The sequence below is a fragment of the Poecilia reticulata genome, linkage group LG11 (genome assembly GCF_000633615.1).
Source record: "Poecilia reticulata strain Guanapo linkage group LG11, Guppy_female_1.0+MT, whole genome shotgun sequence".
NCBI lineage: Eukaryota > Metazoa > Chordata > Actinopteri > Cyprinodontiformes > Poeciliidae > Poecilia > Poecilia reticulata.
Window position 1 is genome coordinate 18785178 of NC_024341.1, and position 62982 is coordinate 18848159.

The 62982-nt window shown below is 37.1% G+C and overlaps 4 protein-coding genes and 2 long non-coding RNA genes across 11 annotated transcripts in view; 3 read left to right on the forward strand and 3 right to left on the reverse strand.

The window, feature by feature from the left end:
* The window catches only part of cdc42se1 (CDC42 small effector 1), a 25234-nt gene extending 2877 nt beyond the window's left edge, over positions 1–22357 (forward strand). Inside the window, exons 2-5 of the mRNA XM_008422254.1 lie at positions 10808–11182; positions 19209–19313; positions 20709–20780; positions 22035–22357. Coding sequence (XP_008420476.1) covers positions 11033–11182; positions 19209–19313; positions 20709–20777 — 324 coding nt within the window. The 5' untranslated portion in view covers positions 10808–11032 and the 3' untranslated portion in view covers positions 20778–20780; positions 22035–22357. The remainder of the gene's footprint in view (positions 1–10807; positions 11183–19208; positions 19314–20708; positions 20781–22034) is intronic.
* On the reverse strand, positions 2569–4234 carry LOC103472546 (uncharacterized). The gene is made up of 4 exons (XR_534888.2): positions 4128–4234; positions 3374–3425; positions 3060–3171; positions 2569–2615 (listed from the first exon to the last, which is right to left on the reverse strand). It is a non-coding gene; the product is annotated as an uncharacterized LOC103472546 (long non-coding RNA).
* LOC103472549 (uncharacterized) lies at positions 8588–26475 on the reverse strand. Its single transcript, XR_001777117.1, has 2 exons — positions 25369–26475; positions 8588–8916 (listed from the first exon to the last, which is right to left on the reverse strand). It is a non-coding gene; the product is annotated as an uncharacterized LOC103472549 (long non-coding RNA).
* Positions 26476–31315: 4840 nt separating this feature from the next.
* On the reverse strand, positions 31316–41034 carry LOC103472545 (protein prune homolog 2-like). Of its 5 annotated transcripts, none has more exons than XM_008422252.2 (15): positions 40845–41034; positions 39109–39156; positions 38912–38997; positions 37991–38050; positions 37847–37891; positions 37721–37753; positions 37599–37646; positions 35762–35845; positions 35514–35675; positions 35203–35448; positions 34419–34521; positions 34216–34347; positions 32593–32679; positions 32413–32511; positions 31316–31935 (listed from the first exon to the last, which is right to left on the reverse strand). In XM_008422252.2, exons 2-15 carry the CDS (start codon positions 39147–39149, stop codon positions 31911–31913), a joined length of 1251 nt encoding a protein of 416 aa, XP_008420474.1. In that variant the 5' UTR covers positions 39150–39156; positions 40845–41034; the 3' UTR covers positions 31316–31910. The 5 variants fall into 5 exon arrangements, with proteins under 5 accessions (XP_008420474.1, XP_008420472.1, XP_008420473.1 ...); XM_008422250.2 differs by having other exon boundaries at positions 38797–38997; XM_008422251.2 differs by having other exon boundaries at positions 39109–39287.
* A 1311-nt stretch (positions 41035–42345) lies between these two features.
* On the forward strand, positions 42346–47194 carry psmb4 (proteasome 20S subunit beta 4). The gene is made up of 8 exons (XM_008422248.2): positions 42346–42492; positions 43688–43814; positions 43908–43987; positions 44489–44635; positions 45394–45475; positions 45835–45951; positions 46829–46917; positions 47042–47194. The coding sequence occupies exons 1-8, from the start codon at positions 42368–42370 to the stop codon at positions 47052–47054; spliced, it is 780 nt and encodes a 259-aa protein (XP_008420470.1). The 5' UTR covers positions 42346–42367; the 3' UTR covers positions 47055–47194.
* A 987-nt stretch (positions 47195–48181) lies between these two features.
* rfx5 (regulatory factor X, 5) lies at positions 48182–59439 on the forward strand. 2 transcript variants are annotated; one of them, XM_008422246.2, is made up of 11 exons: positions 48182–48250; positions 50032–50186; positions 50588–50621; positions 50700–50782; positions 51469–51591; positions 52417–52533; positions 54160–54238; positions 55236–55434; positions 56579–56661; positions 56737–56901; positions 57542–59439. In XM_008422246.2, the coding sequence occupies exons 2-11, from the start codon at positions 50065–50067 to the stop codon at positions 58604–58606; spliced, it is 2070 nt and encodes a 689-aa protein (XP_008420468.1). In that variant the 5' UTR covers positions 48182–48250; positions 50032–50064; the 3' UTR covers positions 58607–59439. The 2 variants fall into 2 exon arrangements, with proteins under 2 accessions (XP_008420468.1, XP_008420469.1); XM_008422247.2 differs by lacking the exon at positions 48182–48250 and adding an exon at positions 48503–48585.
* Positions 59440–62982: the final 3543 nt, after the last annotated feature.

Genomic DNA, 62982 nt, shown 5'->3' on the forward strand with positions numbered 1-62982 from the left:
AGATGAATGCAGGAAGTGTTTTCAAATGAAGACTGAGCTAGATCCGGTTTCTATCGCTCAAAATAGACAAAAATATAGTTTTACTTTTCTTCAGTTGAGCCCATAAATGAAAAGCAAATTTTCTTTCTTTCATTTAACCAGCAAATCCTATTTTCAGTTTTGGTTCTATGATCCAGTTCCTACAAAAAAATTGGYTTACTTTATTTGATTAAATAAAATAGTTCCTAGATTAAAAGAAATCACAATAACATTTTGGTGATTTTACGTTTTTAAAAATTATATATGTTTTTGTTCTGAGATTATTTCTGAACTGATAATTTTGGCCAACTTTGCAAAAAGTTTGTACACCAATCGAACACTTTGAACAAAAGAGGTTCTTTACCTTTTCTGCAAAAATTGTTCTTAGATAACGAGATTTCACTCTGAACTCTGTACTCGTTCCTGAATTAGCTGTTTTGGCGTCCTGTCGCTTTAAATCCAGATTAACTGCTGCTGGCCACGCCCCCAACTCAGTGTTTACACTCGCACATGAAAACGGCTGCAAACTGATGCTCATTTATACATCTTTGAAAAGCAGAAGTAGAGCCATCTGCACAACCAACAAAAATGCAGCAAATGGTTTCTAGAAGACGACAACAAAAGTTGACTTTTCCAGMAGCCATTGTGCAGCGCATACATCAACAGAAGCTGAGCAAACATGCTGTTCTGCTTTGGTTGCTAGGTAACGGGGCTGGCCTCGGTTGGGGTTGCTAGGTAACGGCACGGCACCCATCRAATGTGAYTTAACATTCAGGTGGTTTTTGAAATGGCTCATTTTCCAGATACCAAAAAACTTTAATTTATTGCCAATAAATATCTTAGTGATTGTTTTTAAAGCACTTGGGTTGTTTCTAGAAGAAGTTGAGACCCAAACTGAAAAATAAAAATCTGCAAAATGTGAATTTTTCATAATAGATCCCCTTCAAGGCTGAAACTGATGGTGGAGGCCAAGAAATCTCCTCTGTCTAAAGTGGAAAACTTTTGCCAATCTCATAAATGTTTTTCTGCAGATGAAATGCAGTCAGGATAAACGTTGTTGTCTCCATGACACATGTGTTGCGTCAACACAGCTTCTAAAATATGGAGGCTTGAGGTCTGACGTCTTCGCTGAATTGCCTCCCAAATCGTTGGCTGGTTCCCGACTTTAAGGACCCAAAAAGTGGGTTTTGCATGAAACCCTGGAGTAATTATGTGATTACTAAGACATTCCTGGAAGGGTTCTGTCTCAGATGTTTATTTCTGGTTTTCTTTTGTTATCTGGTTCCCACAGTCGGCCCGGTTCACTGACATTAAACGTCAGCTTGGCTGGATTTCAGGTTCTGACAAATATCTCAGAACCAGCAGCGGATGTGTGTGTCATGGAGTCAAACGCTTCACTGAGATCATCCCTTCAACAACCTGCATCCAGTTAAATCACTGCAGGAGGCTTTACTGAACCTTCTCACCAACCCAGAACCAAAACCCAGAACCAAAACCGAGTGTTTTGGTTCTGGGTTCAGAGAGTCTGTTTTGGACTCTCTGAACCAAAACAAAGAGTCTCTGTTTTGGTTCAGAGTCTTTAATGCTTTTATGTGTTTTGCAGGAAATTTGATCCCTGATTTGTAAGAAACTGAGACATTCAAAAGTGGAGTTGGTTTAGACTTGGTGTTTAGATTATCGCTCTGTTGTCGTACTTGGATCAATGAAACCGATTTAAATTTGGAAATTAGGAGAAAATCTCTGCATAGATTTTCTCTGTATAGATTTAAGATTTTCTCTTAAATCTATATAAGATCTATATATAGATCTATATATCTACTGTTTTATATCTGATGGATGCACAATAAAAACTTACATCTAATTTGATCTTATGTTTAATTTCAGACTAGAGCTGAAACAATTAGTCGTATCAATCGTGATTAATCAGTTATTTAAATAATCATCAACTTATTTAGTAATTAGTTACTCCTTAACAAACCGAAAAATGGCCATTTGGTGAAAAAAACAACATATTCAGAGCAATAATTGAGCCAAAACTGCACGAAAAAGATATAAAATTAGCATTTATATAAATAAAAACCTTTTGTTTGGGAATATATTCTGCAGAAAACCCATCAAGTAGCACAGTTTTAGTTTTGTTTTAAATTCTGTAAAACACAAAAGTAAAAAAATACTTCTATAAAGCACCTTTTTCTGTCCAATTTATTGATTAATGCAAAAATGTATCAATTAATCTACAAATGCTCACTAAAGGAGCTCTGTGTTATCCTATTAYAGGCAATGTAATGTTAATTTAAAAGAGGCTGATGATGTAAATTTATACATTTTTGCTAGTTWTTTTCTGTAAAAATAAATAAAAAAAGAGTTTTCTGGTCTATAAAAACCGAACAAAGTTAGGGCTGAAACAATTAATCAGATCRATTGTGATTAATCGATTACTCAAAGAATTGTCAGCTAATATTTGGCTAATGGTTGACTGGAGTGTACAGACTGAAAACCACACTCAGAGCTAAAACTGTAAAAAATAATTTGTGTGGAAATGTATTTTACCCAGAATTCCTCCAGTGCCGTAGTTTTAGATTCACTCTGTTCAAAATCTGTAAGAAAGAAACAAAACAACAACATTTTATATTAACAACCTTTTGCTATCCAATTATTAATCGATTAATTCAAAAACGTACCAATTAAATGATCAAACGTACACTAAAGGAATGCTATGCTGTTTCGTAAGCCATAAAATGTTTTCTTAATTTTAAAAAGTAACTGAATTATTTGCTTATTTGCATCTTTTAATCCTTCTTCTAATACTGCATGAAAGAAGATTTAAGTGGTTAAATAAAAAACGTGCAAACGGTTCTTATGTCTGATGGTTGGAATAATCRRTGGAGCGTTTTGAATCGSCGTTATTGTTCAGTGTGAACCTGAAGGCTTGCGTCACTTTGAGGTGTGTTAACTTTCTGCTTCCCGGGGGAGAGAAGTGAAAGCTGCTCGTTGTGTCAGAACAGGAGGGTCGCCCGTTAACCGGCTGGAAAGTTTTCTACCTTTAAACGTCTGGATGAAAAGGCGCCATTGTGAAGCTGGACTCCAGCTGTAGCCGCTCCGCTTTCTGCCACCTTAAACGCCCTGTCTTCATATTCGGGGGTCGACGCTTTCCTGTCGTAAAGAAGCATTTTTTAAAAAGGGAAAGCTGAGAGGGACGTCCTGTTGGCTGGTGTTTACTCTGCGCTAACATGAAAAGGTTTTATTTTACAGCTCTCACTTACCTGCGCAAACAGAAAGTCCAAGAAGTTCACTGACAACCTGATAAGGAGTTCAGGACTTTGGCTCATTAAAAATCATTTTTGTAAACACTTACAACAACCAATAGTTTCATAAATGTAGCACAACACGTCGTCGTTCAGAATTAGCTGGAACAAYAAGTACATAGCGTTAAAAGGAACATTAATAAAGGCTGTCACTTTGACAAAGTCCCAAATATGTTCCAGCATCCAGCATTATCATCACACCCATTTAATTGTTTTACAGCTTGGAAAAAATGGTTTTGTTTTGCAATAAACAGAAACACCGAGCCAAATGTTTCACTGTGTGATTGTTTATATGATGCTTCCAGGAAGGAAAACTTTCTTTCCACAACGCTGTAAATTTACCAGTAATCTTTATAAGTCAAAGAGCCGTTTTTGCTCTCAGTCCAGTTAAATTAAACTCATTCAGAGCTAAAATTGGGGGGAAACAAGGTCACAATTTTGTTGTCATTTTTAAACAAACACAGTTCTATTTCTGTTTGCATATTAAATAAAAAAGTAAAGATTTGTAAGGGAAAAAGGACAAGTTTTCTTCTGTCAGATGTTGACATTTTTGGAAGATTACGTAAAAAAGATCCAATGAAAAGCAAAAATAAAGAGTGAAAATTGACAATAACTGCAGATAATGCAGAGTAGTAGGAGAAAGTAATACAGAGAGGAAAAGTACCAGGACTTCATAACCTGAAAGTGAAAGAMGCTTTAGGCTCTGTGTGGTTTTGTTTCAGTGAAAGCTTTGTGGGAGTGACGGATGAAAACAGAAGAACAAGCTAAAGGTAAACTAAGAAACATTTGAGTAGTTTAGCTAACCGCGCTGCTCCTCAGGAGGTTAAAGTGACCAGTTCCCTGAACAGGTTAGGACTGGTACAAAACATGATCATTAAATGTTTTTGTTCAAAATCTTTCTTGAATAATAAGATTTCAGTCTGGTCAACTGACTAGTTTGAGTTCCTTTCAGAATTGGCTGTTCTGGAGCCTTCTGTGGTTGCTAGGTAAMGAGCTGGGCTTGCCTGGGGTTGCTAGGTAACGGGCGCAGTGCCTCCTGGTTGCATTCTGTGGATTTTAGAAACGAGTCATTTTCCAGACACCAAAACATTAAATGCCCGGGTGGGTTTGGGTTGTGTTTGGAAGCAGCTGAAACCCAAATGGAAGTAAAAGACGCGTGAAATGTGAATTTAGCACAATGTGTCGCCTCTGTTGGATTTCTCTTCCACTGTGTTGCACATTAACAGCCTCATCTTGGCTCACAGCAATAAGGAATAACTTTTGAAGGTATTTCTTAATGATTCTCATGGCCACTTCCTGGAAAACTGCAGAAATCCTGATGAGTAATCCGTTACTTTGTGTATGAACTTTGTAGTCCGTTAGGTCCCTCTGATTTCATCAGATCAGGGCGCTGATTAATCAAAGACGAAAAGTGGTTTTGGTGACGCAGTCTGTCCTTTCCAGCTTTAAATTAACACATAAAAACAAATGATGCATTTTTTTATGGGGACTTTAGGTTTCTTGAGGTCAGTATTAATGAAAATCTGAGAATAAGACGTAATTTCTGCCTGGTAGTSTGGTCAAAAAGGAATCGTTCGCTGCTTTCAGATGACTGATCAGGGAGTAATTAACAGTTTAGCCTCATGTTTAATGTGATGATGGGGTAAAACTGAATGGTGAGGATTCAAAAAACCCTCAATGAATTAAAATACATTCCCTAAATAGTGTCTCTACTTAGAAAAAATGTTAAAAACTGATGTAAAAGTATGAAAATGACAGAGAACGAGTTGYTGCCTTTCAAGTGGTGCCAGTAAAAGAGTCTAACACAACCAGAGCTCTGAGTAAAAGTACCAGGATTTCACAGTTTTTACTCAAAAAWGTAAAACAAAAAGGCATAACATCAAAAATGATTGTACTTCTAAATAAAAAGTAATGGAAAATATGYAAATAATAACTATAGTCAAGGTGCAGAGTTGCTTTCTATGTCATTTGTTTGTTGTTATTTAGAACTTGTACTGGAGTAAAAGTCTAAATAATTATCACAAAATCTGTAATATTTTCCAAGTAAAGGTCTGAATCAGTGAAAACTCTTCAGGTTGACATGAATTAATAAAATTCTTATCATAATTAACACTTTATCTTGAGATATTGTCTATGTAAAACAAAATTTTCCCCTGGCAACCAGCTTCTCTGTACGGGATGCCAAAAATGCCAAAAAAAAGAGAGAAATGTAATAAAGAACAAAAAACAATGGGAGTTAATGAAAAGACTGGATTCTTCTGGTTAATTCTTTAAGTTTATTTAGTTTGTACATTATAAAACTAAAATAGTAAATCATCCTKAGAGGATTTTATAGTTTCTTGAAAAGCAACGATACGGAGATTTTGTGAAACCCTAAACCTGGTTTTCCTGGTTCCATCCTTTTTTTCTTCTTCTTGAATCTGAACCCATTTCTTTTTATTCAGCTTGGTTGTCTTTTTGTTTTTGCCTTATCACAGCCTGCTTATGGTCTCAGACAAACGGCAGCAGGAAGTGTGACCAGGTCTGTAAAGGAGGAAGTGGAGCAGAATAACAGCTCAGTCYCTGTTTTATTTAAATGATTCATGTTTTACACGGGGCTTTTTCATAGCTTACAAAAYGTCAACTGGCATTTATTTTKKCAGCAATTCCTCARATTTTTTTCAGTCTTGTTCATAATTTGACATTAAAGRTTTGTTAAAATCRATAATGAAACTCAAAGTTGCTTTTAAACWGGAAATGTATTTGCTTTGTTTTAGCATTAAAATTAATTTCTTGGACTTTAACTTATTCATTAGAGTTTTTCAGTGCAGAAGTGACTAATTCCCACAGAGAAGACAACCAGGTCTCAGTTTTCAGGTTTTTGTCTGGAGGCTTTTCTGACGCTAGTCATCAAGTTCGCCGGGGTCGTTGTGAAACCAGAGGTCAGACGTCTCGGCCGTCTTGTGTAAATAAGCGTTTCTCTCCCGTCTGCTTGAAGTGTGATCGTGTGACCTGCAGCCGCTCGCCTCCAACAGGCGGCCTGTTGTTGTCGTTTTGTGGCGTTTCAGCTGATTCTGCCCTCCAGCTGATTGTCGCTCAGCTGCTCTCACATCAGCAGGCCGGTGGCGACCGTGGCTTTTTGTTTTTATTGTTGTTTTGGTTGTTTGAATGTTTTTGGACTGTCCAGCAGATAAATATGTCACCAAAACTGGAATATAGACCCAATAAAGTAAATAATCATGTATTTTAAGCATGAATCTTTCTGTAYTTGTTGAATAGATATTTCAAACAACCAGTCTTTTTTRTAATTTGTTAAATTCTCCCTGATCAGTAGGAGCAGGCTTTCTGAAGGCAGCATAATGTTTTATGTTTGACTTTTTGAGAGGATACGTTTGGTTTATTTATTTATTTTTTTCCCATTTGGCTTTCTACCACTTCTAAAATCAACTTTCAAAAACCACCATGCTGTTTTTTTTGGCATTAATTTAATGTTTTTTGGTGTTTGAAAAATCAGCCATTTTAAATATCTCCTGATTAAGTCACATTCATCTGCTCTCCGGCGTTACCTAGCAACACCAGCTAAGCCCAGCCTGTTACCTAGCAACCCATCCGAAGCTCCAGCACGTTTGTTCAGCTGGTTCTACTGCTGTATGTGCCGTACAATGGCTGCTGGAAAGAAACAAGTGTTTTGTCTTTTCCTGCCTTCTTGTTGGTTGTGCAGGAGGCTGCACTTCTGCTTTTCAAAGATGTTCGGTTGTGTAATTGTGCATGTSTTTGCAGCCATTTTCAGGTGTAAACGCTGAKTTTTGGGGCGTGACCAACAGCAGCTTATTGGGAKTTWAAGTGACAAGATGATTATGATTAAATGCACTTACTTTATGCAGTTTAAGTATATAAATCATACTTCTTTGTGTCCCAARAAAGCGCATTACAAATGGGAATGTTCTTCAGCAGCACTGTTTGTGCTTGTGGGACAATAATTACTGCGACACAGTTACCTTAAAAAAGAATTTTAAAATGCTTCTTATGGTCACTTTTACTAAAACGTGGCTGAAATCATTTGGTTTAGGAGTCAAAGACCTTCAGAAAGGCTGGAGAGCTGTAGATCGGTAGCAAAGCTAAATAAATAAACGGGAATTAATCAAGTTTTCTGCGCAGACTGTGGATCCTGCCACCTGCAAACAACACAATGGGAGGCGAGGAGGCAGTTTTACCTCCTCCCAGTGATGTAATGGGACAAAATTTATTACAGCGGACGAACAAACAGACTGCAGGACAGGAAGTTTAGACTGAGTTTGCACCATTGTGCTGCTTATACTCATGAACGGCCATTCGTCTGTCCGTCTATCCACTGCAGACGGCGAAATGTAAATTCCTGAAAACTTGCATCACTTCAAATTCTGACACACAACTGAGCCTCTTTGCTTCCCTTTTCTCCAGTCCTGTCAAAGTCTTCTTTTGTTTATAATAATATTTAACATGAAGCAGAATTTTTCTGCTGTCTCACTGGAAAAATACCAAATCTTGCTTGTAGGGAAAATACTTTAATGCACTTCAAATGAGACAAAACTACCTTATTGGCAACATTTCAGTGAAATTTAGGAGTTTGTTTTTAGTGAATAATTTGTTAATATCCATGAAAAAATATTTAAACTCAAAATAAGACATTTTCCCATGTCAAAAGCAAAATAAAACTGGTTGCTAGGTGACGGCCCGGGCTTGGCTGGGGGTTGCTAGGTAACGGCTTTGTCCCCTTGGCACTGGAACTAGAACGTTTTCGTCAACATTAAGGAATTAGTTACTTAAAACAAGCTACTACATGTTGCTGAAAAGTTACTCATAAGTTAGTTTTGTCTTATTTCAAGTACACTGAGATATTTTAACTAGAAACTAGAAAAAAAGAACTTGGTTAGACTTTGTGTTTTTGCAGTGCAGGTCACATAAAAACTGCAGAAATTAAAGTTTTGTAAATTTAAATTTTATAAAACAAAATGCAGTTTTTAGTCCACCAAACCTCGTCTGTTTCCATTTACACTCTGGTTGTAATCCAGAGGTGAACACGTTTGTTACCAACCCTGAGAGCGAAAGTGTTTACAAACGGAGGTAGAACCATCACACACAGGCGTTTTCTGTCCTGATGAGTCGAAATGATGGTTTGGGTAATTTATGTAAGATTAAGCTCAGACGTGTGGAATGTTTTTCGAGTGATGGCTCGCTCAGACAACACAGGATCTGAGTGCTTGTCTGAGTCCAGATGAAACCAGCTGATGAAGGGAACCAAGTCGTCAAAATGGAAAATAATTTTAAAAAATCCCCAGGATTTGGTGGAGACCTTCAGACTTTTCAGTCTGATGAACTGTTTGATTCCCAAACAGGAAGTCCTCTCCTTGGCGAAGCCGACCCCTCGGGCTGAATTCCTCTCTGCTGATCTTTGTGGATGTCAAGCATGAAGCTACATGTTTCTGGCCTCCACATTCCTCCCTTATCATCTGCTGAAATGTGTTGGAGGGACTCCAGATAGTTTTCTACCAGGCAGAGCCGACTCAGAATAGACGCAGTTGGAGCTTTTGATCGGGACGCAGCAAACTCCTCCCGCCATCCAGCCGAGGTTCGCCTGGTTGAAATACAGAAACAAACGGGGAAAAATCAGATTTATTATCCTTAATTGAACCACGGATAAAAACATCAGGTGGAGATGATTGTGATCCAGATCTGCCACCAGCAACATGTCCAACCATCAGGAAACACTTGATCCCATAAACAAGCTCTGCCCYGAAGGCACAGGTTTCCTGCTCTGGTTGATGAATAATTTTTACATTCGATGCCTGCAGTTGAACATTTTGTGCCTGCTGAAAGCTGATCTTTGATCTTCAAATGTTTTTTTTTTTGTTTTTTTTTTTACATTTCACAGGATTTATTTATTTTCTAAGCAATAAAAGCAGCAATTTATTTTGTTTTGACATTCAGTTGCTTATCTGAACTTCTTTCTYAGATRAGCAAGAAGTTATCTGCTTATCTGCAAGCAACTTTACAATTTACTGCGCAAATTGTAAAAAATTGTTTGTAAAATTTGCAATATTTAGCCTCAAACCGGCTCAGTGCTGCCCYCTGGGTTGAACAGTGGGTACTGCAACCAAAATTTCCCATTGGTTACAGTCCAATTTTTTWGTTTATTTCATTTACAGAGTAACTAAACCCCTAGTCAACCTTTTTTGTTGCAAAAAAGCTGTATAAATTGATTGTTAATGGTACTATCTTCATTTTAATGTGGAAATTGAGACATTTTTTGTAAATTTGTTTATTTTTTGCAATATTTAGACTCAAACCGGCTCAGTGCTGCCCTCTTTGGGTTGAACAGCGGGTACTGCAAACAGTAGAATATTTTTGCTTATTTTGTTTAAAGAATAACTAAACCCCAGTATAATTTTTTGTTGCAGATAAGCTGCATAAACTGGTCCTTAGAGGTGCTGTCTTTCACAGCTATTATTACTTTTATTAAATKTAAAAAGATWAAAATTAAATGGATAAGTMTGTAGAAATGAGTGGATTATATTTATATTTAATGGCTGCCAAAGCAGCTCCARTCTATTTTTCTTTTGTTGTGCTTCTAAGTTAAAAATAGCCGCAAATGTTATTAATGCTCACAACACTTGKTAGTTAAAGAACGACTTATTTCAAAATCTGTTCAAAGAGCAAAGAAAAGAGTTAAATATTTTAATGTGAATAAATGTGATGTGTTATTTTCAGGCTGCTGGTTCCTGAGTGTTAGTGAGCCGGAGTAGTTTTCGTGATCTGACCCACCGGCGCCGCTCCTCCAGGCCTGCAGCTCCTGGTGTGCGTGTCTGCTTGTGTTACTTCCTGCTGCTCCGTRTTTGGACCACACCTAATGTTTAGTCACGCTTAATGTTGCTGYCGTGTTGACGTCTCCCAGGGTTTGGTTCCCATGCAGCCCAATGACAGACTGCCTCARCGTCTGCAGACGACTTGCTCATGTTTGAGCATTTCTCCTGGAAATGTGGTGATTTTTGGACCATAAGTGCTATTTAAGCATCTAAAAAATGTAATCACATACGCCGTTAGCGTTTCGCTGACCGAGCCTTATTTGGTAGCTTCATGAATCTCTGCTCTGCATTGAGGCTTTGATTTGGGGCGGTTTTTAAAGAAAAGAACTGAAGGTTAGATGAAGGTCTAGTTGTTTTAAATCAAGCCGTTAGTGCGAGCAGATAAAGCAACCTAATGTGGAGCCATTTAAAGATTGCAGATTGATTGTGGTAATTTAGAAACTTGAGGCCGTTTGAGTCTTTGAGGTGGACATGCAGAGGCATTAAAATAATTCCTGGTCGCTGAGGCATTGAAAGGCGAATAATGTGATAAATAAAAGGAGCAACTTTCAGAACGACGAACCAGAGGACTGAACTTATAACGAGACTAAATTATTTAATGTTCTGAATCTGGAAAATGAAAAAGTTTGTCATGTTTTTGTTTTTTTGTGTGTGTCTTCGCAGGATGTTTGGATTTCAACGTTTGAATCTTCTGAGGAGTACATTTTAATTTTAATTTTTTTGCCTGAGGATTTTTCACCAGAGGAAATTTGTGGATATCCTGATTTTCTTTTTTTTCCAATCTGAACCACCTGGAGTCCCTGTAGATTTTTATTTTTTTAATCTACAGTGGGTTTTTTCCAGGGTTTTACCCTCTGACTGTCTACATTTGTGTGGCTTTTTGTCTGGATGCCCCAGGATTATCCACAGACTGCAGTTCCTTCTCGGGCCTGCAGGGCGGCAGCAGAGAGCAACGGCCAGCCGCTGGACAGGCAGACCGTCGGCATGAGCGACTTCTGGCACAAGATGGGCTGCTGCGTTGTAGCCAAGCCTCCTCCGGTGAGAAACCAGCACCTCTGGTTCTGATCCACATGGGAAGCCATTTTAAAGTTACACYGTAAAAAATKTACAGAATAAATTTGGTGTAAGTAGTCWGTCATAGAGGMTAAATATGTAGGAGTTCATTTATAAAWKKYMRRRKTYCMARKTWAAWWWTTWAWTTKSMARSYWAMYWWTYMRKTTWMMAAAWWAAAAWTTTWAWWRSYWAAWWWTTWMSYTTWRKTYYWAARSYWAAWWWTTWRKTYMMMAAWWAAWKKTTWRGKYYTWRSYWAAWWMYTWWTTTKRAWWAWWAAWWWTTWRKTWAAAAAWATATTTTGGAGTTAAGTATTTAGTTTGAAAACTAAATATTTATTTAGAAAATAATTAGTTWAAAAAATATTTAATTTGTAGTATTCACAACTAAATGTTTAGTTGAAAATTAAATGTTTAGCTTGGAAATTAATTGCTTACTATCAAATAAATATTTAGTTCTGAACTAAATATTTAGTTTGCAAAAAAATATTTAATTTGTAGATAAATATTTATTTTGAAAACTAAATATTTAGCTCCCACTTAAACATGTACTTAGGAAATTTATATTTTGTGAGAACATATTTTGTTTTAGAAAATAACTTCATGACTTTTTAGTATTCACAAATCAAATATTTGTGAATATTTAATTCCCAAATGTTKTCTTGTGAATTAAATATTTAGTTTGAGACTCCTACATTTGTAAATGTGTCAGTAGCATAGAGGAAAATATGACTTTGAAAAATGAATATCCACATTTTGATTAAACCAAACCAAATTACTGTTCATTATTTACAGTGTAACTTTTAAAAGTTTTTTTTCATAGCAAAACTGCGAAGGAAAACACTTTTTCAAGAAAGTCTGATGATATAAATACATCAGACTTTATATCATTGAGTTGATCAACTCAATGGTTGATCAACCATTGAGTTGATCAAATGGTTAACCATTTGATCAACTCAATGGTTAACCTAAAATAATTTACCAACAATTAGATTGATACACTATTTATTATCACTGAAGATGCACTGAGAAATTGTCTGGTGCCCGTAATCAGCTGATTTTATGCATAACTGGGTCAGATCTGAAACTCTTGGGTGTGGAAATTTTGAAAAAGACTATTTTTAGTTCTGAGGGGAAACTAGATTGTAAATAACGTTTTGTCAGCAGGGTCACGTCGCCCTACAGCCTGAAGTTACAGGAATCTGAATCTGTTGAAACAAAGTTGTTCTTCTTCATCGTTTTGAGGAGCCTATTTCTGGTTATCAGATTATTCTGGATTAGGAAATCCTGGCAGGGTAAGAATTTGCTMMCTCTGCTGGGAATACTCACGGGATTGCTGTTAGTAGTGCTAACGTTGCTAATCAAGCTAATCGCTAATATAACAATACTTAAGATTCCTCCAAAAAACACTTATAACAACCTATTTCAATAGTTCAAACACCAAATAGACCTTAATATCCATTGAAACAGCTGGTGGAAACTAAAGTGGTCAGTAAGGACTGAAGAAGACTAAACTGAAGAAGGACTCCTGTCTGTTTCTTGAGTGCAACATTAGCACTAGAAGCTAAAATGTGCTTCYAGTGCATATTTAGGTGCTAACTGTTGCRGTTCAACCAGTTAGCATCCAGGAAAAKAAACAGCCGATGTTGCCTCAAGTAGCTTTGCACATTGTGTGTTATTTTTAAGAATATTTTATAAAGAACTGCAATAGGTGAATTTTCCACAAATAATTTGGAGTTACGTTCCACAGAAAAAAAACATTCAGGAAAACAGATGATTTGGGTAAATTATAGTTACATTAGTAAATAGTTATCTTATTTGCATTTTTTTCTAATTTCTCCAGTCACGTTATATGAGATTTGTTTATTGCACATCTTAAATGTGCATTTAAAGCCTTGTGTAAAGAATATTTGTGGACGAAATGAGAAGGGAGAAAGCTTTAAAGCTAACTTTACCTGAGCGCTGACTGTYGATTCACCTAAACGARGTTCAAACCTGAAGCATTGTTACTGGATTTGTTCCAACGTGTTGCAGATGTGTCCTCATGATGTCTTCACCAGTGAGAAAACAAAAACAGAACCAGGCTCTCAGTTCCCCCTTTTAAACTTCRTGCCAAAACAGCATACAGTAGTACTGACAGAACCATTTATTCTACAGTCACTGCAGGTGGAAAATATTTAGCTTCTGATGTTTATTAACCTGATTACGATTCAGGTGTTGCTAAGAGAGACAAGAAGAAAACGTGGATGTACGGTTCCATTCAGTCAAATTTCATGCTTTATTGGCATCAATGTCACATTAAAATTGGATTAATAATTGTTTGATTGAATAATTCAATTCMTGTAAGTATCTTTGTCTAGTTTCTAGTGCAAATATCTTGGTACTCTTGAAATAAGACAAAACTATCTTACAAGTAACTTTTCAGTGATAGGAGCTTGTTTTAAGTCAATAATTCTTTAGTATTTATAAAAAGTTCTAGTTCCACTGGCAGATTATTTCACTTATTTCACAATAAACAGGGACTTCGCCGTTACCTAGCAACCCCAGTCAAGCTCAGCACGTCTCCTAGCAACCAAATTCAAGTTCCATTGACAGATTCATTCACTTATTAACATTTTCCCATAAGTAAAATAATCTGCAAGTGGAACTGGAACTTTAAATTTTTTTGACTTAAAACAAGCCCACATCTTTGTCTTATTTCAAGAGTACTAAAATCTCTGATCAACAAACTAGACAAGAAATRCCTAGGAAGAGTTTGGGTATTTGCACTATAAGAGCATGTTGGAGTAACTTATTAACCTGGGACTGAGGGAAGAAGTTGGAATACCGGGAGAGAACTCATGCATTCACATTGAGAACAAACTTCAGCAGAAGAKTAAAASTCAGGACCTTGTTGCAACAGTGATACCAAATGCACCAAAGTGCARCCTGACACAGAAATCTACAATAAATGAAAATGTGTCTACTCAATTTTAGTTKAGAATYGATTAAAGGTGTATTTTGTGCAGATTTCATCTTGGAAAATTACTTTTTGACTAATTGTGCATTCACACCASCCCTGTATAGTCTGCTCTAGTCGAACWCAAGAAARTCCGGTTCGTTTGAAGAGGTGTGAATGTGTAATCGAACTCTGATGTGGACTGAAAAGGTGAACCCTGGTCTGCCTAGAAATCAAGGTCTTGGTTCAATTAAAGTGAACTCTGGTGTGATTCCAATGCATATGTGAATGGAAAGCGGACCGGACACCGCTCAGAAAGCAGGAAGTGAAGTAGAGTGCAGGGATTTCTGGGTAAATACAATCAAAACAAACACGCTAGTCTGGCGCTAGTGGAAGAAATGGTTCGTAGTCTTTTACAAAGACCAAAGAGAAATCCTACAACTACTAAAGTCTGACGTTTTTCCACGTTGTGAAAAAGCAAGTTGTCTTCTTCTCTGGGTTTCATGTCATTTCCTTCAGTGGTTGTTRTTGTTGCAGCACCACCACAGGCGAGGAGGGGAACAAGTTTTCCAAAGTATTTGGTTTGTTTGACAGTCCGGTGTGAAAGTGAACTGCACCAAATGAAAATGTAACAAATGTTGTAACTTGGATTCCCAATTGAACCCAGTCTACTGGACTATCAGGTGTGAAAACAACCTAAATCATTCCAAACCTAATTCAAAACTCCTTTATTAATCCCAAAGGGAAATTAAATATGATTTTATAGCAGCTATCCCCATGGTGACTGTATGTGAATGCCTCACCTGAACTGTAATGTTTAACATGTCAAATAGCTAACAGAGTTAGCGTGGGCCCCTGGCACTATGGGCGTGAAACCCCACCACATGTACCTTCACACTGAGCGTAYAGACACGGTGCACGCTGGCRGTCCTGGGAGGAAGTTCTGCTCTGCGCTGGTTCCCTCCAGGGACCTCCTCCCTCCTTCCTCCGCCTGTATTTTTAGAGTTTTCTGTTTGTTCCATTGTAGCGCTGCAACAATACACCTTTAACAAACACACAGCAGCCAGCAGGGACTTCACTCTGGAACCAAAAATAGCCGTTTCTCTTTGAGGATCTGGACGGTAAAACTGCAGCTGTTCCAGAAAATGATGTAAAGGAAATTAATGTTTTATCAGACATGAGAAAAAATAAGATTGTCTGTGTTAGTCATCATTTCAAGCTTTCTTTTTTTGTTGCCTCTAAATACATTTTCAAATATTTTTTCTCTAGTTTTTAATGCAAATATCTTAATACATTTGAAAAAAGACAAAACAAACTTACAAGTGACATTTTAGAGAGTGAATAATTCTTCAATCTTGATGAAAAAGTACRGATTATTTCATTTATAAAATGGGAAAATGTCTTGTAATAAGTGAAATAATCTGCATGTGGAACTAGAACTGGTTGCTAGGTGACGGGCTAAGCTTGGCTGGGGTTGCTAGGTAACGGCTCAATGCCAGTTGACTGTCAGTGTAACCAGTATTTTTTTAAATCAATATGAATTAATTATTTACTTAAAAACGTTGCTGTTTAGCAACACATATGTTGCTAAAAAGTTACTTGTAAGTTAGTTTTTGTTTTATTTCAAGTGTACTAAKATATTTGYACCATGAAGTAGATCAGAAGTAGGTTGGATTTTGTGTTTTTGCAGTGTATATGTCTTTCTTACTCTTAAACAAYCCTTTTTGTCCATTTGAGTCATTTTTTTCAGTTTCAGTTTTGCATCTTTTCCTTTCAGTTTCATTTTGTAATATTATTGATGGGTTTTATTGCAATTTGCACCAAATATTTAGTGATTTTAATTGTTTTTACCTYTCTGTGGTTTGTAAAATTGGTAACTGACTCACACTGGGGGATTCACTGTGAGCTGTTACAGGCAGTAAAGTGGCCTGCAGTCAACACTATTTGTTTGTCGAACAGCTGATGGAGTTCAAACATAACATAGGACCAGGATCAGCTCCAAATGTCTGTGACGTGCTTTTATTTTGAAATTCCATCTTGTTCCTTTGATGTTGGTGACTCAGATTACGTGAYGATGATATTTGGGGTGAAGAAGAAGCAGCTGTTTATCAGSCCAACACAAAGGTTGCCAGGAGAGACGTTTTCCCCTCCGCTCCACTTTAATTGCGGCGACTCTGTGTTGCGTAACATAAACTGCTCCAGGATTAGATTAGGCCTCAGTTTGTTGAATCTTAAAGCATACTGCTGCCATTAAAATCTGGCAAAGTCGCAGCTGTGTGAGCAATCCCAAGGTTTTGCTAAATGACCACAAGTAAATCTGAAACAGAGAGCTTCACCAAAGCAAGGAGGGTTTGTGTAACTGTTGAGCTGAAAGTTGCAGCTCCTCGTTGCTGCAGCACCTCAACCCAACTCTCATGTCCTGATGAAATTAAGAGCAAAATTCCTCCCAGTTTGTCCATCAGCGCTGCCCGGTTGCTTTTTTTTAATTACTGTTGCCATGGCGGCAGCTGTAGCTGTGGAGGAGGACGCGTGTAGGCCGAGCGGTGAGTCACTCCCAGCTGGTTGAAGCCGCTGCAGTGTGTGGTCCGAGTCTCCATCTCAGAAAACTTCCCCTGTTTTCTTCAAACATTTGGAACCGCTAATGAAATTAAGAGGGACAGCATTATGTAAGAGCTTGACATCATGTCGTAATGTTACTCCCTCATCGAAAACATGCCTGCAGCGTCAAAACATTTCTGAGAAATCTGTTGGTCTCCATGGCAACCACTCAGCTGCGCAAAACGCCGGGGTGGATCTAGCTCCGCCTTCGAGTCGCAGCTCCTCCTCGCAGCTAACGAGCTTCCCGTCCTGCCCCACTCGGCTCCTTCAGACTAGCCAGCAGCAATTGGCAAACACCTGGTGGGACTGCTGAGCTTGTTCTCAGTGCAACGCTGGTTTAAAGGGGTAACAGAGGAACGACTTCCTGAGGGCTGAGTATCAGAAAGAGCAGGAGTTTTTAAAGAGACAGGGGCCCAATTTCAAGTCAACTTAATTTTGTAACACAATACTGCCCCTTAATATCAAGGTTAAACTAAATGATAAAATACTATAAAGCAGCAGGTGTAACAGGGGTGCAAGCCCCTTCAGCCCTGGTCTTTCTTATGCATTTTCTTTTTTCTCAGCCATTTTTTGCATTTTCTTCACATTGTTTTATTTGTGGGTTTACTTTCCTCTTGAATCTCTTCTTGCGCATTGATAAACCAGTTTCTGACCAGTGTATCTGCACCATTTTTTAAACTTACATTGTGTGAAATGATCCTGCAGCTCCTCTCCCTCCTGCACTCTTTAAGGCTTGTCGCCTCGCTTGTGTTCACCCATCACTTGTAGTTCTGCTGTGTTACATAAAAGCTCTGGATAATCCCGAGCATAAGCCTCTTAAATCACATCTAAATGGTTCTGATTGCGGCTTGGATGTGTTTCCACACAGCGGGGTTTACTGGACTTCGGGAGGCGAACGAGGTTTTAATGAGGGGTTTCATTGGCTGATTCCCAAAATTCCCAGTGTCACTGAATGCACCAAAAGGAGCTGAACTCTGAAGGAGCCTTGCACTGAAACCTAATTTCAGGTGTTGGATGTAATTTCTGAAGTAAAATCTGTTGTAATCGCTGCTTTGAAGTGTGTGGGGTTCCTGTTTGATCGCGGAGGCCTCCTGGTGTTTTTCCTTTTCCTCCGTCTGTTGCGTCACGTTTTGTTGTTCCTACATGATTCAGTGGGGTGATTTGAGACTGAGAGTATGTGGACATGTGGAGACACATCAGGGACAGACCATCGGAGGAACAAAAGAGACGCATCAGAAAGATATGAAAGTATTTCAACATCACAGTCGTCACATTAGGGCAGTGGTCTGCTACACTGCAAAAAATCCTACCAAGTAACTGGTCTAATTCCTAGTACAAGTATCTCAATACACTTGAAATATGTATTTCATATCAACATTAAGAAATCCTTGACTTAAAACGATCTCTTTATCTTGCTGAAAACTTAGTTGTTTTTTTTATTTCAAGCGTATGAAGATAATTGCACTACAAACCGGACTCAAATACCTGTTTTTGCAGTGCACCTGTTGCTCCAGAGCCACATGTGGCTCTTAAGAACCAATAAGGAAATATTTTTGATTATGGATGCAACAAGAAACAAGAGCTGCTCTTTAAATACTTRCGCAAAATTTCATTTGTTCTAAAATCTGAAAATAGAAAATAATTTTAGTTTAATTTTGTTTGACTTCCATAATGAAACATTTTATGTTGCACTGCAAAAACACAAAATCTTGGAGAAGAGTGAGAATTAAAATAAATGCAGAGAAAACAAAAGTATCATAGGCATTAAAAATTGAGACATCATTTAAAGAAAAGACACAAAATAAAACYGAGCGATGACAAAAAGGCACATAAAATAAACTGCTGTTTCCATTAACACCTATAAAGATACATGCACTGCAAAAATGTAAAATCTTACCAAGTATGTTTGGTCTTGTTTCTAGTGGAAATATTTTAACACGCTTGAGATGAGATAACTTACAAATCACTTTTCAGCAAGATCTGAGCTTGTTATATGACAAAAATGTATTAATATTGCTAAAAAATAAAAATACTGGTTACTTACACTGACAATTAACTGGCACTGTGCCGTTACCTAGCAACGCCAGCCATGCCCAGCCCGTTACCTAGCAACCAAATTCTAGTTCCACTGGCAGATTATTTCACTTATAACAAGACATTTTCCCATGTTATAAGTGAAATAACAGAACTGGTACTTTTTTATGAATAAATATTAAGGAATAATTTACTCGTAAGTCAGTTTAGTCTTGTTTCTAGTGAACTATGATGATTGCTCCGGAAACTAGGCCAAAAATACTGCAGTGCAGAGCAACAGGTGCACTGTCCACGTTGTCTATTTCCTTTTAACCTGTTTTCAGTTAAAACCCTGTTATTGTGTCTTTAATGACATTTAACSATAATTTCTGTCTCAAAATGTCCTTTCTCCTTCAGATCCATTGTTGATTTCTCTAAAGTGAAAAATCTCTTGTCTCTGTGTAGAAGAAGAACAGGAGGAAGATCGACCGTAGCATGATCGGCGCGCCGACAAACTTCATCCACCTAACGCACATCGGCTCYGGGGAGATGGGAGACGGCCTGCAGCCGGTGAGATGGCAGCTCCAATCTCTGAGCCTGACCTTTACGGTTTAACTCAGAGGAGAAAGTAAAAGTAAACCTGTGCAGCTTCACGGCAAACGGAGACGGCCAGGCTTCAGTCCAGCATGAGGACAGAGGCGCTCTCTGTGAGCGTGGGTGTCAGGAAGTGTCTTGTGGCACTGCATCCTTCCTGCTTCTATTTTGGCTTTTCTGCCTCACATCTGGCATGTGGAAATCTGCATGGCAGTCACTGAGGTCGTCCTGGACCGGCCTAGAAATYCTGCTCCAGTGTCGTTTGGTGTGAATGCAAGAATACATCAGACTAATGGCTGAGTTTTTCCACCTGAAGTTTACTTAAAGGGGATTTCTGTTGGCGAAATTTACTTTTTATATTTCCATTTTCGTCTCCACTGCTTCTAAAAATGGACCAAAACCTTAAAAAAACAAAAAAAACAGCCATTTTATTTTGACATAAATTGATGTTTGTTGGTGTTGGGAAAATGAGCTGTTTCAAAAATCTCTTGAATGTTAAGTGAGAATTGACTTGCACACTGCAAAAACACAAAATCCTACCAAGTAATTTTGCTCTAGTTCCCAGTGAAAATAATTTATTACATTTGAAATAAGACAAACTTTTCAGCMAGATCTATAGGCTTGTTTTAAGTAAATAATTCCTTAATACTGATGAAAAGGTTCTAGATCTATTGGCAGATRAATTAACTTTAACATGGGAAAATGTCTTGTTATAAGTTAAATTATTTACCAATCGAACTGGAACTTTTTCATCGATTYATAAGGAATTTTTTTACTTAAAACAAGCCTCTATATCTGGCTAAAAATGTACTTTTAAGTTAGTTTGTCTTATTTCAAGTTTGCTAAACTATTTTTACTAGAAACAAGAGTAAAATTGTTTGGTAAGATTTTGTGTTTTTGCAGTGCAGTGCACCGTTACTTAGCAACCCAAGCGGAACTCCTACACTTTTGATCAGTGCTGTACAATGGCTGCTGGAAAAGACGAGCGTTTTATCGTTGGCTTTTCATCCAGAAACCACTTGCTGCATTCTTGTTAAAATATTCATGATGAACAATTAAATGAATCATTATTTTAGATAATCTAAACATATTTATTCYTTCATTTATGTCTAAAATTAACTTCTAAATAATAGATGTATATTTTCKTTTGATGAAAAGTAAGTGTTCAATTTGCTTTTAATGAGTTAATATATTTTATCTTACTAATTTATAAATTTTTATTTTAAACTAACATGCATTATCTAACTTGCTTTCCATAATAACTGGTTTTTTCTCTTGTTTTTATCGTTATCCCTTCCTGTGAGAATAGTTTAATGTGCTGTGTGTCTCCTGTCGGGTGTGACTAAGTGTTTTTCTTGTTTTTTTTAACAGTCAGGGTCTGTTCAGGAGCAGATGAGGTCTAAAGGCCCCAACATGAACTGCAGGAACAGCCTGTTATAGCCGGTAAGGACACAACTCTCACTCTGAGCAGAAAAAACAGAGCAGATTAATGTTGGGTAACTCAGTCTGTGTTACAACCTGCAAAACTGTCGAAAGCATTGTGACTGTGAAACCTTATGATTCATTATTTGTTCAGTAACTCTGACCTTGGATGRCGCTCAGTCTGATCACAGCCGTGTGTCTTTTTGGCAAAATGTTCCTAATTTTTAACCATTAGATATTATTTAGATCCCCAAAATTAAATATTAAGCAAAGTATTAGGAACTGAAGGCTTCAGTGACCATTTTTGCGGCTGCAGGACAAAACAGCTCTCAGGAAAGAGTTTCTATAAAAACGCTGAAAACTCAAAATATTTTACACATTCAGATAAAATTTGTATGTCCTCTGTGACTCTTTTGCAGAACTGAAGCCAAATTACAGCTTATTATTAAGCATAAGCTAGCGTTAGCACTGCTAGCCACCACAGGAATTAAAAAAAGGTCATTTAAAGCTCCGATTGTCATTTAGTTAAAACATCTACACAGAATCTGAGTGTTATTGCACCRGGTTAGAGCAGGATAGAGGTGAAACAGCAACACAACTAAAATCCGAGTCATTATTTATCATTCCGGTTTAGAACACAAGCTAATATTAGCATMAAAGCTAGCWGCTACTTACTACARAACTGGTTGTTTAAAATTATTTTGTTGCTATAAAATACAACAGAAATAAAAAAATAACACAGCAAAAACCTTATTTCACTCATCATTCCTGCTTATGTTCAAGCTAACAGTTTTGCAGTAATATTAGCGTTGTAGTGCTAGCTACATGCTACATGGGGTTGGAAAGTTGTTCATTTTGTGCAAAAAATGTAAGTCATGTGGAAAAAAGATGTAATATTGCTGTCGATGTCAACTTTCCTTTGTGTTTGAAAACCAGAGTAGTAAAGCCTCCTCTGACRAATGTTTGCATAACAATCACGTAAAAAGCCAATGCAACATCTWCTTGTTTTTAATTTTGATTTACACACAAGAACTGCCCTGTTTTGTGTGTGGGAAATATTAAACCTCTAAATGCCTTGATATTAATTAAATGATAWACATTTTCATTGTTTAAAAATGTAAAATTCATGTCTCTAGTTCCTTTTGACTTATCAGCTCTTACAYAGATTGAGGATCAACTTCCTCTTGGATTATGACTCTAATGGAGTAAATTACCTGTATGCTGACTACACATTAAACGATTTAATTTGAAGTCTCTGGGTCTCTTTGTTTTCAGGATTGTATTAAATTGACTCAGACCAGCTGACTGACCTCCTCCGCACTCTGAACCTCTGAGCCTGTCCTCCATCATCCAGCCGACGGCTTCATCACCTGCTGCCCTGCTGAAGCAACACTGAGCAACAGTGGCACCTACATGTTAAAATTATACAGCAAATGTMATAATCATAATAATGTTCATTGTTTCTTTTTTTCACCCTGGTCAGGTYTGAAAGTAGGGAGCCAGACAGGAATTGTACGCATTTTGTTTTTGGGTGGTARATKTGGCACCAGGTCTTTCATCAGTATTAAATTAGACATAACTTTTATTGTATGATCAAAWAAAATCCAAGCAGGAATATATATAAGAACAGCATTTAACTGCTGGTGATTCTAAATTTTCAAAATATTTTATTCTGCTGAACTCTTACACTGCAAAAACGCAAAATAGACCAAAGTATTTCTGGGTCTAGTTTCTAGTTCAAATATCTTGGTACACTTAAAATAAGACAAAACTACCTTTCAAGTAACTTTTCTTTAATTCTTTCAAATTGTTTTTGTTGGCATATTATTTCATTTTTACCTAGGGGGGGGAAAATAATGTTCGAACTGAAATAATCAGTGGAACTAGAACTTGGTTGCTAGGCGACGGGCTTGGCTGGCTGACTGGCGTTGCTAGGTAACAGCGCAGTTACCGCCTGTTGTTCGTGGGTCTAGTAGGTTCCCATCAATATTAAGGAATTATTSACTTAAAACATGTTAGTTTGTTGCATTTCAAGTGTGCTGAGATATCAGTAGAACAACAACACTTGGTAAGATTTTGTGTTTTTGCAGTGTATTATTCAGCACCTGGTGTTTTGCCCTCTGCTCCCCAATGTTAGACATCTGATGACATCATTGGACTTCATTTCCCAGAATCCTTCAGGTTGGTCGTCACCATCTGGGTGCTCAGTGACGACAGACTCTTGTTTTAAGGAGACAGGAAAGTCCCTTTTTTTATTTTTTTTATTTTTGCTACACTGGACTGGAGTGTGTGTGTGTGTTGAGGGGGAGGAGTGTAAGTRTGTGTGTGTATGTTTTAATATCTGAACATTGTGAGGAACTTCAGTAATTTTATTTGTGGACATTTATGGTAAGTCCCGGCCTCTGTTTTTAGAGAAACAAATGTGAGGCCATGGGACTTCATGATGTCAGCAGAGGTCCTACAAAAAGGTAGAAAAGATCGCAGACATGTGAATGTGTGTGTCATAGTGTTCCCAGTTTAGTATAAACAACCCACATGTCTGCAAGTTCTCTTTTAATCTTTGTTTTGCTCTAAAAAAAGAAATGCTCGGCCTGCTCCAGTGTTGGCTCGGGACGAGAGAAATGTTTTTCGGCCATCACTGTTTAAGATGTTTCTAGTATTTTAAGACATTTCATGCTGCACCTGGTAGCGGACGTAGAGTTTGACTGCTTTATGTTGTGAGTGCTTGACTTAAAAGAAAATCTGTGTTATTTGTAATTTTATGCTGTTTTGGGGGATTTMATGTGTGATATTTGTTGAATTTATATTGCTCGTTTCTTTGGTATCTCACCCCATCCTGATTATCTTATTTTGCTTATTTAGATTTTTGTTTTAGATTTTAGGCTTTTAATTTTTTACGTGTCAAAATTTCTGTATTTCATGTCTTGAGCAAAGTTTTAAACACTTTGAGATATTGTGAAACTGAAACTATTTTGAGACACTTTGAGMTATAATATTTACTTCAGATGATTTTTTTTAAAAAGCAAAATATATTAAATTTGTTCCAGTTTAATGCTTTTTGGTTAATCGTTTGTTAATTACAGCACTTTGTAAGAATAAAATCTTGTGCAGTGCCAAATAAAACTGTACAGTCCCTTTGAAAAGTATTTTTGAATAATTGAAAGACATTTATGTAAACATTTTATACTTTTCTTTTATATTTTGTACCTACATCAAGGTCCAAACGTGTCAACAGCTCATTGAAACACCATAAAGACACAGAGAAGAGGAATAAAATATGTGTATGTTCACTGATTGTCATGTCACTAAAGTTCTTATATTTTCAAAGTATTAAACCTTCACATATTTAATGGGAGTGAAAATCTAGACTTGTTACAAATTAAACATTCGGTGATTTTTAATTTCTGGTCCAAACATGTAATTAAACAACGCAGAAAAGAGAAAACTATAAATACTTGGGAGACTTTTATCATTTCCATAGGAGTGCAGTTCAATATTATTTTCCTTACAAAATAATATTCAATTGAAGACGAAAAGTTTCTTAGAACTGAATGAGTCCSTGCTGTAAAAGTTTTTGAATAATACAATAATTATTAGGCGTCACACTGTTTTGGAGGAACATGGAAATGGAGAAACTAACACATTTACAACCAAATCTTCCATTAGCATTTATGTTAGCATATGAGCTAGCATTAGCATGACTAGCTGCTACAAACAGAACATTTTGTGGTCGTAATAAATCAGAACTGTTTTTTTAATGTTTGCTTTTAAACATTTCAGCAGATAATTACAGGGTATTTAATAATTGTTGATATTGCAGTACAACATAGCTATCACAGGAAATTGGAAAAGTTGTAATTTAAAAGCCTCGTTAGCCACTGCTATAAAAGTGGTGAGCTGAACCTGTGAAAAAGGGTTTTTTCGCTATGCCATTGCAATACAGATGGACAAAAATAAAAACAGCTGAAACTGAATCTATATTTATTATTCCTGTTTCCACGATAGCTTCAAGTTCAGCTGACATATTGAGCTAAGAGCTCATGAAACAGAACTATTGTCAGTAAGTAAAGGTGTCCTTTGATAGAGTCCCTAATAYAGACTTAAATGTTTTGAAGATCAATAGAACTGTTGAAGTATGGTGAGCTCATCTCCGTCTGACCGGTTTGAATTTGTTCATATTAATGACAAAGTTTCCTCACACTCCGTTGTTAGTTATGGAATACCTCAGGGCTCGATGCTCGGGCCACTACTCTTTATCTGATCCACTAAGTAAAATTACTAAACAGCTTTGGATACATTTCTACTGCTAACAATACTGAATGTTAGCTTATCATTCCTGTTGGCATAAAATCTTCTCATGTAAGTGCTGTAGCACAGTCAGCTACAGTGGGTACTTAGAAAAGCAGAAGTCTCCTAATATGTTTTTTTTTTTTTGCCAAGTGTCGTGGTTTGCGACTTTTGATTTTAGACATAATTAGCAGTTGCTAGCTAGTTTTGAATATTGCTGAGTTTTCTAACTCCTTAAATTATATTTTAAAAGTTAAATCAGAAACAAAAACAAAAATATATGCGGTAGTACTCCAAAGTGATGAATGTATCGATAACTTACCTGGGGGAAAGTCCCTGGTTTCCATGGAAACCACTGAGTCACKGTGTTTCTCTCCATCTCTGCTGTAGTCATAGCAACCGTCCACTTCCTCCCAGCGGTTGACACAAGCGATGGTGAATTTCCGCTGAAGGGAAAATCTGATTCCTCTCGCTGTGTGAGTTTAGAAATGGCCTCTTATGTTCCTTTTATGGCTCACAGAGACTCTTAATCCAAGTTTTCACCCAAAACCTGCGTGTGTGAAACAGACCTCGAAGCCTCCCGTTAAAATTTTTAAGGTTTTACAGAAGTATTTAAAGAGTCCTCAGCTCAGATGCCTGAACTAATGCAATAAATAGCTGGAATACTTTTGGCTGCGTATTGCAGAGCATTTGGGATCGGCCCATTTGGACGCCACATGTGAGTTTGAAGGTTCTTCCCAGGCTCCTTCAGCCTGCAGAACAAACGGATGAAAAGTTTTCACATTTATGCCGACCTTTTGTCCTCGTCTCCATTTCCCCCCCTCTGATTCGTGGAAACTTTAACCTGTTCTCTGGCTGCTGAAGTGTAGTTCCTTTTGTTTATCTCGACCACAGTTTCTCCCTTCCTGTTCCTCTTCCTGTTTGGTTCCCATCCACTCTTACAGTCCAACAACACTGGAAAACACTTTCCCCTTTGGACTCACCTTAAAGCAGAAATATGATGCTTATCTCTTCCGTCATTATTATGAAACCATCCATGTGCTTTTTGTTGTTTTCTAAAATACTATCGATATTGTCAGAAGGTCACATATCATTGATACACGACTATTGATCACAAAATTCAGAATCAGTCCAAACCAGAAATGAAAAATATGTTTACATGCTTAGAAAACATCCAGATGATCAACTAAAATGTATTATTTTATGAATGATTTGACATCCCCCCAAAAAAGCTGATTTCTGTCAGTCTTTGCGTGTTAAATGTGTTTTTAAACAATCTAAAAAACTTAACTGGTTTCATCTGAAGGCTCGGCTTTGAGGTGTCCATCAAATTTGAACTACTAAGCACACAACATAGGACTGGACAATAAATCAATAACAATACATGTAATCAATAATCATAAATAATAAAATACAATATTCAGTATAGCCTCACAGCATTCTGGGGGATGTAGGCAGAGGAAAGACTTCAGCAGCTCAACCTCTAACAGCCAGTTTAAGCTAAGTTGGTGGAATCAACTGACTCGCTTCGCTCTTTGGTTGCCTAGCAACTCACTCATTCTTTGGTTGCTTAGCAGCAACCTGCTGTGTAACCAATGCAGTAGCAGTTTAAGGTTCCCCCACGGCGCCTCATAACTGCTGAAAAAAAAAAAAAAAACGAGGTGGAGTGAAACTGTGAATAAAAGAGGAAAGGTTTGGCTTATTTCAGATATTTAATACAAAAATCTAATCAATAATTATCGATGTTGACCAATATGAAACTCTTATATTACAATATGTTTTACAGTCATAATGTCAAGCTCTGACAAAACAGATATTAAAAGTTGTTCCAGTGACGGCCTGCTAATTTGGTTTTGGTRGATTTGAGGAAAAAATTAAAACATTTTATTCCTCACCAAGTTAAACTTTTGAGACTTTATCTGAGCTCAACAAACATAAAAAAGAAGGTTGTATTGTTATTTAAAAAATCAGCTGAAAGGCAAAATTGTTGAAATATAATATGATTTTTTTTTATCGTTATCAAATCTCAGTTGCCAGTTCAGTATATCATCAAAATACATCAAATGTTCCCCTTGATTACTTTACATCATATGCAGTGATTGTGTTGTATTTTGAACGGGGGGTTTGTGTGTAACTGATGGTAATTTTTTTTCTTTTTTTTTGTATTTTCAGTTTTTGTTTTGTTATGTAACCTGTTCCTCCTTGACAGGACCGGACCCACAGAGTGACTTTATTCTCCTTATGTAATAAATGTCTCATGGGGGCTGAATAAATCTGCTGTTTTCTCCTCCGTCTCTCTGCATCTCTGTGGTGAAAGTCTTCTATTTTAACACCACAATATTTTAGCGAGTGTGGGCAGTAACAGAGATGATATGCCAGAAAAAAACAACAACATTGTGCCAGTTTTAAATTCTTTAGATATGACTAAATAAAACATTTGAAAGCTGAGACTTTCCTAATTGACAGGAAGTCACTGTAACGTATTCATGGCACTGGAGTTTTGGAAAACCTGCTTCTAAATAAACAGTTGATCATAGCAACTTCATAGCCATAAATATTGTATCCCAGCATATTTTAACAACAGCAGAACCATAACCTGCTGCAGCGTTTTTCAAAGTGGGGGCCGCAGTCCCATGGAGGGTCGCCAGAGRGCGCTAAGAGGGGCTCAAAAAGTTGGAGGGAAGATGAGAAAAAGAAAAATGCTTAAACAAAATATTGTCACCAAATGACAAAAAAGAGATTTAGCTCATTATTTTATGAGGGTGATATTGATTCTACTAAAGTTTTTACCATAAATTTTTAATTACAAAGTTTTTCTGATTAGTTTTTCAAACATTATTTTAAAAATATATAAACTAGAATTGCTTCTTGAAATGTTTTTAGCTATGCTCATCTTTCTGATTGGTTGTAGTTAAATTTATTAAGTTACATTGCTCCTCAAGCTAGCACAGCTAGCATAAAATGGAAACATTTCTGACAAAACAAAGACCAAAGAAACCATTAAGCTGCCTTCCTGTTGAGGAAACTAATAAAAAAAACAAAAAAAAAAAAACACAAGAACTACTGGACAACTAAAATCTGAATGAATGAGACCGTATTTACGTTAAACAAATGTTTATGTTTACGTTAAGTGTAATATAAACATGCTTTTATTCATTTGTTAAACATAAACATTATGTTATATAAAACATATGAAAAAATAGCTCAAAAAGTTACATTTTCCTGACATATTTTGTAGCTTTGCCTGCTGCTAAGTGTGGCTAATGTCATTAAAACCTTTTATCAGTCTTGCATGGTTAGAAAAATATGAGCAGAATGTGAGTTTTCTGTAAAGTTGTGCCGTTTCCAGAGTAAAATAAACACTGGTTAAAAAGCTGAGCATGTTTTTCACTGAATTTAAAGCCCTTGGTTTGGCTCCTTGGTGAAGCTAAACTTAAACTACAACTAACTACTTTTTAAAAACAAAAGTATCAAACTTTCGATACTCTTATGTTTTAGCTCTGTGTAGTGCAGTCAGTACTCAGTACAACATGTTTTGACCCAGTTCAAACATGGCATCACACTTCAGGATCACGTTTTATTACAAGCAGCTGCGCTGGAGACCACAGGCCTGAAATAATGACGGTTTAAACTCTGCGTTTCCACGGCAACCAGAGTCCGGCACCGGGGGGACGGGAGGCGGGGTGGGGGGCCCAAAAATGAAAGATGTGGTCGCTGCTGGCTGGCGTTTGGAGCCGGGTGTGCGGGGAAACACATGGAAAAACGGCCAGGACTTTTACAGGACGACTGCAGCTACTCAGTTTACTGCAAAATGAAAACCGCTGTTTAGGAAATTACTCCTTTGGCTGGAAAGAGCGTAAACATTTTGTACGGTGAGAAAGTCCGAGTTGAAAGCGTTTGCTCCTGATTTATGTTGGGCTTTAGTTTTCAATTCGCCAGATGTGGAGAAATAATGTTTATGGGTGTCGTTTCCTAACATTGATCTGCTGACAGAAAACATGGCTGAGTTGATTTAAACTACACAAGCCGAGCATTCTGGGTAAATTTAGCCAAAAACAGACTGTTGGTTCTACATGTCCCATCAGAGGTATCATTTGTTGTCCAACAGGGGTAAAATTCAGGTGTCACATCAACAAGTTAACGTAAAAATAATATAGGAAAATAAGAATGAGAGACTGGACAAATAAAAAAAAAAAATAATAAAAGTTACTACAGTCAGTTCTTGTTTCTTGATGTAAAAGCTCTCCTTTTCTTGAGGAGAGATTTTATTTAATTTTTGTTTTGTTTTGCCTTTTTGATTTACAGTGGCTTACAAATATAAACTTTTCCTTATTTTGTCACATTACAACCACAAACATTAATATATTTCATTGGAAATGATCATTATACAAGACCAAAACAAAGTGGAAACTGAAATTATTACTGCTAATGACCAGGTTTGGGTAGCTACATTTACTCAATTACATTTACTTGAGTAACTCTTTTTGTTACTCTACCCTCTAATGCTAATGGCTAAATAATCCACACGCAAAAAATACCTGGTAATACTTTATGTTTTTAATCAACTTTAGAAGAAAACCATCACATAAGCGAGCCATCCCAGTGCTCCCAGTGTGCTTTAGTTTCTTCCCCATTTTCAGGTTCCCGTTATGCGTTTTACATGCATGTAGGAAAACAGAACCCTGGGGAAAGAGGAACAGAACCAGAAAACGTGACGTACGGCTTCTTCATGCGTTTGAACTGGTTCTGAAAGCGTGAAGCGAACTGGGACCAGCGCATGATCCGCTGTGTGTTCCTGTTTATGGAGTTTCCTCAGCAGCTAGCTCACCTCCTTCCTGTCCAGCTCCGTATCCTGACAAACGGGCTGCGCAGACACATCCTGACATGACCGTAACCTCACTCCAGCTCTGACGTAACCTTCGGTTTTCACGAGACTCTTCTGATTTACGTCGTGGTTTAACTAGCGGGGGAACTTCAGAAAGTGGTTCGGCATATTTAAAGCTTCCACTCTCGGTTACACGCGTTCTGGTTCTTTATTAACGTCCACTTCCTTGGTCAAAGTGACGGTGTTCACATCATGCCGATGTTTTCATAACGATCTGGATCAGAGAAGAACCAGGACATGTTTAGAATGTACAAATGGACCATTGTGCTAAAAATTACCCAACACAAAATCTTATCAAGTATTTTTTGGTCCAGTTTCTAGTGCAAAAATCTTAAGACACTTAAAATAAGGCAAAATTAACTTACAAGTTACTCTTCAGCAACATATAGAAGCTCGTTTTAAGGAACATTTTCCTTATTGATTTTAAACTACTTCCACTGGCAGATTATTTCACTTATAACTCATGGGGAAAACATTTTGGGAAAAATATCTTTCCCAAAATAAGTGAAATAATCAGTGGAACTAGAACTTGGTTGCTAGGTGATGGGCTGGGCTTGGCTGGCGTTGCTAGGTAACAACGCAGGGCCCTTTGCCAATGGAACTGGCACTTTTTCCATCAAGGTTAAGGGATTATTGACTTACAAGAAGCTCCTATGTCTTGCTTTAGAGCTAATTTTAAGTTAGTTTTGCCTTATTTCAAGTGTACTAAAACATTTCCACTCAAAACTAGGCAAAAAATACTTTGTTTTTGCAGCGCATCAGCTGACCCACAACATTCTGCCACCACCACATTTCACTGTGTGGGATTGTATTCTTAAGATTACATGATTTGTGGGATTTTATGCTTGTATCAGAGACGTTCTAGAAACAAAATGGTTTACATTGATTAAAAGAAACAGAATATCACGTTTCGATGAGTGAATTTAAACATTGGAGAATTTAACTGGAACAAAATTTTCCATGAAATAGCCATTGTTGGAAACATCTACAGACCTTCCAGAATCAGTTTTAATGGCAGAGATTATGAGCATAAGCAAAGAATTTGACTCGCAACGTACAGATGTAAAATATAAACATTAGGGGAAATAAAATAAAGGACAAATATGTCAGTCTTTTTGCAGTTTTTTTTTTTTACCCACAAAGAAATGTTTGACCATTCAACATGCCGATTTGTTTCACAGTAGAATATGTCTAAACTCAGAGCTGTTTTTTTCCCAAATATTGCCACACAATTCTCATGAAGTCCGTGTTATTTCCCTCCACAGATTGCAGAAGGATGTACTGAATTATGATGCCATTTCTGTGACCTCTGCAGAAATATAATTGGTTCAAATGCTTCAAAAGCATAGAGTTCACCGTTTCCAGAAACATAGAGACAAACAAGTTTAACAAGCATTTCTATAAAATTTTATTGATCAGAAAAAAATAAGCACCCACATATCCAGATGGGTTTGATGAATGAAAATTTGTTCATAACACTGAATGTGTAGGAAAAAAACAAAAACAAAAAAAAGAAAAACAAAAAAAAGACCAACTCCACCAGGTTATGGAGAAAATGACTGAACATGTAAAAAATCTAAATGTATGTAGTTCTCATTTACTTCAATTCTTATTAAAATGGTGATTCACATGATTTTTAAAAAAATGGTTCCTAATTTTTACAGCAGCTGAATCACCATTTTTAAAATCTATTATGTGATGTCTCAGCACCTTTGCTCGTAAAATTTTTAGACAAAAAATAAGTTTAAAAAAATTCAAAAAAAAATTGTAAAATAAGGCAGCTTGTGTTCATAGTTAATTTGCATTATGTTCTTCTCTTTTTAAAATGAAAATATGAAATTTGAAATGTATAGTTCTGCAGCTTCCATCAACACTGTTTACAAGATTAAAAACTAAGATTTTGTAATCCTCATCCTGAAACTGGAAGTCTGCAGGAACAATAAATACAGAGAAATGTTTTGATCTGTTCAGGCTGAGCTTCACCTGGACTGCTCCTGGTCATACCTGCAGGAAAAACACAAATCATGAGTAAAATATTGCGTCTTGTTTTTCCATTCATTTTTCAATATGGCTGAAAAGCACATCACTATAAAAGCATTACACATCAATATCTTAAATTTGGCCAAAGTGGTGATGTGAGCTTTCCTATTTTATACAGTTTTCACTTAACAGTGTTGTTTTTTTGTGTTGAGGCAAAACCTTAAACTGCTACTGCGCCAGTAACTCTACAAGTTGTTGCTAGGCAACCGGAGAATGAATGAGTTGCTAAGTAACCAAAGAATGAGTGAGTCAGTGGTGCAGTTCTGGATTGAATATTCTGATAGAATCTTCGACTTATTGAATTTTCTATCAAACATGTCTAATAATTCACATGTCTATCATTATATACGTTATTGATTCATCGCCCAGACGTATCGCGTTGTTGGCGTTTTTAGTTGGGAGTTAAACTGTTAGGTAAATAATCGTTTGCGTTTGACTCACTGTAGGACGCAGTCTGGGATCTGCACATGCTCAGTGGGGACAAAGAGAGAAAGCTCCTGAAGCGTGTTGACGAACTGAAGCTTTCTGCTGAACTTGGAGCTAAACAGAAACGGATAAAGGATTGTCATTTTTCTGCCATTTTTTGCTGTTGGAAAAAGTGAAGAAGAGGAGGCAGCAAACCTGATGAAGGGTCTGATAATGGTGGCGATGATTTTGGTGTACCAGGTGGGATGGACCACATAGAAACCCTTCAGGTTCTTCCTTAACCTGCAAACAGATTTTAGAGTCGATGGATCTCCAAACGGATACATTCATCTGCTGTGAATCCTACACTGTAAAAACGTAAAAAAGTCTTGCCACATATTTTTAACCTAGTTCCTAGTACACTTGTAATAAGACAAAAATAAAGTTAGTAAGATAGTGGAGCTTGTTTTGTATAAATATATACAAAACAAGTATATATTTATAAAGTACTCCCTTTATGATCCCTTCATATTGATGAAAAAGTACTACAAATGTCAGATTATCCAATTTATAAGAGTTTTCCAATATTTTAAGTGAAATCCCACATTTTAACTTAAATCTTTCTCATCTTGTTCCACTGGAAGATCATTTCACTTTATCAATATTAAGATATAATTTACTTAAAATAAGTGAATAATACTGAAACTAAACCAAAAATACTTGGTCAGATTTTGTGTTTTTGCAGTGGATGATATCAAAAAAAACTCATAAGATGTAATTAACTAATATAGTTTACTCACATTGTACATCATCTAAACATTTAAGATGTAAACCAAAATCTATAACATTAAAATATAAATCAGTTAATGTAATTGAGTTTTGTAATTTATCCTTGGTGTTTTTGTTGGATATGTTTAGTTGACTTAAATTAGCTTTACATTTTTTTACTGTGGAGAAAGTACTCCCTCTACTGGCACGCTACTGAAATAACAGTTTAAATGAAACCCCAAGACAAAGAGGTGGATTATGCGCAACTCTTAAAATTAGATTTTCATTGTTTACTACAGTTTACACAATTAAAAACACGGATCAAAGACATTGAGATAAATAATACTAACACTGCAAGAAGAGGAAAAAGCCCAATGGACTTATAAAAACTTCCACAGAAAAAGAGAAAAATGTAATAATCCAACAATACAATCCTTTTCACAATTATAAACTTATGAAATACTTCTGTTTGTTCTCGGACTTAAATCCAAATTGTGACTTTAAATTGTTCATAAGGGCTATAAACACACATTTACCACATTTTAATGAGACCAAAGAGCAAATTTTTCTCCCATATCTTAACATGATATGATTATTTGTCAGGGATCATTTATTAGTGCAAAAATAAAGAAATAACCCTAAAAGGACTTATTGAAAACCTCAGAGCAAAAACACAAAATCTTATTTTAAAGTATTTTTGGTCTAGTTTGTAGTGCAAATATCTTAGTGTACACTTGAAATAAGACAAAACTTATAAATAACTTTTCAGAAAGATATAGGCACTTATATTATGTAAATTATTGCTTTAAAAAAAATACTAGTTCTACTGGCAGATTATTTTGTCCATGTTATATTCAAATAATCTGCCAATTTCCAAGTACTTTTTCATCAGTTCTTCATTATTCATTTAAAGAAGCTCATATATCTTGTTGTAAAGTTACTTAAGTTAGTACACTTCAAACAAGACTAAACTAAGATATTTGCACTAGAAACTAGACAAACATACTTGGTAAGATTTTGTATTTTTGCAGTGCAGCCAGAGTCTCTGACGTTTCGATGTGTTGCCGTTACCTGCGGTCGATGGTGGTGTAACACTCCTTAAGCCAGCCGATTCCTGGGAGTTTTTCCTTCTGCCCTCCAGCGCAGAGATAAACTATCACATAGTTTTCTGCCACCATCAGCTCCAGAGTCCCGATGACAAACCTGACAGACGGAAACAGAAACGGTAAAGAATCCAATAATCAATCAGTATTCGATCGGTTTCAGCGTCTCACCTGAAGAGGTTGTCCATCACATACTGGTAGTTTTCCAGACTGTTCTCCGGGAGGTAACAGGAGGAAAACACAATGATGTCATCCCCACTGTCTCCATAGTAACCTGACAAATGGCAGCCACTGGTTAGGTTAACAGCTACCACCGCAAAACCTCACCAAATATTACCAACTATTTTTGGTCTAGTTTCTAGTGCAAATATCTTAGTACATTTCAAACAAGACTAAAGTAACTTTTCAGCAAGATACAGCAACAATTTTAGCAAAAATGTTCACTTTGTTGGAAATGTAATTATTCGTTTCCATTGTAATTGCTTGTTTTTAATTTCTATGAAAGGCATTAAAAATAAAATCTATATTATTGTTAGAATAGAAAATACTGTGTTAACAAGCTACTCCATTCAAAGTGTTAAATATACATATAAAATCCATTTAAAAAAAAAAGTAGATAATTCCTCAATATTGACTCTAAAGTACTAGTTCCCTGCACCGTTACCTAGCAACGCCAGCCATGCCATGCTCGTCACCTAGCAACCAAGTTCTACTGGCAGATTTTTTACAAGATATTTTACTTATGTTATAAGTGAAATAATCTGCCAGTTGTACTAGTAATTTTTTTTCAGTGTCAAGTTATTGACAGGTTCTTGCTTTGCTAAAGCATTACTTGTAAGTTAGTTTTGTCTTATTTCAGGTGTGTCAAGATATTTTGCACTAGAATCTAGACCAAAAAAAGATTTGTGTTTTTGCAGTGCGAGGGTTAATTAGGTGTTCAGGAAGCAGGTCGAACCTCCGTGTGACAGAACTCTGAGATAAGACTCCAGGACGCTCATGTCGACCCTCGACTCCTGAGGAGGGTCACCTGTTGTGAAACAGCGCCACCTGGTGCCTTTGCCGTCCACCACATCCTCCTTTTCCAAGGGTCCCAGTCCAAACTGGTCAGGCCCGGGTAGAGAACCAGCTCCAGAGCCCGACCTGGATCTGGACTCAGACACTCTGAGGCGATGGGAGGCCACACCGAGGCGCCGCATGTCATCTACAGAAGAAGAAGAAGAAGTGAATTTTCTTATGCRACGTTCATGATTTGTTACCTTTGGTTACCTTCCAGATCCAGGTCATGGAGGGGTAAGTGCAGGGATTCGCTGTCGGACGGCGTCTCCAAGGCGTCCAAATCAAAATCCAGTGCCGTGTCCTCTGCATCCTCAGGTGACGGGGAGAGAAAGGTGGACTGTAGGTCATCAGACTTTATCGACTCGCTGCCTCCTGGAGGAGGAATGTCACAATTTTAAAACAGGCTGACGCAGAAAGATGTAAATAAATAAACTATAAAAATAAGATAAAACTGTCACCTAATGACACACTCAGAGTTGGAGCTGCCAGCACTTTCTTCTTCATTTGTCGTTCCCCAGTCAGATTCAGACTGCTGGGCGGGACTAAGGACCGAAATGATGGTCAGGATGTTTACGTATTATAACATCATAAATATGTGCTTTTAGGTTTTTCCGTTCTAGCCAACGTTGAGCTTCCCTTCACTGCATAAACACAAAATCTTAAGAAATCACACCTTATACTTTCTACTCTGATATTAAATAAAAGTTAAAAGGAAAAAAAAGAAAAATCTTACCAACTGTTTTGATCACGTTTAGTGCAAATATCTTAGTACACTTGAAATAAAAGAAAAACTGATAAGTAACTTTTCATCAAGCTATAATAGCTTGTTTGAGTCATTAATTCCTTAATATTAATTTCAAAAAGTACTAGTTCCACTGGCGCTGTGCCATTACCTAGCAACCCCAGCCCGTCGCCTAGCAACCCAGTGCCAAATCCATTGGCAGATTATTTCACTTACATTGCATGCATTTTGTAAGGTTACACAGTAATAATTTGCTTTATTTAGTCTGTCATAATGAAAAAATGTGGGTGTTTATTTTTCAAAGTCATATTTTGGCATTTCTACATGTTGGAGTTTAAACTAAATATTTAATTCACAAGTTAAATATTTAGCTTACAAACAATGTCTTTAGCTTTCAAATTAAATAGCTTAGATCAGTGGTTCTTAACCTTTGAGGTACCGAACCCACCAGTTTCATATGCGCACTCACTGAACCCTTCTGTAGTGATAAAATATGATTCCCCCCCTCAAATTCAAGACATAGGGGTGACCCAACTAGAGTTTAGTTGGGTCACCCCGAGATCACCAAGTCTTCCTAAAAGATAGAGTCTCAGAACAGTTCTTCAAACTATAGTCAGTGTTTTCAGCAAAGCTGAGCCGACTGTCCAGGAACAACCAAGGTATTTAAAATTTGCCACAGTTTCAACAAGTTGGCCATCGAGAGAAACTGGAACCACTTTAAGGTCTTGTTTAGATCATTTAATTAGCTCTACATTCTTGAGAAAGAAAAATTAATAATAAATAATGAAGACTTTGCGGTATTCCGATTTAGTTATGTTACCACCCCCACGCCACTAAAGGCAGTATCAACCCCGAAAAGATGCGACTAAGGAGCAGATTTAGAAGTTCACTGAAAGCTACAGAGTTTGGTAAAAACGGTGAGCTTTGCTGAAGTAATTAAAGACACAAGTTCAAATCCGTGCTGAGAGTGGAGCTCCTTTAATCAGTGCTCCTCCACAGCACTGATTGGCTAAGCAATGTAACGTGATCCTCTGCAGCAAGTGATGGCAAAGCGGGGCGTCATCACGACTTTACACAACTGTGTCTACCTCTGCGGCAGAGGCTCTGCCGAACCCCTGAGACCGACTCAAACCCCTGGGGTTCGATCAAACCCAGGTTAAGAACCACTGGCTTAGATAGTTAGCATCACTTTAACCCAATATTTTTGACCACTGTGGAAAATTTAATAAACTCACAATTATAGATTAGTATGGAAAAGTGCGGGGATCTGTTGGAAAAATTGGAGCAACTGACATAATTTGGCAGTATACAGATGAAAACTGCTTTGATTGATCATATTTAAGCAAACAAATGTCATCTTGAAGGTTCTATTTATGCATCACATCGAGTCTAGAGGCCACCTAAGAAGCTATGGCGGGCCGAATTTGGCCCGTGGGCCTAGAGTTTGACACATGTGACGTAGAAGAACTGGACTGAAAATATAAAGGCATCAGAAGTCAATAAAACTTAAAAAAAAAGACATATCCACCAGGTGTATGATGACAAAGTTGTACCTGGTCTCGTGCTGCTGGGTGTTAACGGTTTCTGCTCCGATTCCTCAGCTGAACAAAAGAAACGGAGGAAGTCAGTCAAGAAACTGAGGGAGAAGAAAGAAACAAAAAGCTGGTAAACTCACTTGTCTCTCTTTCAGACAGCTCCTGGATCCCTCCTGGCAATAAAAAAATAAAAATTAATAAATAAAACTGATGAGCAAAGACATTTCTGAGGTTGGGATTTTAAGGAATCTTGCAGCATTTCTCACCCTCCTCATCTACAGCAGGTGTTTCTACTCTTCCTTCCTCCTCACCTTAAAATAAAGGACATCTGAAAAACCTACAGATTGTTTTATAGACAGTCCTCCTGTCTTCAAAATGATGATGGTGAGATTTATGCCCGTTTCTCTTACCCGAGTCCCTATCTGGAATTGCCATGAAACCACTTTCTCTTCCACCCATTTCTTCGTCTTCTGTTGGGAGACATTTTCAAACAAGTTGGATTTTTATTTCCGATAAAAAAAAATTTTAAAAAAAGTTTGATTCTTTTGAGATTCGCTTAATGGCGTCTTCTGATCTGCAAACATAGAGCAAATATCACTCAAAAGATAAACATTAAAAACACAAAATTAAAAGTTTTTTTGGTCTCGTTTCTAGTGCAGATATCTCAGCATGTTTCAAATATGAAAACTAAATTACAAGTAACTTTTCAACAAGATATACAAACTTATTTTAAGTCACATGGAAAAAATTTTATGTTAATCAGTGGAACTAGTACTGGTTGCTAGGCGATGGCTGGGCTTGGCTGGCGTTGCTAGGTAACGGTGCAGCACCCATTGATTGTGGAAAATCTTTAATATTGATATATTAAAAAGATTTCTTTACTTGAAACAAGGTCCTATATTTTTCTGAAAAGTTACTTGCAAGTTAGTTTTAACTTGATACAAGATAAGATATTTACACTAGGAACTAGACCAAAAATACTTGGTAAGATTTCGTGTTTTTGCAGTGCACAACACTTTTCTTCACACTTATTTGGGTAATCCAATATGAAATTTGCATTTAAATGACAACTGAATTTTAATCTTCAAATAAACTTCACTTTTTGAATGAAAGTTCTTGAAGATATTAGGTATCAGATTATATTAGATGCATGTTTTGACAAAAATGTGAAAGAAAAAAAAAAAAAAAAACCTGGCTCTGATAGAGCTCAGTAAACCTTTTATTTGCGATGATGGTACAGAAAGACTTTTTTCTACACGCTTCTGATGCAGCATTTCCTGGTGGTCCTGGACGACATGTCTGCTGAAAAGTAAAGTGAACGGATGATGGACCTGTCGTCGTGGTTCTTGTAGTAGAAATGTTTTCATCTGCAGCATCTTGGTGGCTGGTTTCAGAGTTGTCATCTCCCAAAACGACCCTGCAGAAAGATACAGTGATAAAGTGGTTACTTCGACGGTGAAGATTCAAGTATTTTATATTTCTCGTGTCCCAGTTAAATAAAGCAAAAGTACTGAGGTTGACCTCTGACCTGGATGTTTCTTCTTCGTGTTTTTCTCCTGTGGACTCCATGTTGCTTCTGTTCATGGAGAAGGTGAATGCAGTCGTTTGGGTTTTGGACTCGGACAGAACTGATGCTGCCGGATTTGGCTGGCAGAAGCAGGAACTTAAAAATAACAGCTTTGCGCCACGTCACCTTCCTTTTCAAACCTGTTTTCAGTAAATAGCACACATCTAAACCAGTTCCTACGGTTACACTCACAGGTGCAAACAAAGTCATTTTACACATGCATTGCATGTTCCTCCTGGGTTTTTAATTCTTTATTTTATTTATTCTTTACCAAGTTGGACTGACTGTACAAAATACAACTAAAATCAACTTTAAAAAAACAACATTTTCTTGCACATTTGAAAGTTTTGCCTCAAATCTAAACAGTATGTGCAACATTTCTGTGTACATGTTTTAATTTTATATTTAAGTCATATTTATATGACTTAAGAGTTTCACACTTATTTTCTGTATACAGATATGCATTTGTTAACATTAACACTTTGTATGGAGTAGCTAACGGCTAACAAAAGCATATTTGGATTCAACGTCAAGCTGAGACGTTTCAGAAAAAAACACTTGGAAATTCCCAAGTCTGAAAAAGTTCAAAATTTAGAGATATTTTGTGATTAATGTTGGAAATTTTCTGGAAAAACATGGAAATTTCTGGGGTCCAAAAGTTAAAAATTTGGGAGATTAAAAGTCATAAATTTTCTAAGGTTTATCTAGAAAATTTTTCAAACTGAAATTTCCTCGTTTTTTTTTTTTTTTTAGAAAATTTCTGAGATTTTTTGGCAGAAATTTGCTCTGGTTTTTCTGGTTCTGATACAGTGTTTCTCAACCCTGGTCCTCATACGGGAGAGGATTAGGGCCACTGGAAAAAAGAAAAAAAAAATGACTTTAATCTCAGAATTCTGACGTTTTTTCTCAGAATTCTGACTTTATCTCAGAATTCTGAGATTAAAGTCAGAACCGTTTTATTTTTTTTTTTCCAATGGTCCCAATCGTCTTCCGTATCCTCAGTCCCTCCCCCTCCCCCGCATGTTTTAGGCGCTTCCCTTCTGCCACACACCTGGATTGTATCTCTGGGTGATTAACAGGTTTCTGCAGTACTTGATGGTCATTCAATCATTTGAATCAGCTGTTCTGGAATAGAGGCGCATCTAAAACATGCAGAGCAGGGGGCCTGAGGACCAGGGTTGAGAAACACTGTCCCAATATATTGTCATAGAAATCTGACTACTTTCATTGTCATTAAAACATTGTTTGGTTGACTGCTGAACAGGTAAAAATTTAATTAAATAATTTTTGCAATTATATTTAAAGCAAAAACATTAAAAAGTTCTTCCAACTTGACATTTTTTAGCCCCCATGACAAACATTTTGGAGACCATGCTGTAGAAATAAAGCATATTTTCTGATAATTTCAAACAGTAATGTGTAATTCAGACGCCCTTAAACGCTGAAATGAGAAACAGCTGGAACAAACCGAACTGTTGACACAAGGCTGGCCAAATGTTGCTGCTCTAAGATTTCTGCTCACTGGATCCGAACCAGGAAAACAACAAACCCAACCCACAACCCTTCCTGCTCTCATTTATATTTACCTCTGGCAGAACGCTGATTACAGAAACAGATTGAGCTGAAATGTAAAAGTCCAACGCCACAGAAAAGATTAAAATAAAAGTTTGCTTTAGAGTAGAAGTGGGCAGACTTACAGCAGCTCTTTCAGCCCAGTCGGCCCCGGCAGGTGAGGGGGGGACAGGTGAGGAAAGGTGAAACGGGTTCGGGACAAATGGAGGCGACCTGAATCGGAACCAGCTCCACACCTGGTGACTCAGCTGATCCGTTTATGAGCGGACTCTGACACCTGAGCTGTGCTTCACCTCTCCGACTGCACTTTCAGGTATATAAAGGAAACGGAGGTGTGTTGCAGCAATAAGGGTCCCACCCCGTTGCTGTGGCAACCGTGACTGCAGGCGGGCGTGCCGGGGTGGAGACGGCGGCGTTCATGTTGCTGCCTGCTGAACGAATCCGCATGGCAAAATATGACACGGCTCGTATTATTGCGGTTTGACAGTTGTGTCTCATGGGGTTGCGATAGACTGAAAAGTTTAAAGGGCATTTACTTTTTAGGAAACAAAAAGTAAAGAAATATACTTCTAACAGCTGTCAAAAGGTGCTGAAAAGTTTTGTTTCTGTCTTATCACGCAGATAGATTTTCTAGAGGAAAAAAACAACAATAAAATGTCTGAATTTAAAAGTCAAAAAAATTCTGAAGAAATGTCTGAAATTCTAATTTTTAATAAATTTTCCTTATTATTTGTTTATTTATTTTTATTTGTGAATTGGATTTCTCAATCCGAATTTCGTACCACAAACAAGCAAAGGTGGCACGAGAATTAAAAAGAATTAAATCCTTGAAAAAAACAAGGATATTTCTGAGTTCCAAAAGCCGAAATTTTGCAAGAAATCGCACCAAAATTGTTACATTAATCACAGAATTATTTTTTTCGTGTGAAAATTTTTGAGCTTGAAAAAAACTTATTTTTTCTAAAAAAAAAAAAAATTCTAAAAAAACAGGGAACATTTTTAGCTTTAAAATTCTAAAAAAGTCTAAAATGTGCAAAAAATGTACTCAAATGTTGAGCTTAAACTCAGAAACTTTGCCAGAAAAAGAACGAAATGTTTTGAGCTCTAGAAGTCTAACATTTACAAGCAAATACTCAAAAATTCTGAGATTATCTTGGAAATTTCTGAGCTTCAAAAATAAAGAAAATTATTAGAAAAATCTCAGAAATTTTCAGATAAATCTCAGAAATTCTCTAGAAAAACTAGAAAATGTCTGAGCTCCAAAAATCGAGAATTTGCTAGCAAAATCTCAGACATTTTGAGGTTAGTCCCAGAAATTTTCTTGAAAAACCTTGGAAATTTCTGACCTCAAAATGTAAAAAATAAATAAATAAATAAATAAAAAAAATTTGAGATTAAATTTAACCGAATTGAATTCAGATTGAATTGAGTAATTTCTTTCTACTTTTTAAATTCACTTCAGTAAATATATGTAGAAATTTTGCCAGTTTTACTTGTGTACAATTTTTGGTTACTCTACCCACCTCTGCGTAAATGTAAAACTTTTATTTTCTCATTCAAAATCATGACAAAATGCCATCTCATTGTAAATAAAGCTGGGGTGGAAGTGACGTTCGGCGACTGTCTCCTCACTTCCGACATATTCAACATGGAGCCCAGCGGAGTAAAGCTAAACTTCTGGGAGAACGGACCAAAGCCCGGACAGTTTTACTCTTTCCCTGGCAAAAGCAGCGCCGGGCACGGAACATCATGCGGCCCGGTTAGACACACACTGTGAGTAGATGTTTGGCTCGGAACCAGAACCTTGTAATGTACGTAGAAGCCGAACACCGGTTCTGGTTTCGGTTTGTTCTCCGCTGCTGTGCTGTATCATCATGGAGAAATGGCTGCTGCTAACCACGGCTAAAACATTTAACAGTTTACCTCAACATTAAGGTTTACGACTTTATTAAAGCAAACAGACACTTTGAATTGTTATGTTAATTAAATAATAAAGATGATCAGACATTAGGTAATATATTTAAATCTGATTTTAGGCGTTTGATAAATAATAAACTGCTAGCTAAGCTAGCTTAGACAGCAGTTTGTTGTTCTCAGATATAAAAAGTAAGATAATTACTTTAAAGGCGGACTGCAGTCTTTAAACTAACTATTAATAAGAAGCAAAACTATGAGATAAAGCTTATGTTTATTATTTTTGTTTTGATTTTTATCCTGATTTCCAAGAGTAGTTGAGTAATATTATTTTACTGTTATGGAAATAAAGTGGAATATATAGGTGCCTGTTACTATGCCTGTCACAATCATAAATTTTGCGGGATGATAAATCATCCCAGTAATTATTAGAATAAATTATAATATTATTTTGAGACCATTTTCAAGTGATACATTATTATACCATTATTAATATAAGTTCACCCTCTCAAAGACTAATAAAATTGCATTTTGTAAAGGACACAAAACACTGGAACCGGAAGATATTTTAAATATCCAAAATAAAACATGACAACCAAAACCAATTAATGAAACAGAAATAAAAAAACACTTTTAACCGAAACCATAAATAAAATTGGTTATAATGTAAACAACATTTTGCTTAAAAATGAAATTATCTCGTTTTCATTGCTTATTGTGACAGGCTTGCCTATTACTGACATATTCTGCGATTAAAATTCAAGACAGTAATTATGTTTTTATTAGCATGAAACCACCCAACTGAGAAGGCAAACACAGAAATAGATGTTGCCGTATTTCATATGGTAACAAAAAGTAAGGATGGAAAAGTAGATATTTAATAGTTTAGTAAAATCTTTATTCATTTTTAGTTTTACTGTAGAGAAACTGATCTTTCTCTGTGTGCTCCAGCTACGTTACTCATTAGGAATATTTTCACCAAACAATGATATGCAGACTCTATAGACTTTTACAGTCACATCTGTTATTGAATATTTCTTCTTTCTTTTCGCAGTAACCCGATGGTAACTGGTACATCGGTGCTCGGTGTGAAGTTCACGGGCGGCGTCATCATCGCGGCGGACATGTTGGGTTCTTATGGCTCTCTGGCTCGGTTTAGGAACATTTCCCGCCTCATGAAGGTGACGACCGCTGTCAACAAGAACAAGAAAACGGAAATTTCTATAACTGAAAGCTGTCTATAATATTTTTTTATTTGTTTGTTGTTTAAATAGGTGAACGACAACACCATCCTGGGAGCATCAGGGGACTACGCTGACTACCAGTACCTGAAGCAGGTCATCGAACAGATGGTGTAAGTTCCTCATTAAGGAGTAAAAGCACAACCTGCTTAGAAACCAAACTTTAAGAATCTGAAAATAACTCAAAACGTCCCAATATGTTCATGTTTTGGTCATGGTCATTCACATTTACTAAACAACAACACATTTCTCATTAGGACGACCAATGAAAACAACAATAAATGAGTTCAGGGACTAATATTTTCATTTCAGGGTGTAGATATTAAAATGTTGTGTTATTTCAAGCTGGGTGATTTGTGAGTGTTTTGTTAAATTGGTTGGGTCTGAAGAAGTTTGAGAAACACTGCTACAGATCTTACTGGGAAATTAGTCCTCTAATCTAATCCTGGAAACGTTCTTCTGGTGATAGAAGGCCGACTGTGTAACCGTCTTTATGTGGCTCTGAAGGTTCAGGTCTGAGCAATCGAACCTGATCTGTAGTTTCCAGCTGTAATAACTGAACCTGCGCACTGACTCTGGATCGTTCTGTATGTAAATGCTGTTTCTGCTGTTAGCATCGATGAGGAGCTGCTCGGAGACGGCCACAGCTACAGTCCGAAGGCCATCCACTCCTGGCTGACCAGAGTGATGTACAACCGCCGCAGCAAGATGAATCCTCTGTGGAACACCGTGGTCATCGGAGGTTTCTACAACGGGGAAAGGTGAGCAGAAATGTCCATAACGTCGTTTTTCACTGGACTTTAATAGAAATAAATATTCTTTGTTTCCACTCTGTAATCATATTTTTTATGTAGGCAGAAGGCTTACGAATACTAAACACTGGATGATAAATTGTTAAAAATTCAAAAATACTTTATTAATCCCAAAGGGAAATGAAATCAAATGAATAATAATAATTTTATTACAATAATAATAACATTATTTAATAAAATTATTATTACATCTTATATAATTTGATTTTATTAAATTTTATAAATAAATTATAATTTTGTTTAATTTAACTAAATTAAATAGTTAAATTAAATTAAATATATATTGTTGTTCTGAGACCGTTTTAACATAATATAATGGTTGAAAACAAATTGCCAAAGATCAATAAACTTTGAATTGTAATGAACATCTAACACTGAATCTGGGAGACTTTTTAAATATCCAAAATAAATAAACAAAACAACAGAACCAATAAATAAATTTAATTATAGTGTCTCTGTAAACAAAATTATCCTTCAATATAAGGACTTATTGAGACTAGAGCACCAGACTGAAGAGTTTTGTCGTCTAGTTTTTGGTAGAAAAAGAAAATTATTGAGTTTGTTTTAATTTATCGTGTGATTAATTGATATTGTGACCGGCCTGCTAATACTGATTATACTGATTAAACGTGAACCAGCTGCTGCTCTTTCTTCCCACGGCTGCTTTGTTAAATGTATTACCTTCCTAAATGTTTCGTCTTCTCCAGCTTCCTGGGTTATGTGGACAAGCTTGGCGTTGCTTACGAGGCTCCTACAGTCGCCACCGGGTTTGGAGCGTACCTGGCTCAGGTGAGTCCCCATGTGAAAAGAGAAAACAACTTTTCAGAGTTTAAATGTTTTTAAAAAATGTGTGTTTATATCGGATATAAACACACAGGTAGGACGAGGCAATGAATCAAATTTAGTTTTCTTTTTTCACCGGAGCGTTCCTTCCGTTTCCATGGTAACGAGTGATGTCACCAAGGCCAGGCTTTTATTTAGTATTAGGGCCAGGCCACGTTTTTGTTCTTCAATGATGATGAGAATAAAGTCGTAATTTCATGAGGAATCCAGGATTCCCAGACTGTGTAACTTCAAACCCTGAAGTGTTTGATGTGAGTCGAAAGTGTTTGTTTTTAAATAAAAAGTTTGACTCGCTGTGCTTCCAGCCTCTGATGAGGGAGGTGGTGGAGAACAAGGCGGACATCAGCAAGCAGGAAGCCCGGGATCTGGTGGAGCGCTGCCTCAAAGTGCTTTACTACAGAGACGCTCGCTCCTACAACAGGGTGAGTTCAGCTCACGTTTCCAGTCAGACCCAGAGCCAAAGACAAACACCAACTGAGCTGAACTTTAACCGGGAGCTCTGCCCACACACCGCCTGTACAAAAACACAGAATATGGAAAGAGACATAAACCTTTAGGAGGTTCTTATTCACTACTCCATAAGTACTACATTCATATAGCATAGAAAATACTTCATAGATCCCAAAGGGGAAATTGCTTTTTAGTTGGAAAGATACTATATTAATATTACTAATATAACCATAAATGATTTCTGAGTTTATAAAGCATATAAATAACTCTGATGTAAATAGTTTAAATATGACTGAATATAAATAAATACATTAAATAAATAAAATAAGAAGCATGCACATGGAAATATGTTATATATTAATCTACAAATGAGTCCGGATCAAATTAGAAAATTATTTAAAAAATACCATTTGATATTAGATGGCTAAGAGTTTTATTTTATTGTCAGATAATATATTATGACTTTGTTACCAGGTATTGAATTTTCCTACCTGGTAACAAATTTGTTTTTCCCCCCATAGTTCTTGTTTTCTTGCAGCAGTACCTTTTCTTTTTTTCTTGTCAGAAATGTTTACATTTCTTGCTTGAAATGACATCAAGCAGCTTGATGTCAGAAACTAAACACCAGAAATAACGTTTAAATAAATCATTTTAAGGTATATTTTATTTTTAAAAAACTGATTGAAAAACAAAAATTCTGATTGAATTTTTTGTTCTTGCATGTTTTTTCTCACGTTCTCTGTGGTTCCTACAGCGCCCCCTGGCGGCCCTCCATTAAAAAGACACTGCTTTAATGGATTTTGCTTTTACTGGATGTGGGGATTTAATGTTTTAATGTTTTTATTCCAGCATGAGATTGCCATCGTGACCGCGGAGGGCGTGGAAATCATCGGTCCCCTGTCATCAGAAACCAACTGGGACATCGCTCATTTGGTCAGGTACGTCCAGATCTCCTTCTAGACACAAATCCCTGTTGTTGAACCTTTTCAGGATAACTTCATGATGTTCACAGGGTGAAATTTTACTCCTGCAGTAACTTGTTTTTGTCTGCTTTCTCTGCAGCGGGTTTGAATGAAGACGAGTTGGAGCCGTTTCCCTGCTACGTCAGAAGTAACTTCCCACCATGCAACTTATCTATCCCAGTTTAGTTTCTTTCTGTTTACGTTCACTTTTGTATAATGGAAAAATAAATACAGTAAATAAAAAAAAACTATTGCAATTCTCATTTCATTTTATTTACTACCAGTTCCTCTAAAAAGACGTGAAACTTTTTAAATAAGGAAGTCAACTCTTTTTTTATTTTTTTAAGGTAAAATAAATGCATTTTGTAACAATTTACTGTATATTATTTTTACATAGAATCTAACTCTACTTTTAATCTAGTTATTTGCTTTATGTAACATGAATGGTTTCTTTATTTAAAAATTTCAGCATTCATTAAATCAACCATAACATGAGTTGAATACATGATAAACTACTTTTTCTAAAATTGATTTATATCAGAGATTCAGCAATGAGTCAAGAAATGTTTCCTTGATTGGCATGTTATGTGCAAGTAAATATCAAAAATGTTTCAAATTCCTAAAACTAAGAACTACCATTTTCACATGATAAACTTAAGTGAGATATTTTATTTCTCATATTTTCTCATAAGGTGATTTTTTTCTTGTTTGATTAAAAGCTCATACATCAGTTGAAAAAGATCAAAATAAACAGCAGCATGTTTTTTTTCTACTTTTTTTTATTTAAATAAATTTGTATTGGTTGCAATTGAAATTGGAACGTCAGACAAAGAAAACAAAATTTTGTTATTGTTTTGGAAAACCAATATCTGTACATCTGTTTGATTTGTGTAACATCCCTTTATATTTAAAGACAAAACTGGAATATTCTCCGTAAACTATTCAATTGTTTAATAACGTTCAGGGTAGAAAAGGAACAATAAGCAGTTGGTATGATGACTGCAGCACTTGTTTTCGTGTTCGTTTCATATCTTTGTCTTATCAGGGGGCTGTTACTAGGTAGATTTCATAAGATAAATTCATCTCTTTTGTAACTGGGCAGACCAGGACACGTTGTCCAATCAGAAAATTGTCTGACGAAAAAATGTTTCCGCTCAGCCAATGAAATAGTGCCTAATTTGGGTATCCAAGGGGATTTTTGACAGCGGACCAATCGCAATAGACGTTGCCTTTGTAGTCAGGCAGACATAGCACAGTCGTCCAATCACAAAAAAATCTGAAAGGGGATTTTTGCTGTATCTTGGTTCAGGTACTTTCTTTTTCTTTTTTAAAATAAATGCTGCAATGTGAGTCACCCAGTAAGCCATACATTAATAGTATATTTAATTACCTATTACCTTGAAATATTTTTAAATTATAAATGATGCTCATAAACGTGTTTAGTAGGGCTTTCTTCGCTTGCTAGCTAATGCTAATGACACTATGTAGCTAACTGAGTAGTTAACCGCATTAGTCGCTTTAATATCCGTATCTTTTGGCTCAAACGCATGTTTATATCCTCTAGATTCCGGATGTTTTGTTAAACGTGTGCTTGATCAACCCAGCTATTAAATGTCTTTGCCTTTGCCAGCATCTGCGATGGATGTGAGTGTTGCCCGCTAGCCAGTTAGCTCCGCAGTAGCATGTACACTTGCGTCTGTGTGTGTTTTGTAGTAAATGGCAGGCACATGACCACCGGCGCTGCGCCCGCTGTAAACACGGCAGTCAGAGCTGACATGGGAGCTCCGGCATTTCCACTAAAACCCGGCGGGCTGTGAGGAGGGGCCGCGGCCGAGGACCGGGCTGCTTTGGTGTTTATATTCCTCCCGCTCCTGTTGTGGTAGTTTAGTTCACCAACACCCTGTCAGCCAGCATGTGTTTTTACCCGGCAGCCAGCGGGCCTTTTTTTATTATTACAGCCGGTCAGAGCGGAACCGGTTTGGATTCTGGGTTTAATGACAGCACGATGCGATGCTAAAACGAAGCGAGCTGCAAAGTTGGATCAAAAATAAGTGGTTTTTTAAAACCGATTTTCTTCTGTCACTGAATCCTGCAGCTCAGTTCTGCAGTCTTTGTTTGACAAAAACAATTACAAAAAAAGTTCGGCCCAGATTTACCTGCAGTACACACAATATAGATAAATATTTAGGTGTGTTGTGGTGTCACCGCCTGAGTTGTGTTTATTTTTAGGCCTCCAATTTGCTATTTTGCATCAGACATGTTTGTATTTTAAGCTGGAAGTCTGTGAAAACCTAAACTTTTTTTTTCTTTAAAAACATATACATATAATAAAAATAAAAAAATGAAATAAAATTTTCTAATTTATAAGACAAAGAGTTTATTTACTATATAAATGTTTTCTTGTACTGCACCTCTTAGTGGTTTAGTGTTGGGATCCAGAGAAATTTTAATATTTATAATAGTGATTTTTTAAACACTTTTTAAGTTGTGCAAACTCCTGCTTTCAGTTCCATTTATTTATCAAAAATTTGATTAATCAGTCAATGAACTGAAATTGACTGATTTATCAATCAATTGATAAATCAGTCAATTTATCTTGTTCAAAATTGATGTTGTTCAAAATATGTTGAACAGCATATTTTGAACATTATGCAGCAGATACTGCAAATCATCACTCAATAAAACAATATAAAATGAAAAATAACTGTAGGAATGGTACAAAAAATTAAAACTGATTTAAATATTTATTTTTAACCTAAAAATATATATTTTTAAATTTCATACAAAAAATATAAAATTTCTAGGAAAAAAAGCGAGAAAAATTTAGTTTCAAGCCTCAAAAATCGTTGACTTTTGAAACTCATAAGATTTCCAAAAGTCGAAAATTTGGTTTTTCAAACTCAGGATTTCAATGTTTTTACTAGAAACTTTCTGACATTAATTAAAAAATTCCTGAGTCTTTTGTAAAAAATGTTCAAATTGTTTTTTCTAGAAAGTTTCTGAGTTTTTCATTTTCTTTTGTTGTTGCGTTGTATGTTTCCAGTCGGGCTCCAGCTGTTGTTGTAATATGGCAGGTTTCTGTGTTTTCAGATGTTGGTTCTCAGCACCGGTTAGTCGGTCCAGATGTCGGAGGACCAGCAGCACCAGCGGGCCGACGCCGCCCACAGGGACAAGGGCGGCCTGGAGCCGGGGGAGGGCGACACGGAGCCCAGCATTTTGCTGCAGAAGCTGAGCAGCAACATCTCGTAAGTCATATAAGAACTTCCTCAAAATGATTTATGTTACTTTCATTATTCTTGTCAATATGACAACTAAAGAAAATTGAGTAGTTTAAACTGAAAGTAAGAGAAACTTAACTTTTAATGTGAGTTTTAGGCTTGTTTTGCAGAAAATATTTATAAAAAGCCAAATGTGAACTAGGATATTTAATCTAAAATATTTTGACCATTTAATTAGAAATATTGAGAGTAATTTGAGCTTTTCTTTCAGCAGATGGTCAGATTGGAAGTGAATATATTATCATTAAGAAGCAAACAGCTCCTTTTCGGTTAAATCATGATTACTGATATGTAATTAGTATGTTTTCACCTAAACTTCTTTCTGTATAACTGAAATTTAATGACTGTATTTGTTTTTTTTCTTGCAGAAAGAACGTTCAGACCAAAGTGGATCAAATCTTGGTAAAAAAAAATAATTTTTAATCTTAAATCTAAATATTGCATCTGCAGAATGTAATGCAGGTTTGTTCTGTTTAACAGCAAGACGTTCAGCGCTTCTCAGACAATGACAAGCTGTTCCTGTACCTCCAGCTGCCCTCGGGGCCCAGCTCCGGAGACAAAACGTGAGAATTGTTTATGAACATTTTAAGTTTCAGTTTATGGCACATTTAGGCTGATTGCTTAGACATTTTAATGATATTTTCAGCTGTTTACCTCAGATATGTTATTGTGATTCTTGATATGGGCAGTATGGCTTTTGCCCAGGGTGACATGATCTGCATGGATGTCAAACAAACAAAAAAAAACAACATATGCAGCTTTTGTTATTCCAACTTATTGGAATAAATAGCTTAAGATACAGCTATGTAGGTTTGGTCTACTATGGGTGGCTGTGGTGCAATTTATAAAGTGGATTTTGTGCAGATCTGAAGCTTTTTTTACTTACAACTCACAAATGCTAAAATAACCAAATAGGGTTTAAAACACGCAAGATTACAATAAACATTTCTACTTGTGTATATATATTTGAAAATGTCTGAAATGTTGGGATGGAAAATGTCCTTAAGTATTGATTATAAAAGCAGTAAAAATAGTTTTTATATGTAAAGTTAATTAGGTAAAAATGTTAGTCATCCAAGTAACAGTTGAAAATATTTTGAATTGTGGCAATTTTCTACAAAGTGCTTCAAACTGGGCCAAAATGGTTCAAGCTGTTGTTAAATTAACCTAATAAGTCCAGTTTTCCTCTGATTCATATCATTATTAATGGGATGGTGGATGTATTACCTGATGTGTGTGTGACACCCAGTGGTGGCGACCCGAGTTCATTCAACACAGCTGACCAGCTGCACACCTGTAACTGGATCCGGAGTCACCTGGAGGAGCATTCAGACACCTGTCTGCCCAAACAGGACGTCTACGAGACATACAGGTGGGGAAATGCACACGGACAGACACACCTTCAGTACAACAACAACTAACACAGAGTGGCTGCGTTTCCATTAACCCAGGGGTGTCAAACTCCAGTCCTGAAGGGCCGCTGTCCTRCAGTTTTTAGATGTGCCACAGGTACAAAACACCTGAATCAAATGGCTTAATTACCTCCTCAGTTCTCCAGAGCCTTGCTAATTACTTAATTATTCTATTCAGGTGTGGTGCAGCAGAGGCACTTCTAAAAGTTGCAGGACACCGGCCCTCGAGGACTGGAGTTTGACACCCCTGCATTAACCACAGGGCAAAAAAATCCAGGCAACACTCACATACATCGCAGATGCTGGTGAAAAGTTGGGTTGATCAAAAATACATTTAACAAACATCCGGAATCTTTCTGCAATAACTGGATGTTACTACTGACAGAAACAACAAAGAAGATAACAGGAAGTAGTAGGATGATGTTTTTTGTGTTTTTTTGGACAATGTGCAGCCCACAGCTTAACACAGTTCATAAAAACTTTTGCGTCATTCAAGTTACCCAAAATGCCGCATATTGAACTGCTCCCAAATATAATACGCAGAAGTCTCCTCCAAAGGCTGAGTTATGAATATTTTATGTTACTGTTTATATCCGTCACTGCTGTGACTCATAATGACTTATTAACGTGTGATTTGTAACTTTATTTCTTGTTTAATGGAAACACTTGCCAGTGTTTGGGGGATTGTGTTTTTGACATTTGCAGAATATTGACAAAGATTTGTGCATATTTTGTAATGGAAACGCTGCCTGTGATGTTCTGACGGTGTAATCTGCGTGCTGCAGGAGGTACTGTGAGAACCTGCAGCATCGACCCCTGAGTGCTGCCAACTTTGGGAAGATCATCAGAGACATTTTCCCCAACATCAAGGCGAGGCGACTCGGCGGCAGAGGACAGTCCAAATATCCTTTCAAGCGCTGTGTGAAGCAGCCCGACTCATTCTTCAGGTTTTAATCTGGTATTTCTGAAGATTTTCCACTTAATTTGATTTAATTAAAGATTTCGAAATTGAACAGCTAAATTATTTGATTCAGGGTGTTTCAGGAGGGACAAAAATGTGCTTTACAATTGTTGTTGACTTACTATCCAGAAACCGCTTGCTGCATTCTTGTTGGTTGTGGAGGAGGCTCTACTTTTACTTTTCAAAGATGTATAGTCGTATAATTGCGCACCTGTTTGCAGTCATTTTCACACGCCAGTGTAAACAGTGTTTGGGGGATGGAAAGCAGCAGCTTATTTGGATTTAAAGTGACAGAGGCCCTGAAACGGCTCGTTCTGAAAGGAGCTCAAAATAGACAGAACTGATCAGACGAAAATCTCATTATCTAAGAATGATTTTGTGCAAGAAATGTAATAAACATGTTTTGTACAGACCATAGATGTGTACTATCCTGTTCAAGGAAGCATATTAGTTCACGTTTAGCAATAAATCAGTGTGTCAGGTTCACATACAGAGGTAGAGTATCACTCCTCTTTCTCTATGTCTAGCGCACATTTAATTTGTGGGAAGTCTCTGAATAAACTGAATGAAGGGACGATGCTTTGCCAAATCTCATGAATTTATGTTGGTTATAAAAGTCAAAATTTCCCTGCAGCTGTTTACGAGTGCAGCTGCAAAATGTCTGAATGACGTCATTTTTAAGGTTGAATTTGAGCCCAGAGCCGTCCAGATTATTGATGACATTTTCATCTGCTACAGTTTAAACCCGGCATGCTGGTAATACATTATGGTAAGATATAGCACAGGAGTTTAAACGTGACGTATTATGCGTCCTTGAACAGGTTAGTATAGGTATAGGGTCTATACAAAACATGTTCATTGCATTTTTTGCATAAAATAATTTTTAGATGATGAGATTACAGTCTGGTTCCTTTCAGACTGAGCTGTTTTAGGGCCTCTTGTCACTTTAAATCCAAATAAGCTGCTGCTGCCCAATTCAACATTTATACTGGCAACATTTATGCTGCATTCCTGTTAGTTGAATATTTATTCAACCGTACATTTTTGAAAAGCATTAGTAAAGCCTCCTTTACAACTAACAGGAATGCAGCAAGTGGCCTCTGGATGATGAGTCAACCTCAAAACATTTGTCTTTTCCAGCAGCCATTGTACAGCGCATACAGGGGTAAAACCAGCTGACCACATGTGCTGGAACTCAGTTTGGGTTGCTAGGTAACAGGCTGGGCTTGGCTGGAGTTGCTAGGTAACGGCGCAGTGCCTGTTGAATGTGACTTATTGGGAGGTTTTTGAAACTGCTCGTTTTCAGAAACCAAAAAAACATGAACCTATTGCCATAAAACAGCTGGGTGGGTTAATTTAAGCAGTTTTTAGAAGCAGTTGAGACCCAAATGGAAGAATAGAAATGTGCAAAGAGTGAATTTTTTAATATGCGCCCCCATTAAAAACTCCTGAATTTGACCAATTACCAGCTGCTTGGAGCTTAATGTTATTTATCTAATACGTATCGTTATGGTGGATCAGATGGCTGCAGTTGCTGGTTGAACTCCTTAACCTGTGTGGCTGATACGTACTGTTATAGCGGCATCAGGAGGAAGACGGTTCTGAACATGCCTCTGCTACCCAACCTGGACCTGAAGAACGACCCGGTACTCACACACTAACTATAAACCTGTAGTACATCTGCAAACCAGTACTGCCAATCCTACTCCACCACTTTATTATTTAAACCACAGCTGGTGCCAGGATCTCAACAACTGGTCAAAAATGATTCAAAAATGATCTAGGACTACAACTAACGATTATTTTAGTAACTGATTATTCTGTCGATTAAAAGGTTGGTACAAATAATAATATATGAAGCTAGATGAAGCTAAAGCTGTGCTGTTCGAGACGTTAGCATAGCTTTAGCTATGTTAGAACTATGGTAGAACATATTTACAGACAAATAACTTTTTATTCTTTACCTTAAATTAAAAATGTATTTTTCTTGTACGTTTTTGTTTTAATTACTGCTCTAAGAATGTTCTTCCAGAAAATGACCTTTTTAGAGTTTGTATACTTCGGTTAACGATTAATCATTGATTGCCAAATTAGTTGAAGATTATTTGAATAAAAGATTAATCATGATTAAACCAATTAATTGTTTTAAGCCTAAAGTAATTTTTATGTAGAAATATGATAAGAGTGGTTACTTAGTGGTTTTATTTATTAATTTAATGTTACAGATACTTTTTTAAAGCTTTGATTTTTATTAAGCTGGATAAAATGATAACAAGTCACTTTTGAGCAGAAATCGTTTTAGCTGTAGTCCTAAAAATGTTTCTTCTGRCAGTCATGCAGATTTTGTGACTCTTGACACATTATATGTATTTCTATATAAAATTGTTGTTAAAATGTTAAAACACAAATTTTAAAATGTTCAAATCTCATGTATTCAGGTTTTAGGTTCAGGAACTTAGGACAAAAGTAAATGGATAATTGTTACATTTGATATTTATTGTTGTAAAATATCCTTTTTATGACTTCATTTGTCCACCATTTTGGAAAACCATCAGTGTTCTGATTTTAAGGTAATAAATAGTTAATGTATAAATAATCCCAGTTTAACTGAATTTCTGCTGTCGTGTTGCTCCTGGCCTCCAGTCGGAGCTGACTGAGCTGGTCCAGACCTACAAACAGGAAGTGACGGAAGCGGCCTGCGAGCTGATCTGTGACTGGGCCCAGAAGATTCTGAAGCGATCCTTCGACACGGTGGTTGAGATCGCTCGCTACTTGATCCAGGAGCACATTGTCAACCCTCGCTGCAACCAGGCCAAGCTCGTCACGTCCGCGGCGCTCGCAGGTCCGACTCGCTACTGCGTTACAAACTGGTTTTTGTTTTTAGTAAACTGGACAAAGGTCAGATTTTTTTTGCCCCAGTCGTTCTCTCACGTGTTTCAGATCATCCAACTAATTTTGACACCAGACAAAGATTTATTTAGGCCCGGGGTTTGCAACCCGTTTCTCCTAATAACTTTGGTAAAAAGTAATAATAAAAACCTAACTAATATATTTTAATAAACAGATAATTAATGCAAGTTTTAGCACCTTTTTCAGATTTTTTAATGGACTAATTCCTAAAAATCCACCACAGAATGACTCCAAAACAACCCGTGAGATTTTTTAGGTCTTTTTTTATTTTTATTGTCATAATCTTGGAAACTATTTGCTTTTCTAAAAATTAAAAATCAGCTTTTATTGGCCAAGATTGTGGCCCAAATAAGAATGACTTCAATGTCAGACTTTCGGTATAAATATATAACATATTATTTATTTATTTATTTATTTAAATTCAGTCATGTTTAAATTGCAATATATGTTTATAGTTATATGTTTGTATATATATATTTTTTAATTTTATTTAGATTTTTTTACATATAAATTTTATTGCTTATGGTTATATTTGTATTATTAATATTTATCACCTCGGATGGGGTAGCTTGCCAAATTATAAGCAATTTCCCCTCTTAGATCAATAAAGTCTATTCTATTCTATTCTATTCTATTCTATTCTATTCTATTCTATTCTATAAACCTTAATCAGTTAATCGAATTCATTGCAAACTTTTTTGGTAGTTCTAAGCTTGTGGCTTGCTTATTGTTGTCATAGCAACTCCAAGATGGCCTGCCAAGATGGCCGTCGGTTACAAAGTTCACGGAGCTATGTATTCCCTCCAGATGCTCGAGTTAGTGTTTGGACAGCTGACTTTTGTTCATTTATTGATCAGTTACAATAACGAAGGCAGAACATATTTATTAGTTAAAAAATTTGTGCTTTCATGTCGTCCAAAGCTTTGGACACAGCAGGCAGTGAGGTTAACCCTTGATTTATTCCTCAGAAGTGTTTTAATTCCAGTTGTAAGGATTTAAGCATGTTTTCAGTGTAACGCTGCAGTGGTCATAAAAACTCTTTTTCTGGGGTCATTTGTCATCTTCCTGCTCCTCAGGCGGTCCAGCTAAAACCCATAAAGTCATAAAGAAAACTCCTGTGATGTCTCCCGCTGACGGAGACGGAGCCGCAGACCAGAAGGTTTGTTTCCGACCGATCGCTCTCCTCTCGAGCTGCGCCTGCTGCCGCTCACCGCTGCTTCCTGTCTGCTCACAGAAGGAACCGGGAGACCTGTCCTCGTCCTCACCCAAGATGTCTTCTGGGGACAAATCCACATCAGCCGTCCCCAAGCCTTGCTCAGCAGACGCCCCTCCTCCTGCYCCTCTTCTTCCTCCTCCTCCTCACTCCTCCTCTACCTCCTCTGCCTCTCTGCAACCAGCAGTGAGTCAACCACCTGACACAATTTAATTTTCTAAATGTAGCTGAGATGCAGATAATGARGGACATAAAAACTATTCACATCCTTTAAACTTTTCCCCATTTTATCAGGTTATCTCCCAAAAGTTTAGTGTTTTTGTTTTGGATTTTATGCGACTAAAAGTCAAAATGTACAAAATATTTTACGATCAGAAATCAGAAAAATATCTGGACATAAAATGTACTGAAATGTACATCCAACACAGGGTTTCCCCCAGAAACCCTGCTGGGCCCGGTGGTTGGGRCGCCGAGGCGGTCCACTGTGTTAAGTTGACAGGAAATGTAAAAATATTACATTTCCTGTCATATTTTCCCGTAACACGGAAAAACGCCAGTGAAACGCTATTTAAACCCACAACTAGCCAAATTAAAAATACAATTAAAATGAATATCAATTATTCTGTTTAATCCAAATTAAGTCAGCGACTCCATGACTTCACAGTTACATGAACTGAAGTCTGGCTGAAGCTGTCGAAGTGTGGAAAAGGTTCAAAGGGTGTGATTACTTTCTCAAAGCAACGCCTGTCAGCCTGTAGGCAGGATTAAATGTTTTTTGATGAATCAACATGGCGGCGTGTTTGACRCGTCTCCGTTGGCGCTGCAGGTGGAGGCGTTCATAAAGCAGTTACCCAGAATCCTTCCTCGCAGCACCGTCCCTGACAAGAGCTTCTCCGTCCGCTCCGCTGTGCCCCCACAGGCGCCGGCGGACGCCTCCGCCGTCGGCGTGCCGTCTGCACACGGAGGCCCCGCCGCCGTCACCGCTCCTGCCAACAGCGGTGGGGTGAAGGTCATCACCATGACGACGCTGCCCCAGCCGCAGGGCAGGACGCTGCCGGTGATGATTCTTCCTCAGAGCTGTTTGTCCTTTGAGGCAGAGAAGGTAGCTCCACCCCCTTCCCTGTCTGCCCAGCAGCACGCCGTGGCGGCGCCGACCTCGGTGGTCCAGAAAGCTCGGGGTGCCGCCACCAAGCGACCCCAGGAAGGGGAAGTGTCATCCGTCGGTGTCTCGGCTGCTTCCTCTCTCAGCACTTCCCCGGTTAAACGGAAACGTGGCCGGCCGAGGAAACCCCGACCGGAAGAYGCGGTTCCGTCCCCATCTCCTCAGCCGCCGCCTCAGCAGCCAATCATCACGCCGCTGACCGGCGGCGTCATCCAGAAGGCGACTTCCTCCTTGTCGTCCACCGCGCAGACGGTGGTGGAGCTGGTGATCCAGGAGCCGCCGGGGCTGGTTCTGGGTCAGCTGCCCACCATGTCCGACCCGGCCCACCGGCTGGTGGACCCCCGTGGCGTGGTGGTGCAGTGCCAGCCGGGCGGCGCCGCCGACCCGGACAGCCAGGTGAGGCCCGTGCTGCTCTTCCACAGTCCTGGGAACCCCAGCTGGGAGCGGACCCCCATGGTGGAGGTGATCCAGAAAGCGCCGAGGCCGAACAACAACAGCGGCGGGCTTGGCATGGCTCCGCTCCCGCCGCTGCCCCCGCCCATGCTGCATGAGGAGCAAGGCGAGGTGGAGATCACGCTGACGCCGGTGGAGGTTCACGTCAACCCGCCACCTGCCTCCACCTCCTCTGCTGCTCCTGCCTCCTCCCTCTCAATCTCCTCCACCATGGTGGTAAAGATTGAGGAGGAGGAAGTAGACAACAGCCCCCCGCCCCAGAAAGGAGGACATTAGCTTTCATCAWCCACCTACTTCTGTGTTCACTCAGATTTTACCTCAAGGCTCCCACCCCCTCCTCCTTCCATCCTCGTCCTGATTGGTGGAAATCCCAGATTGGCTGGAGCACGAAAGCCAATCCAGTAGGATAAATGAAGCCAAGAAGTCTACACTTTAACTGCATGTTTGTTTGTGAGCGACGTGTGGTTTACACTGCAAAAGCACAAAATCTTACCAGGGATCTTTGGTCTAGWTTCTCAAGCAGATATCGTACACTTGAAATGAGACAAAACTAACTTACAAGTAAGTTTTCAGCAAGATATAGGAGCTTGTTTTAAGTAAATAATTCCTTAATTTTCATTTTTTTTAAAAGTACCTGTTCCACTGTACTTCACTTGTTTCACAGTTGGCACTGCGCCGTTACCTAGCAACGCCAGCCAAGCCCAGCCTGTCACCTAGCAACCAGTTCTACTTCCTCTGGCATTCTTTTTTCACTTATAACAAGACTTTTTTTCACTGCRACATTTGTCCCTGTTAAATAAACTAATAAATGTTACAAATGTTACAAGTTGTTTTTCATCAATATCAAAGAATTATTGACTTAAAACAAGCAGCTGTGTTTTCCTGAAGAAAACATGTATATTAATTTAGCCTTGTATCAAGTGCACCAAGATATTTGCACTAGAAACTCGACCAAAAATACTTTTGTTATTATTTTTTTATTCTGTGTTTTTGCAGTGTACATCTGAACCACTTCCTTCCTCGCCTTATTCGCTGTGTTTCCAAACCTCCCAAAAACTTGTGTGTTGCGGTTTGTTTGTGCTTTTTAAAAAAAAAAAAAAAAAGAAAAACTGAATGATAATTGAACAATAACTAAAGAAATAACACTGCAAAAAAATAAAATAAAATCTTACCACGTAATTTTGCTGTAAATCTCTTGGTACGCTTGAAATGAGACACAGTTAAGTAATGGGTAACTTTTCAGCAAGATATAGGAACTGGATTGAGTCAGTAACTCCTTTATCTTGATGAAAAAATGTTGGTTTACCTGACAGACCATTAAACTAAAAACAAGAATTTTGTTCCATGTTACAAGTAAAATAATCTTACCGACTTTGTATTTTTCATCAATATTAAAGAATTATTGACTTATCTTGCTGAACAGCTTCTTATAAGTTACTTTGGTCTTATTTCAGGTGTATTAAGATATGTGCATGATATTACTTGGTAAGATTAAAGTCTTTTTTGCAGTGTAAAGGAGGAAGAACGGAAGGTGCCATGTTTGTGAAACGGGCGTCAGGTGGTACATACGGGTTAGATCCTTGTAAAGGTTCTCTGTGCTAACTGAACCAGAACCAAGCTTTGATTCACCTTTAGTTCATACAATTTATTCCTGAGGAAGTTGTTGAAGTTCTAATAAGATTAATAATAATATTTAACGGTTTGGTGAATGTGAATTAAAGCTTGGTCCTGCTCTGCTCTTCTAAAGAGTTCCTTTTTAGCAGATTTGTGTTTTTATCTGAGGGAGCTTTGTACATGTCTCTGATTGTGTGTTTGAAAGATTAAAAACTTAAATTTACTCATTACTCAGAATAATATATCAAGTAAAATTAGTCATTTTATATAGAAAAGCAACAGTTTTATACATAAAYTTAACAAAGTCAGAATTATTYCAGAAAACGTAGCCGGAGAGTTGGAATCGCTCCTGTAGATTTCAGTAGATTTACTCGTAAAATAAAATCTGGRACATATGAGGTTGAGCTTGAAAATGTGAGAAAAGCTGCAGAAACGGAAAAGGTTTCCTGTAAATTGAGAACCAAAAACGACGGTTTTATTTAACTGTCAGCTAAAAGGCTTCAGCTGTTTGCTTAACTTAAAACCGATTAAATGTTGATGTTCCACTAAAACATGCAGAATTGACCCAACTGTTTAAGTTTTCTCTCATAAAACATTAGCCCCTTTCAGATCACAGTCTGGTTAGRAACATTCCAATTAAATCTGCTTTTTAAGGGTCATTAATGTCACATAAGTTCATCAAGCAAGACACATTTAACTCATCCAACTACTTTTATTTGTAATAGAAGAAGCAACAATTACTCCCAACTCTTGGTGGAATAATATTCCTGTTGGAATTATAACATTTAGATATTTTGACTGAAGCAAATTTATACATTTTCAAAATTTTGTTGTGCAATATGGCTTAAAAATAACATTTCTGATTTTTCATACCATACAATAAAAGATTGCTAACAGAAAATGCTATCAAACATTGGTTTAAGTTTCAACAATCCCTTTTAGTTGTGCGATGGAGTATAAAGGCCAGGCCATGGATATTTTTGTTAAATTACAAGAATATTGTTATGATATTAGCAGAATAAAGATGCATTTTACCAGAAAAATGTCTTTAAATGATCAGAAAATAGCTTATAGTCGACGAGATCTGACATGATCCGATCAGCTTGTGTTTTTGTTTAAAATGGTTTCAAGGTCCTATTTTATTTTTTGCAGTTGATGATAATTTGTTGTTGCTTAGCTAAAGCACCACATATGTCCTTATCTATAAAAACTGATACCAAAGTATAACTTCACAAGATGCTCAACACTCCTTATTTAAAATTTGTATTTTTCTCCTAACATTATGACTATTCTTCCATTATTGTGACTTTATTCTTGTAATTATATAAAAAAAATAAAAATTGAAAGTCCAAATAAACAAGCTGTGAAATACACTTGGCAAACAAGATGGCCGAAACCCAAGGAGTACATTGGTGGAAAGAAGATTTCCWATAAAAATCCAGACTTTTCCAAAAAAATGTAATCTTCAACAATCAAAAATTAGATGAATCAATAAAATCGATTTATCTCCCAGCCTGATGYTTCACTACTTTAAACTCCAAGAAAAACTGACAGTGTAGAAATTTTCTTTCCTGTTTTTTGTCCAAATGCTTCAAATGAAGGCAAATATTYAAAAGAAAATACTGTGATTGAAATGTATGATCTGAAAGGGGCTACTGACACTGAACAGAACTTATTAAAACAACAAAAAAATGATTAAATTGGGAGAATAAATCATACAATGCAGGCTGTGAGCTAAAAACAATAGTAAATGCTAAAAAATAAAAGCTTCAGCTCAGGCACTAGTAGAGCAAAGCACAAGGTAACCTGCCACAWAGCACCAACACATTGATGCAGTAAAATGTCTTAACTACTGGGTGATATTTGCGCTGTTGTTGGTTTGTTTCTGTGGTGAAGTTTTAATTTCACGTTTAACCTACGGGTTGCTTCGCTGTTGTATGTTGCCATTGTGACCTTTGCCCCGATTCCAGCCACCTGTTGCAGCTACATCGCAGTCAGCAATGTGACACCGTTTTCTTACTTTCTTCGATGGCCGTCAAAGAAAATAGTTTCGCTGCCTTATTTTGACCTGATTTTTGCAAAGCTTAAGTTCAAATATCTCAATATAAAAACCAAGTAACTCAGGATTGTTGGATAAAGAATAGAGGGAAAAAATGTTGCTGTCGGAGTAAATTTCCATCAAAAAATGCCGAAATTTTTCAGTTAGATATGTTTTTTAACATTCTTTTTTGCAATTTTTTTTTTACAGTTTTCACAAATTAAAGTCAAAATTGTACAATATTAAAACTCGGAAAAGTAAAAAAGAAGTTTACCGAGATTTAAAAAAATTACAATTGAGTTGGTAAAGCGTAGAAATACATGGAGATATTTTTCAGAGTGAATTGGTAGATTTTATCTCTTTATCTGATACCGACACGGTTCTGGTTTTAAAATGTACTTATGTTTCTTCAACGTCAGARAATGTCCACGTTTTTTTCTTGTAAATATGTGAAATTAATCCCAAAAYTTCGGAGTTTTCTCGGGTGAAAATTTACTCCTGAACCTTGTTTTTTTTCCCCCCGTTCTTTTAACCTTGAGATGAACATTTTCAACAAAACATCTCAAATCTCTCAGAAGGTTTCCCAGATCTCGGTATTTTTCTCACAGTTAGTATGCAAAATAGATAATTTCTTCTTTCACCTTCTAACTTTTGGAGGTGGTTGCCATGGAAACGTCACATTGCTGACACTCTTCACCTCTACCAAACGGTCCGCCGCTCCACTGGCGGACGTCTTCTTCTTCTTCTTCTTCGTTGGTGCTACACCGCCGTAGGGCTCCACTTCTTTGTCTGTCCTGCCTGTTTTTCCACCATGTGACCACAAATTTGTAAAATGAAAAAGAAAAAAGCCAGTTTGTGGACTTGTGTAAAATGTGTTTCCCTCTGTCCTCACACATAGTTCTTTTTTCTGTTAGAGGGACCCTGAAAATATCAAGACTGTTATATATTAAAAAAAAAATCAACCTCGTTGCGTTCCGACGCAAGAAAACCGCTTGATTAT

What these genes read in the sequence shown, in the direction of transcription:
- LOC103472545 (XM_008422250.2), bottom strand. Translation starts at nt 38,983, where the DNA reads ATGACAACTCTGAAACCAGCCACCAAGATGCTGCAGATGAAAACATTT. An exon ending in AACTCTGAGTGTGTCATTAG is followed by an intron (nt 35,676 to 35,761) that starts GTGACAGTTTTA and finishes TTCCTCCTCCAG; the next exon opens with GAGGCAGCGAGTCGATAAAG. An exon ending in ATTATCAGACCCTTCATCAG is followed by an intron (nt 32,512 to 32,592) that starts GTTTGCTGCCTC and finishes GTTTCTGTTTAG; the next exon opens with CTCCAAGTTCAGCAGAAAGC.
- psmb4 (XM_008422248.2), top strand. Translation starts at nt 42,368, where the DNA reads ATGGAGCCCAGCGGAGTAAAGCTAAACTTCTGGGAGAACGGACCAAAG. An exon ending in ACATTTCCCGCCTCATGAAG is followed by an intron (nt 43,815 to 43,907) that starts GTGACGACCGCT and finishes TTGTTTAAATAG; the next exon opens with GTGAACGACAACACCATCCT. An exon ending in ACGCTCGCTCCTACAACAGG is followed by an intron (nt 45,952 to 46,828) that starts GTGAGTTCAGCT and finishes TTTTTATTCCAG; the next exon opens with CATGAGATTGCCATCGTGAC.